This window comes from Varanus komodoensis, unplaced genomic scaffold (genome assembly GCF_004798865.1).
Source record: "Varanus komodoensis strain SLA01 unplaced genomic scaffold, ASM479886v1 scaffold22, whole genome shotgun sequence".
Classification (NCBI taxonomy): domain Eukaryota; kingdom Metazoa; phylum Chordata; class Lepidosauria; order Squamata; family Varanidae; genus Varanus; species Varanus komodoensis.
In genome coordinates this window covers 2,862,095-2,934,183 of record NW_025335606.1, presented here as the reverse complement: position 1 = coordinate 2,934,183, position 72,089 = coordinate 2,862,095, and positions in this window count along the sequence as shown.

The window sequence follows — 72,089 nt, the reverse complement described above, 5'->3', positions numbered from 1 at the left end:
CAAAATAGACAATTTTCAAGTACCTTATTTGGGACCATTGAAATCCATAGATTTAGCCCCAGTTTCTGTTAAGATCATTTGATCCCTTTTTTGATTTTTTTCATGTCTCTCTATTTTAATATCTTTTATTTGTAATAGGATCATACTTCAGAATATTGTTCAGAAGTGCAATTTGCAGCTCATGAAAAATATCTGACAGATTCCAGTGGAAGTAGAAGGAATAACACCACCACCAAAAATTGGTATCTATTCAGGTGAAGCCTCAGATGTCCATTAACTGTAAGACCATCCTATGAGTAATGAGTCCTACATGGTACCACCCCCCCGCCAAAAAAGAAAGAAATCAAAGGAAAGGAAAAAAACACCAACCTAAAAAGATTTTTGGTATTTTCCGTAGGGATGATTATACTTCCTTCCATTAACCTAAACTTGTCCAATTCCTTTCAGTGTATTCTCACCAGGATTTATCTGAACATATCCCTATACCAAAGTCTTCAAAAGTGACCTTTTTTCTTAAAATTAGTTCTAGGCATTTGTGCAAGGTGGGCATGTTGAGAAACCAGGAGAATGAATCCATTTCCGTTTGAGGTTCTCATCCTTTAGGTACCTTTTGACATTAAATTAATGGGACTCGACATAAACTCAGGAAGAATCAGGGCCCATATATATTAGCTTGGTTACACATCTGTTCTTAATTGCATATACAGTACAGCATCATTTATCTGAATGGCTTTGGAAGGCGGCCAACACTTTGGGATAATCAGGCATTTGGGAAACATAAGGGTAATTTTCATAGGGCTACATTTACATAGGACTAACGCAGGCAACATGCTGTGGATTTAGATAACTGGGATGTCTGGATTACTGGAGTTTTGAGAATGGGGTAGCTATAAGAACATCCACAGTTCAGGCTACACCACTGAGTAGACCATGGGTTAGCAATGCTCTGTTTGCATTTTTCCTGGTCGTTCTGTCACCTTGGAAATTCAGAGTTCTGTGAAGGTCTCTCTTTTGGACAGCCGCTCTTACAGTTGGGTGGCGATTTTCATCTATGCCGTTTTTTGTGCGTTGCTCCAAAGTTGCCTCATGGCCCCAGAACTAATTGGATAAATGGACACAACTTGCAGTCCCAAATCCATAGAATTCCAGAGCTGTGATATGTTGTGTGAAAGGAAAAAAAAAGTGAAACAACAAGCCCACCTTGGAAAAACTAAGCAAAATAAACAGTGTGCAGTTCTAAAATGAACAATCGCATGCTTTGGTTAGTGGGAGAATGACTCTAAGAAGGCATCTATGAACACACGAAATAGTTTCTTTTTTTCTCTTGCGAACAGCAACTCAGAAGGAAAGAACTTGGACGTGCGAAGCAGAGAAGGTCTGCAGAAATGGGCTTGACAGATCTGTCCATCCTGCTACTCTTGTTGTATCCCATGAGAGTCCTTATATGGGCTAGAGCCTTCAAACTGTTAGGAGTAGCATGGGGAAAAATCACAGTGCCCCAGCTCATTTATCTTAAGCTTGCCAAGCATTGCTGTGAAAGACCAAGGCCTGGATCTTGTAGAATGCAGATTAAAGGACCCAGTGTAACTAACACAAACTACTTCAGGATTGGGGTCATATTCTTTTAATAGATTGGAGGATCTGAAATTGCTATGATCCAAGTTGCCATTTCCAGACTTACTCCCATTACCATTTTATAAAAATAGCACTGGATCTACTCAACAAGTTGATAATTTGTTATCCAACTCACATGATGTGACATGCACAGTTGTGCCAAAGTGAAGCCCATTCTCTCCCTTTTAGTTCAGTCTAAACTCCCAAGTTAGTTTTTGGAAGATTTCAGTGCAGGCCAGAGTGACCCAATGCCCACTCTCTTTGTCACGACACCCAAAGAGCTCACAAGAAAATAGTAGCTGAGTCTATCATCCTCAACTGTTAATCTTGACCTAGAAACAGTTATATTTACATAGCCACAAGCTTTGTGATGCATCATATGGGTACATTCCCTATGAAGATTATGAGGAAATACTGTTGAGCAGTAAGTCTGTGGACAGAGATCTGTGTACTTCATGTGCTTGCAATATTTAGCTAACAATTTCAGGTGTTTTAACAAGGATGAAGTAGAGAGTATGCTCCATTCACATTTTAATACAGCTTTCTCTGATGTTGAACTTTTGAATGGCTATGTGGACTGAAACTCGGTTACCTTTCATAATTCACACCAAATTTTGCAATGGCAATTTCCAATTTAAAAATGCATACAGAAATGCCTACTTTTTTCACTGAAGGGTACACACAAACACCACATTCATGTTAATGAAAATGATTATGTTAGGAAAACTGTTGTAAAATATGGAACTTAGGTTAAATGGTGTATAAAATTCATGTAGCAGGAGAAATGAATGGAAATGTGCACTGGGATTTTAAAGAGAATATCAAAAAAGAAAAGCATTCTCAAAAGTTTGGTATACACCGAATGTAAGAAAGGCAAAGCAAGAAACTGAGTCGAACTCCGATTATACTTTTCAATCCCTGTTGGGAGTCTAGAGACTGCGATATGAAAATGAACAACGAGCATCTCATTCTCCTGTGGGATAAGAGGACAGCCAAGGATATTTGGCACCTTCTTGGGGATAAGGATCCAACCTTTGGCTGGAGCTGCTTAAGGGTGGAGCCTAAGAGAAACCTGCCCTCTCAAGTTACTCACTATTTTCTATTGGCTCACTTGGAAAAGGAGTTGAGCGATGCTTATCTACATTGATCAGAGTAAATATTATGTGCCCCCACATAATCATGATTCAGGCACCCACTTGCATTAAAAAAGTAGCAACATCAAACAAAAAGGGGGGAAATACATTAGCATGGCCAACTCCAGCAAATCCTGATAGAGTACTTTGATGTATACCAATATTACCTTCAAACATATTAGCATTTCTTATGGTACCAAGGTCAATGTCTCTTTCTCAAATAACATTTCAGACCTATAATTGTTCATCTACAAACCGGCAATTATGGGAGAATTGATCAGCCAGTAATTAATGCTACGCTATTACACTTTTTAATTTGGAGATTATGCAGCAGCGAGCGTTCACACATTTTTAATTTGTATATTATACAGCCACAAATGTTTACAATGCCCTTTTTAATCTCCTTACACTACCCAAGCCATTATTCACTATAGATTAATGATACGCTGGATGCTGCGGTTTATTTCATTTACCACTCTTACCAAGAGAGCTGTTAACATTAGTGTGTTCTATTTCTTAATGTCTTACTGCAGCTGCTAGTGAGCATTGGTTACCTTTTAAAATATTACCAGTCAATTAATTCCTTCCCACTTTCCCTTGTTCTTTCTCTCCCTTACTCTTTCACTCGTGCGATAAGCAGGGCTGTGGTGCTCTGTCATAAAAACAGCTAACCATTTCAAATTATGCAAATTCCACCAGAAACAGAATTCTGCAAGTCTTTCACATCATGGCAATTAAGAGAACGTATGCAGTTCAGCCTATGTGCAAAGCTCAGTCTGCAGTGGTCACTATTTGGATATACATCTAAATATATAGATATATAGATATTCTAGGTTTACAACTGACACGGAAAGGCAAGGCGCAGAGAAGGCACTGAAAGTCTGTTCTAACTTATGGAAATTTTCTGTTTATTTAAGTCTTTGGCGTTATGTCTTAGTTTTCTGGCCCTACTGTAACTAAGCCAAAGTACATGTAGCTGAGCCAAGTGCAGGCTCAGCTATCTCTGCCTTGTGCAAGGACTACATCAAAGGGAGTATCTATGGGTGGGTCAAGCTGACGACTACAGATTTTGTCGCATGTCACATGGAGGGTGATAGACCGAAAACAGTGTGGTGTAGTGGTTAAGAGCATGGGACTGGGACTCAGACGATCTGGGTTCTAGTCCCTGCTCAGCCATGGAGCCAACTGGGTGACTTTGGGCCAGTCACAGACTCTCGGGCCAACCTTTCTCACAAGGTTGTGGGGTAAGATGGAGGAGGAGAATGATGTCAGCTGCCTTGAGCCCTTTGCAGGAAAAAGGCAGGATATAAATCAAAAATGAATAAAATGAATAAATAAAATGCATCGCGGGGCTCAGAAGTACTCTTTCCTTTTCACCATTCTAGTCATGGGAAGGGTTAGGGTTAGGTCTAACTGAACCAGACTTATTGTACAACTCAATGTGCTGCTAAGTTATTCATAATACAAGGAGAGTATGAGTCCAAATGGACCAGACCAAAGGCCTATTGGGGTAGCCCTCACCCCTTTTGAGTTGGTTGGGAACATTTGGAATCCCAAAAATATGTCAGACTGAGCTAAAGTAGAAATTGAACTACTGCCAATATACTTGGTAGTGGTGACTTAATCTCCCCTCCTCACACTCCAGGGCAGTTAGGTAGCCAAAATCAGGCGTCTAAGTGCTCTTGCAGGTGTGGAGAAGCATGGAAGGGACATTTGCTTGCACACCATAATTATTAAAAAATATTAATAAAGCATGGTCATAATTCTCCAAGTTCAGATACTTATGGGCAACCCAATGAATTGCAGAGTTACTGATCTCTTCCTTTCTCTTGTAACTACTAAATTTGAACAGACTTTGGCAATGGATGTTTGGTGGTGGGTGCTTGAAATTTGGAGTGCACAGTCCGTTGTGTCATGTCCTTTAACTGAATTTTTCTAGGAGGGTAACACAAAATGGAATCGATGAAATACATTAAGAAAGTGCAAGAGAAATAATGCAAAATTCAGCCATAATATATAAATTCTAAAAAGTATAGGGCAGAGGCTGGGGGATAGATGTTTAGATGCTCTACCTGGAGACCGTAATCTGAAGTGCGACTGATCAGAGCCAGGTGCATTGAATCCATCCCACTGCCAAGGCTCTCCGGAGACTGTAAAATGTTTTCCCTTATTTAATTTACACGTCAACCCTATGAAGTAGGGAAGAGAAAGTAACTTGCCCAAGGCAATCCAATGAGCTTCTGAGCTGCTTTGGGATCTGAATTCATGCCTTCCTCATCACATCATTTTAACAGCACTGGCCCTCATTATCACTTTAGCCTTATTTGTGAGAACTTGTCTCACTGTTTCTAAATACAAGTTGCCAGGTCTTGAAAGCTTCAGAAGTTCCAGGAGCTTTGCAAATCAGCTTCTCCTCTTCTCCAATATTCCACACCTCTTTCGCCATGAAGATTAAGGAGTTTATAAAATACAACTTGTTACAGCCATGAGGGATTACTGCCATATATTATCACTCACAGCTCATTAACCCTGAAGCCCTGCTAACTAAGAAAATCCTCTCTAATGAGGTTTCCTTCACTGCACTGAAGAACAAAAAGGTCTCCAAGTTTTGCCTATTACCAATCTCCCTCAAATTATTTCCCCGTAATTAAAACAAAACTCTAAGGCCATTAAATTACAAATCTAAATTTTCTCAACTCATGAAAAATACAGGGTCAGTAATTCCTCCCTCCTAGCAAAAAATAAAAATAAAAAAAAAATTAAAAAGAGTGCGGGGACAAGAAGTTGCAGCAGTGTTTTTAATGTATTGTGGGAGGTTGCTGCCTGGGGTCCATTTGGCCCTTTAATGCTTTGGTCAATGGTGAAAAGGTGAAACAAGCACTCCAGTGCCAGAACCTGGTCTAAAAGGAACCATTTTTTTCTGGTATACTCAAAACCTACAAGGAAGAGTTTAGGAAGGCCTTTCTAGGGTAGCAGTTCCAAAAAGACTGTTCATTCAATCTGAGAAGGTCCTGGCCTATGTCCCATTTGGTTAGACCTCAGCATACAGAGCTTGCAGGCCACTGCTGGAACCCAAGGGCCTCAACAAGGACTAATGATATCCCCTCCCTTGGGCCTGGGAGCTGACATTTTGATTTCCCAGAATGCAGTGGAGTAATCAGTGCTGGGGGCATTGTGGGAAATTGAAACAGTGGCTCTGAGACACAGCTGCAAGTGCGGTAAAGGAAAATGCTGCTACTGCAGCTGTTCCCAGCTCCAACCACCACCTAAGTCCATCATCAGAACCCATCACAGGGAGGTACAGATGAATCCGCTGCTTTTGGCTTTTCTCAGTTTTCATCTCTCCAGTCTTCGGTTCAGTTCATCCCACAAATGAGAATTTTAAAAAGAACAAGTCTGCATGAAAATTTATTTTATTCACATTTCTCCTGAAGCATGCATCTTATGAATTTTTCCAAATAAGCTTGGTCTGGTGTCAGCCTGGGACATCCAGGCTCTAGTCCCCTCTCAGCTATAAAGCTCATGGGGTGACTTTGGACCAGTCACAGACTTTCAGTCTAAAGTTCTTGTAAGAAGAAAAATGGGGAAGGGGAATACTATGTATGCTCAAAGAAAAGCGGGGTGGGATATACATGGAATACAATAATGATAATTTTTCAAGCCACTGTCCTAGTATAATTAGCTCTGATTGCTATTTTAGTTATTCATTCATTCATTTACTTATTTAATTTCTATACCTCCCAAGAACCGATGCTCTCTGGGCAGTTCACAACAGCACTTGTGAACATTTTTTTTCAATATTTGCATTTTTCTATATGTATCAAATTTCGGAGGAGTGTGAGATAACTGGATTTCAGTTCACAGAGTGGTTCAGAAGTTTAATATTAGGTAAATTCAGTTTAATATACAAACCAAACTCAGTTCTCCTCAGAGGGCCCCCACAGATCTTCAGCTGGTCCTCAATATTTTACATAGATAGGGCCCAAAGGATGTCCCAAAAAAGCTGTGATGGCTATCTAAAGATATCTAAACAGCCTCTCTTAATAACTTGCAGGATATCCAAGCAACGCAGGCATGCAAGGATGAATCTTGACTTCTCAGGAAGTTCTAACAAACTAGAAGAGGGAGATAAAATACAGGTACTACAGAGATGGGAATTCCTCAATGGATGCTCATGAATTTCGATTAGGATGACCCCAGCCCATGAATTCTGCAGCAAACTAATGTTTTCTGAATCATGCAGATTCCATAGACTTCTGAGCTTCTCCCCTTCCTGAGTTGCTTATGTTTCTTTAACATGGATTAGTTCTAGTCTTCATTTGCAGAGAGCATTTTCACAGAGACAATTCAATTCCATCAAACACTGCACCACACAAAATTCTCACACACATGCACCAGCTAAATCCATAGGCAGAATAATTTCTAACAGGAAGATGACTGACGTATACCCTTCTGCTACAGCTGTTTGATGGCAGACAGAAAGAAGAGTCCATTCAAAAAGAGAAGAACCCCACCACCACCACCTAATTAAGGTGTGCCTCCAAGGGGTGTGGATTATATGTATCAATGAAAATGGAGAAATATTTCTTCTCATTGAATTAAATCTCACTGTACTGGGGAAACTGCCTAGGTGAACTGTAGGCCTACCTGTGCAGTCTGCAACTTACCTATCAGGGGTTGTGGGCATCTTTAAGGCCCCCATCTCCTTAGATCCTTTGGGTTCTTCATGTTTAAAATGGGACTCAGCCTGGGCAAGCTGCTAAAACAGAAAAGAAGTTTCTTTCCAGTTCACAGAAACTACTGCACTTTTCCAAACGCAGTGGTTGGAACAGAGGCTAGGAGAACGAGGGAATCAGTCCACTGTTCAGCCAGCACAACCAGAGTTGATAGGCAAGACTTGTCTCTGGATTGTGCTTGATACTTGAGCTAAGCTACTGTCATTGAGTCATTAAAATTAAAGGGGAGTATCTCTGCTGTTATTAGAATATCCATCTGGATACTTGTGGCATACGGATTTAATGGTTCCTTTTTGTTAACTCCAAATGTTCTGTTTCTGGGAAGCAAATCTATTCATCTATCAGGGGCTGGAAAAAATGCCCGAGAATCCTCAGGACCATCTTCTATACCCATGAAATGAAATGGTTAATGATGTTAATGTGCCATCTGAATTTATGGCTACACGTACAGCGTGTACAGAGGAGTATCTCTCTCTGGGGTTCTGTACAAACACAGCCAGGTTACTTACAAGGAGACACGTTGGCAAGATTTCTCTTCATTATTGTTCTAAATTATGTCATTTGCAAGTCTGAAAGTGACTTTGGATTTCACGCTCCAAACCAGGAAGTTTCCCACAGTCACCTCTGCTGATGAGAACATGCTTTCCAGAAAGTCAAAACTCTTCAGAGGAAGGGTTGATAGAAGGGAAGCCAAGAACAGGCAGGAGTGAGTTTGAAAGGGGAAAAGTGAACGTGTGCTTGCACAGCCTGTGCCACCTTTTAAGTAGATGAAGAGCCTGCTGAGTGGGGAGGAAGAAGAAAAGAGAAGAAAAGAAAAATGAGGGTGGGACAGGGAGAAGGGGCAACCCACCCACTGTTAGTCCAGCTTTTCCCATAGTCCATTGGATTTGGCCTTATACTTTTCTGGGGGATCACCAAATGTGCATTGTCTGATCATGAGAGAAACAGGCAAGTGGTTTTTAAAAAAATTTTCACACACACACACACACACACACACACACACACACACAATTTTATTGTGGGTACATTCTAACAATATAGAGTGAGCCTATTTCCAGTCAAGACCAGCTGCACAGTGCATTTTGTATATTTAACTTTTTCTAATGAATAGTAACAAAAAATGCCCTAGCAGGAAACACTCAGTTACCTTTGTACATGGTTATCTTGACCTACAATTCTTTTTTAGTACATCTGGTGTCGAAACATCTGCCTCCAGGCTCATTTTTACAACGTCTGACCTTCTTGACAGAGGTTCATTTTACGTTTTTGGGCATCTTGGGTCTCTCTGATAGAACACCAAGTAGCTGAGCCTCGTTTGGACATCGGGAAAATGTTACATGTATCACTTTCACCTACTAGAAGCATGGGGTCATCAGAATGTAAGAAGATTAGGAAAGCCCTGCTGGATCAGACCCAAGTCCATCTAGTCCAGCACTTCCTATACATGGTGGGTAACCAGATGCCCAGGGGATCCCCCAAGCAGGATGGGTGCAAGACGTCCTCCTGCCCAGCTCCTCAGCAACTGGGGCATGCAGGCAGCCCACCTCTGGTGAAGGAGATGGCCCATGGCCAGCAAGGCTTGTAGCCATGGATAGCCTCTTCTATGAATCTGTCCAATCCCCCTTTAAAGCCATCCAGATCGGTTGCATCACCTCTTCCCTGCATGGCAGCAAATTCCTGTTTAACTGTACATTGTGTGAAGGAGTCCTTCCTTTTCTCTGTCCTAAACCTCCCACCCATCAGTTTCATGGCATGACCCCAGGTTTGAATGTTCTGGGAAAGGGAGAAAAATGCTTCCCACTCTACTTTTTCCACACCCTGATTAAGGAGTTTAAAATAATGCAGTCCTTCCTTGAGATAATTTCTTTCTTTATCCATATATTATTGAAATGTGTATGCCAACAAATCCGCAAAAATGCCACTACAGCAGGGAAAAGAACACATTCGAAGTACACATTTTGAAAGGCCAGCTTGGCGGGGGGGGGGGGGGCAATGCATAGTTCCACAATTTCTAAAGGCCAAGACAGTGACAACTATCTGTAGCTCTTTGGGGAGTGCCTTCCATAGTTTGGGGGCAAGATGGGAGATAAGGATACCTGCAAAAGAGAGCTCTCCTGCAGACCTTCAAATTTGGAGAGATTCATAACAAGACAATTACTGGTGACATGCAACTGGGATGTTATGCCAAGAGAAATGCACACCTCAATAGGCAAGATAGAAAGGGGTTCCCACTCCAAATTGAGCCAAATAGTCCATATAAACATAGAAAAGCCCTATCTCCAGGATGATGGAGCTTGTCCACAGTCCCATATAGCTGGCTCAGAGGCGGTATACCCAGCACAATATTTAGCAAGAAGCTTTCCCTCACCAATTTCTCGAAGATCTGATGGTTATATATTCCCTGGGAAGAGGGGAGTTCCATGGGTCACCCCCAAAGGAATCAAGAAACCTAGATCATGAGATAAGCAGGATATAAGAATGAGCATCAGCGTAAATTATGGGAGAGCAATTAATTATACCCATATCGCAGGTGGCAAGACTGAGAACTGGGCACAGAGATTTGTCTAAGCTACTCAGGGAAGACACTGTTGAGGCCAAGTCTAAACCAGCCCCGTTCTGCCTCCTATCCCTTGTGGCTTCCTTGTGCCATGCCAGCTCTCCTACAGGTAAAAGTGTTTGGCAAAACTTGGGGAATCCAAACGAGTGTTCTTGGTAGGCCAATGCCACGGAAGAGGGTAGTGGAATAAACAGAATGTTAGTCCAATCTGTCAGGGCCCTTCTTCTGTGTCCATGGTTTTTCACTAAATTAAAGAAAAAAGAATGGAATATGAAAGCACTATTGTATAATTCAAGAAAAAGGGACTGAGACGGCGCGGGAGACATGAGTGCCAATAAGAGACAAAAAGCACACTTTTCTTGCAAAGGGAAAGCGTCTCTGCAGCTTATTTGCCTCAGCAAAATATAATATGAGGTGAAAGTTAGCATTCAAAATGAAAAGAGCATGGCAAATTAGTATGGACCTTCCAAGAAGACGGATCAAGAAGTATCTCTGGAGGTAATAAAAACCCACACAACAAAACAGGCTGGGATATTGATGGCAAATTTCTCCACTCCCCAGCCATTGCATTCTTTAATATTCCCAGGTACACATAACGGAAACCATCACCTGAGTGCTCAGAGAGACAGAAAATGTGTACTGTTAACATCTAAACAAGGCTTGTGTCTTTTTCCTGGATTCACCCACTGCAGAAAACATTCAAAAAAAGATCAAAGGCTCTCTATGGCCTAGCTATACCACTAATCCCCAGAAACCCACTTAATGGTATATCAAATATAATGCTCTCTCTCATTGTCTCTCTCTCTCTCATTCTCTCTCTCATTGCATATCATCTATATCTGCACAAACACACAAGCAGATATGCTAGATATTAGGCAGGGAGTGAATGAAAAGGGAATTATTTTCATTTTGGTCGTGTCAGCCATCCTCAAATTAGATATGGTGACTAGGAAGGGAAAAATTACCACCAAAAATAAATACATACATACACACATATATAAATTTAAAAAGTGGAGAGGGAGGAAAGACTGCTTGACATCAAGGGCCCTGATACGAAAAAGGAAAATAAGATGTGACATTATCAACATGCACAGAGTTGGGATTGGTGGTGCTGGAAGGGAACGAGAATTGAGATAAATGGTGCACGCCTCAATCAGTCTGGAACCAGCAGGTATGACTGAAATGCAGGATGCCAGTTGCGGAAATAACAGAGTCCTGTTCATCTCTTCAAATTTAGAGTCAGATATGAGCGAAGCAGATCTGAACGATACTAGTAAGTTTTAGAGCAGAGGGTATCTGAAAGATAACGGTGTCCTGTGTCAGTTGCTTTGCATCTTCCCAGCTACGGGGAATCCATTTACTGCATTTAACTGATCTTTGTTGGAATATCTGTGTGGAGCTCAACATGTTTCAGAGAGATCTCAGAAGCCTTCTCCATGATATAGAATGTGCGCAAGGTTCTGGCCAGGCTTGAATGACTGCCTTGTCACCAGGAACCAAGAGGGCTCTCCTGGGTCTACTCAACTTGCCCCAGCAGATGTACCTCTGAGAAGACAATCTGTAGTAGAAGAACAGCTGTTATGAAAGGTAGAAGGTCAGTTGATAGATGAAATACTGGTCATTCACAGTATTTTAGGAGACATTCTCAAGGAGGAGAAGAGAAGCATGATCTTTTTCATAGATGTGAGACTGCCCATAAGAATACATCAGAAATGCTCCTTCCCTCGCTTTGTCAGCCCAATAGTTGGATGCACTGAGAACATTTTTAAAAAGGAATCTGGAGAGGAACCAGGAAATTACAGGCATTATTCTTCAGGGGCTGCTCTGTGTGAAGTGGTTGATAATATTATTAAAAATAAAATTAGTAAGCATATAAATGGTCAAGGCTGCTGAAAAATAATCTACATGGCTTCCACAAAGAGAAGTCTTGTCTCAATAATTGTGTAGATTTTTTTGAGAGTGCCAGTAAATGTGTGGACAGAGTGTGTAGCAGCCATTGCTTTCTTGGACTTTCAAAAGGCTCCCAAGGAAACTCAACAGTCATGGAATAAGAGAGGAGTCTCTCTTATGGATCACTAAATGGTTAAACAACCCATAAGAAGAGGGTAGAAATACAGAATAAATTATCCCAATGGGGTATAGTAACAGTGGGATTTCAGAGGATCAGTGTCTTCCAACTTGTCCAGGGTTAGGCATTAGGAATGGGCAATGAGAGGACCAACTTTGCCCAGGGCACTAAATTATTTTGAGTGGTTCCAACAAGCTTGGATTCCAAAAACTCAATGTAGCCGGAGGAATGGGCATCAAAATGACAAACACAGTTATTCCCAACATCCAAAATAAGCTGATGCAATTTGAGTTACTAACCAAGAAAGAGATCTTGGAGTTGTGGTGCACAGCTCAAGAAAATGTTGACCCGCTGTGTGACGATTGAGAAAAAGGCAAACTCCAGGGTAGGCATGCTTAGGAAGGAAATGGAAAATAAAACTGTCGGTGTCTTCCTGTCCTTAAACAAATACAGTGTTCAATCAGCACTTGGAATATTGTTTACAGTTCTTACCACAGTACTAAATCATGGATATCGGAGAGATAAGAAAAGCGTAGAACAGAGCAAGGTGATGGTGGCTGGGAGAAAATGTTAAAATATCTGTAGCTGCTTAATTTAGAGAAAAGAGAATTGAGGAGAGACACAGCAGCAGTGCACAAAATTATGCGTGGGTTATCTCATAAAGCTAATTGCGTAGAAATCCAGGATGGATAAAGGGAGGGCCTTCTTCACACAGAGAAAAGTTAATACTGGAACTTGCTGCCACAAGATGCAGAAATAGCCACCAAGTTGGATGGCCTTAAAGGGGAATTGGACGAATTCCTGGAGGAGGGGGCTATTAAAAGTCTTGAGCAGAAGCGGCATGCCTGTGTGCACAAGTTGTGTGGGAGCTTGGGTGGAAGGGAGCTGGCTGTCCACTGTGTGACCAACAATTTGAACGAGGTGGACCCTGGTCAGATCCGACACAGTTCATGTGCTGCTGCATTGGGCGTCCAAACTAGTGCTCTGCTCTAGTGCACACAAAGGCATGAATGATAGAAGACAACGACGTCTTCAACTAGCACTGATCCCTGGCAACATGAGGTCTTCATTGTCTCATGGTTGCCTTTTAGAAGTGTTCAGAGAAACAACTATTGGAAGCCTGTAAACTCCCCTGAGGGTTCCCAGCTTTGCAAGTTTCCCTTTGATGCTTACCACAGCTTGATGCCCAGACATCAAGATCATGTGAAGCAGAGGGGAAGAAGAATTTCCTCTCCTGGTTTGGCCTCATCTGGAGTCCTGCATGCAGTTCTGCATGCCACAGATAAAGAAAGATTCAGACAAAATGGAAAGGGTTCAAAGAATGATCCAGGGCTGGAAGCAAAGCACTTTGAGGAGAGATGGAAAGAACTGGGAGTGTTCAGCCCTGAGAAGAGAAACATAGAATAGTAGAGTTGGAAAGGGCTATGAAGGCCATTGAGTACAACCACCTCCTGTTGTAGGACACCAACTTACATTATCCCACTCAGAGGGCTGTCCAGGTTCTTTCTGAGTGTCTCCAGTGTGGGAGAACCCACCACCTCTCCAGGCAGCTGGTTCCACTGTCGCCTTGCTCTGACAGTAAGGAAGCTTTTCTCTGATGTCCAGCCTGAATCTGGGTTGTTGCAACTTGAACTGATTATTCTGTGTCCTGCACTCTGGTATCAGCAAGAAGAGATCTTGACCTTCCTCTTTGTGACATCCTTTGAGGTACTTCTACAGGAATATCATGTCCCCCCTCAGTCTGCTCTTCTCAAGGCTGAACATGCCCAGTTAATTCAGTCTCTCTTCATAAGGCAGTGTTTTCCAACCCTGGATCATTTTTGATGCCCTCTGCTGGATGTTTTCTAATTTGCCTACACCTTTTAAAAGACTGAGGGGAAATAGGATAGCACCCTTCATGGACTTGAAAAGCTGTCACACAGAGTAGGGCCAGGATCTTTTCCTGGTCATTCTGTACTGCAGAACATGGAATAAGGAGCTCAAGTTAAAGGAGGCCAGATTCCAGCTAGACATCAGGAAAATTTTCCTGACTGTTAGAGCAGTACAGCAATGGAAGTAACTACTTAGTGAGGCTGTGGACCCATTCAAGAGGCAGCTGGACATCCTTCTGAGAGGGATGCTTTAACTGGGACTCCTGTGCCAAGCAGGGAGTTGGACCTGATGGCCTTCTCACCCCTTCCAACTCTGCTGTTCTATGATTCTATGAAAAGCACAATATCGTGATGCTTGTTTATCACACTACTAAGAGTACAGCATCAGTCTTTGCTGGTCTTTTTATAGTCAGTTGGCAAATGTGGAATAAGATACTGTCATATCCAAGATATAGATAGCAGGTGCATTTTGCAACCCAGCAAGACCAGAAGCAAGGATAAGGCATCCAGCGAGGCATGGGTGGACCAGAGATAAGAACACAGTCAGGAATAGGCAGGAGTGAAAGCGTGGAATGCCTTCATCAGGAACCTGAGGCAGTTCACCACAGAAGCCCAAGTCACCATGACAAAACGGAACAGTGCAGGGAAGCCCTCCCTCCCACCCCCATTCTCCCGGCTGTGCCCCATGATTGTACCAGCCCCAATCCTTAAAAGTACCTTCAGGTCTGCTTCGGTGACTACGAGGTGCATTGTGCTCCTCCTCACCAGGAGGATCTGTGGTATAGCTTCCACTTCTGGCAGCGATACCATGGCCATGTCCCTTCAAACCAAACACCACATGAATAATGCACATGTTTGTTTCCAGAGATGAGACTAGGTAGCTGTACACTTAGAGATCTTCGGACAATCAGAGCCTCGGGGCACTGGGGTTTTAAAGCACTTCTTGGACCCAGTTGGCCCTGAGGTGTGTCACAGACCTGTGGCCCTTGAGATGCTCTTGGACTGCATCTCTCACTCTCTGTTGCCCCTCAGCTATGCTGGCAAGGGCTGCTGGGAACCACAGGCCAAGTGCTCTGGAAAGGTACTTGCCCTGCACCCTTGATGAATAAACTGAGCTATAATTATGAGGCTGACTTCTCTGCCTACTCAATATTTATCTTTGCTCTTCTGTAATCCTTCCCTGTGCTTTGAATCAAACAAAGGTGTAATCTAAATAAATAAGATACAGTGAAATACAATTAAATAATCTCCCTAGGCTGGAAGCACTAAAGCAACTTGCAATTATATTAAAGCTATGCTGTATACCCCATGTACATACTGGGCTTTATTGGCTGATTGAGCTACGACGCCTTAACAGTGATTTCCTCCATTTGTGGTTTTCTCCAATGTATCTTGGCATTTCTGCCAAGATGTGATGTTGGATCTATTTCCAATAAAGGGACTTAACCCTGATATCTGTGAAGTGAGCAGAGGGCAGAGAGGAAGTGTGACCCTCCTTTCAATATGGATTTGTAGGGTTGCCAGACATCAAAATCTCTTTGGCTCACTGCAAAGCAGAGTCAGAGTGGGGACAATGTTTTCTGTCCTCACTGGGGCAGTTTTCGGCCTGGCTGCATTACCATTCCTCCCTGTACGATGGCCGATCCCTTCGCACCTGTTCCCAAGGCCAATGAATCAGCCAAATGAAGAGCACTTCTGAAGGTTACAGACAGGATGGTGAAGTTGGAGGAGACAGTTTCAGCTCAGCTCCCAGTTCCAGGCTTTCAAGCTGCCGTCGGAACAGACAAAGGAATTCTGGGTAATTCTGTGCTTCGTGGCACAAGAGAACATGTGTTTCCCAGCAAACAAACAAACTCCCTGAAAAGGGAGGCATAAAAGAAAACTTCCTTCGCTAGAGACGGTGCAGAGGAGGAGGCAGGGGGTTACACGCCTCAGGACTCTCCAGTTCTGTTGTCTCTGGGAAGCAGCATTGAGGTTCCGCACTGGTTGACTACCAGATGTTCAATCCTGCATCACGATTGGAAGGTTGCGACAAAGCCCCGGAGAGCTGCATGACAACAATCTGTCAGCTAGTCATCATTGTCTTGTGTTTCACCCCCACGTTCATATTCCATTATTCTCCACCTTATGTCACTGTTTTTAGTCTGTAAATTGTTCATTGTTTATTTCTGCTTTTTCTTTCCATCCGTATTTTTTTTAATTTTAATGACATTCTGCCACTGTGCCTGCTCTTTGGAGAGCTGCTGTCCCTTTCCTCCAAAGGTAGGGTGGGGGAGAGAAGCACAGGAAGCAAGGACAGAGCAATTACTCATCAGGATCCAGAGGTTCAAAATGTGATGGCACCAAGGGTAGGAAGTATGATAAATGCGACTCTTTATGTCCCACTCTCAACAGATACTTTCAGAAAATGATGATAAAGTAATTATTTACAAGTGGAGTCTTTACAGCTTTGAAAGGTGCATTCACAAGCCAAGGGGCATGGTATTAAATGGCACAGCAGAGGAATTCCATGGGGCTGTACCAAATGTGCTCCTGTTTTTATGCTTATGTTCAAGGGGTTTCTTTGTAGGGAGAGGTCAAATAGGTCTCCAAATTACTCCACTTTGTGAGAATATTTAGAGGACTGGATTTTCCCTATCTGCTTTCAGTTCAGCAGCTTCCCTTATTTGCTTTGTTTTCCTCCTTAATAATTCATATTTGTTGAATTGCAGCAAGATGAGCTTTGAGTTTTGGACATGATGATGGCTCAGACACTCAGACTTGGCTCTGTGCTTATGCCCGAGACAAAGGAAGCCAGTCGGGAGTGAGGACAAGGCTTCTTTGGGCCAGTCATATGGTTGATCACAGCCAGAGCAAATAGAATGGTATTGTGATGTTCATGACAGTGAAGGCAAGGGAAACCCATTCAGAGTGAAGATGATGAATTATCAATAGGAGACACTTCCATCTTCTTTCATTCTATTATTCTCACTCTGTTTCAGGGTATGGTTAGGGTTCACCCTCAAGGCAGCTTACAACAATAAAATCACCAGTACAACTGAAAAAGAAAAACCAATTAAGAAACAACAGTGTCTTGTAGACGTTTAAGGTCTTCCTAGAATACTGCAGCAATGGAAAGGACCTCTCTTGACCTGCTTTTCTGCCCTCAAAGATGAGTAAGTGTCAGGTTCATAGAATATCAGAGTTGGAAGGGCCCATGAAGGCCATCAAGTCCAACCCCCAGCTGTTACAGGGCACCACATTACAGCATCCCACTCAGAGGGCCATCTAGTTTCTTCTTGAATGCCTCTAGTGTGGGAGAGCTCACCACCTCTTTAGGATCTGGATTTCTCTGTGGCTTCAACTTCCCTTAGTTTTTGCATAATCAGTTCCCAGACCCTGATGGAGCTCTGAGGATTTTCAGCTAGGAACCCTGGGGGAATGGCTATATAAGAAGTGGCTCTTCTCTCTGGAAGTGGCCTCAGTGGGACAGGTTTTCTGGATCAAGCAGGAGCTTTGCTCACCACTCTTGAACCCTACCCTGCCACCTTGCCCCAAGGAACTGCTCCTTGCTTTGAAGATCACTCAGTTATCAATGCCTGGCTTGTCTCTGATCAGACCTTTACTTTGCTTCATGGTGTAACCCCTGTTTCTTGACCTTGGCCTGCTTTGTTACTATGACTTGGAAGGGTTCTTCAGCTTGGCTGTTGGACTTCTGAAGGCATGTAGACTCTCCTTTGCTTTGGTTCCTGTTGTCTGTGTCCAAGTGCTTCTGTCTTCTCTCCTGCTGCCCATGTCCTGGACCCTGGCAGCACTGGGAAGGGTCTCTGTTGCCGTTCTTACAGGATGGCAGACAGGTAGATATGGAGGGCAAGTAACTTGGTCCCAAGCCATTTATGGTTTTAAAGGTGGAAAACCAGACTTGGCATTGGACTTAGAAGTGTGCTTTGAAAGAAATTACTGGCCACTGCTTGGGGCAGGAGGGCTTTTGGGTTTGCCAAAACTATGCATGAAAAGTGTCCCCTTCTTATGTCACTCCCAATCCTTGAGCATGAGTGCAACAGTTATAGTCACAAAATGCTGTCGGACCTAAGACATTTGCATAGCAGACTTAGAAATGGACACCGCTGTCTCAGATGCTGGCTGTGGCACCTGTCCCAGAGGACAGAGGACACTTTTCTTGCTGTCCAGCTTACAAGGACAATTTCCACCTGTGCTCCAAGCAATGGCCCAGCCTGAGCATACATGGTGTGCTTAGGGGTCAATAGGAGGGCAATACTGGTCTTGATAAGATAGTCTTTTCTTTTATATTTTAAATGAGATTGCAGTGTTTCCTTTCAAACACGAGCAAACACCTACAGAAATACAAGTAGATATTGTCCCTTGTTAATTCGTCATATTTAAATCCCATCTGTTTCTGCACGGGGCAGCAAGGAACCCAATCCATTTTTCTATGAGGCACCCAAGCTTCCTCCTCCTCTCCATGTTGCCATCACACCGACCCTGTGAGATAGATGGACCCATCACTTTGGGTCAGTGATGGAGCCAAAGTCACCCAGCAACCCCAATTCCCTCTAAATATTTTCCAAAGCTGAAAATACATTCCATGTGCATCCTCTTTGTGATGACTGAATGCTTCTAGTCTGAATGCATGACACTGATGAATCAATGAGATACTTCCTCCTAGGGCACATCAGACAGATGTCCTTACAGAAAGGCATGTGGCAGCATGAGGAAATTTGAACTGAAGGCTAAGCTGTGTGCCCCATGTGGTGTCCGTGGCAGGTGGATCACCACAAGTAAGCATTTCAGCAGTTGTGTAAGCTACATAAGGAAGCTGTAGAAGAAGCTTCCTTAATTTTTCCAAGTAATAGAAGGAAGGCACTCCAAACTGTGGAAAGGCAGAGTAAAATGTTTTCAGTAAATAAATGCAAGGCACTAAGTACTCTGTCTCAGAAAATTGAATTGGAATTGAATTGGAATTGTTATTTTAAGTATCTTCCAGCTCTCTGATTCACAGGACTCATACCTACTTCCAAGAGTTTTAATGTGAGGATATATCCAAATCTCTCACAAGGGAATTGAGACCTCCATGTGGGGGATGCCTCCAAGGCCCTCATGTTTTACAATTTTGAAGTACTCTAAAGGGACTCCTGCAGTTGTGCAGTTCATGTCCTGTAATGGCATTTCTTGACTGAATCATACCTCCATATGAAAGATGCCAAGGTATACACCTCAAAATGGACCCCTCCCTTTCCAAGCTTCAGGTGTGAGAAGGTCACCTTAAGTATGAGTGGGCTTCTGAGTCCGTGCATTGAGAAAGCCATTGCAAAATGGAACCAATTATGGGCACACATCTCTCTCTTTCTGTGTATCACCAAATCTATTCCTGTTTACCACCTGTGATTGCTATTAATGAGGTCACCCACAAAGAGGTCACTTCCATTAAGTTGGAGAATTGGCTACGGGTAGGAACAGATCACTGTACCAAACTGTATACCTTACACTGTACCAAACATCTTTCCTGCATTCTGCTGCATGAATTAACCTTCATTTTATTTGATAAGCACATCTGATTTGTATGTTTCTGTGTGTATCATGAATAATTTCATTAAGAGACTTCCCCTGCTGTATCTCTGTGCTTCTTCCCCCACACACTTAAAATATTTACAATTTGTGATGCATAATATATATGGATGAGGGAGGCTATGATTTCATGGGCTTCACTACTATTGGAGCCTGTCATGTCCTGTAACCTTTCCCAGATATATAATATTCAGTTCTTAAATTCAGCATTGGCGTTGTGTTATCTCAGTGTGATGACTAGACAACAGGCATGTTGGTGCTCTCCAGTCACTAATCATGTCTCCTTTGATTCAATTAGCATAGAAATGTTCTTGGATTTATGCAACATCAAGGGAAATGTGTTAAAAATACTTGTCAGTGTCCTTACGATTTATCTTGGAGCCTTGGAGAGGAAAAAGTGTGGCGGCTTGTGAAGGGTGTGGAAAAGTGTTAGTGGAACTGGAAAGATGGAAGTTATATGGTTTTTAGCATGAATTGTAGTAGGAGAGACTTGAAGAATTGGTTTGTTGAAAAGTTTGATATGGATTGACCCAGTCAGCACCTACAAGATTTGCATGTGGATCAGAATGAAGTTTATAGTTATCAGTTAAATTCTGCACTTCTCCAAATGAATTTGCAATTTTGGGATCAATAAATACATTTTAGAAAATGCTTTTAGGAAAGCATTGTTTCAGCAAAAATACATTTAGAAATGTGTATTTTGCCAGGGAACGCATGCATTTTGAAAGAGAATGCATATAAAAATATATTTAGAGAAAAAAGAACATAATCAAATTCCCTAACCCCAATCCCGTTCCTGACTTACATAGAAGGTTAGGATGGCCTGGCCTTTAAAAGGAATGGGAACATTGGTGGAAGGAAGAGATGGAAATGAAGTGAAATGGGGCTGCAGTGGGGGCTGAAAACAATACATGGGTCATAGGTGGCTCATCCCTGATATACAGTTCTATCAATGAGAGGTTTCACATCGCTACCATGGAGAATAGCTGCTGTTAGATCCATCCATCCATCCATCCATCCATCCATCCATCCATCCATCCATCCATCCATCCTTCCTCTATATTACAGGCATCTTGAGTGATCGCTTTCGCTTTTCTTTAACCCTTTTGATCCTTGTAGCTCACATGAAATACCAAAAGGGTTTATTTGTAAGCACAATTGACTCTTTTGGTGTTCCACACCTGCTCCAGATGGCTTCATTCATTAATTCATTCATTCATTTGTTCGTTCGTTTGTTCATTCATCTATTTCACTGTCCTGGACTGTGGGGAGGGAGGTGTGGTCTACAAGGGAATGAGCATAAATGCCACCCAGAATATAAACCTTGATCAATTCCTTGGAGATAACTTGGCAGGACACAGAAGGAATGCTGACTGCCCCCTCAAGTAATCTATGAATTGGCTGGTCAATGCTGGAAGAACAACTCTGGTCTAGAATGACCTCTGGTTCTAATCAGGAAAGTTCAGTTTACAGCCCTTTGTCATATTTTTTCTTTCTTTGAAGTTCTGTATTTGGATTTCGAAAGGGTTCTCATTCACTTTGAGCCTGTCAGATAGCAAAGATTCGATAATTGTTCATTCAAGCTCACCTCCACTGTTTCTTGCCCCTTTAGCATGCTCATTCTCTCACAGTGGGAGAATTGTATCCCATCACCTTTGTCCTTCCCAGAAAAAAAGTGAAGCTGGAGGACTGGGCTATTCAGGATTTCAGAAATCTTTTTTTCTCCTCTTTAATGGTCCTTTGACAGAAGAAAAGATGGATGGAATACTTTGGATTTAGTTTTGGCTGTTGGTTTTGTTCTAAATCAACATTTAAGAAAACAACCATAACAAAGTCTCGAAGGCATGTTTTAATGAGGCTTGACTCTGAATAATAATCAAATCTGATGCTAATAATCAGTTTAATAAAAGTCTTCAAATTAATTGCATCAGCTTCTAGAGCATAGTTAAGTGGACCTCCATAGTGACAACAAACTCAGAAACTGATCTTCTTGCCTTTTCTCTTACACACCTTTTATCTCAGTCTTCAGAGATCGCTCTGCCATCAGGCTGTCTTGATACTTTATCTCACTGATCTTTCCCTCTACTGCTCCCTATTTCTTAAATAAAAGGCTAGGACTTTTTTTAAAGAAGATGTTTGGCATTTTTAGAACAAATCAACGCTCTGTGTGTGTGAGAGAGAAAGAGAGAGAGGGAAAGGGAGAGAGGTTGGTTCCCATATATCCATACAGATAACTTGTCTTTCAAAAGATAGATCAGGAAAGCAATCTCATCCCCAGGCATCACCTAGAGGGTCATAGGAACCCAAGATATTTCAGCTCTGGGCTCAGAAAGGACTAGGGCCCTGGAGCTGGAGAAATACACTTGGAGTGCTTTCCCCTAAAAACATGGAAAGAATCGTGTTGGCTGAGTTTTCACAGTTGTACAACCGACCTCAAAGAGGGGGTAAAGGAGGTTGCTCTAGGGTCAAGGAGAGGAGGTGACCAAGGCTGCCAGGATATGAAAGTTCATTAGCTCCCTCCCTTCCTCATCTGAAGCTGCATGAATAGATGAAGTTGGCCACCAAGTTGATTTGCAAAGTGGTAGGAGCCTGGAACAGACCTTCGCTTTGGTCATCTTGGCTTCTGCACAATGCCCAGAATCCTCCAAGTTATGCACAGACACATTAGGCTGTGTCCCAATTACTTTTCTGCTGTGCCTCAGCAGAAGACATGCATGGTAACAGGCTAGGTGTAGACTAAGGTGGAAGTTACGGAATTTAATCAGGAAGAACCTGGCCCACAGGTTTCACTGGAACCGAAGTGGGACTAACTTAGTCTGGATTCAATCCGACAAGTTCTGGTATTCAGGACCATGGAGACAGGTTCTGTGTGACAAAGGGCTGCCACCCAAAACAGCACCCCTTCCATGTCAAGTTTCTCCTTTTGTGCAGAAGTTGTACAATGACTGATGATTCAATGTACCATTGAATTTACTCTTCCTGCAGGCAGCTCATGATATAGATATGATGATAGGTCATGTACTCCCATAAGGACATGGCTTGGAGTTTCCACAGTGTGCTTATGTTTTTTTTCTACAGCGTACTTATCTTCTTACCTTTTAAATGTATGAAGAGGTGGGTGGATATTCCCCTCCCCCCACCTGAGCCCATCAGCAGAATCTCATATATCAATCCTAATTTTAACAAACTTTGTCATGCACATTGCCTCTGAGTTCATGGACATTAAAAGGAGCATATTATAAAAGCATATACGCAGATACTTATGTTAAAGCAAAATATGCACAAACAGAAAGTGAGAAAAACCGAGTTCTGTTCTGTTTAGTCACAAAGTCACGTCTGACCCATTGCAACCCCATGGACAAGATTCCTCCAGGCTCTCCTGTCCTCCACCATCCTCTGTAATCCACCTAAGCTCACACCCACCATCCCAGTGATACCATCTAGCCACCTCAACCTCTGCCATCTCCTTTCCCAAAATGCTAAAAAATTAAAAAAAAATACACAGCTATATACATACATTAGGAAAAATCTGTGCATAATATATTGAATTTTTGTATAGGATTTTTTTTTGGGGGGGAAGAAGGGGGGACTCCACAGACAGATGAAAAAACAGAATGAAATGAGTTTGACCAACTCAATGAGTTCAACCTTAAAATTCCAACCATATCAGCAAAAATGAGATGCATTAAACTATAACATACCTACCAAGACATCGTATCTTTCATTTGGGATGGACAAATATCCAACAGGATTAAGGGAAAGGCTGTAGCTCAGAAACACACCATATGCTGTGCATGCAGAAGGACTTGGATTCCATTCCTGGCATCTCCAGGGAGAGCTGGAAGAAAATGCCTTGCTAAAACTCTGTAGATCCAGTGCTATTTCATGCTATCAGCATCAAATGGATCCGTCTCACTCAGCATAAGACAGCTCCTAGATTTCTGAATCTATCTCATTATTCTAAGCTCCAGTTCATACCATCCTCTTTCCACATGACTTATGATTTTTAAAAAAGGGGGAGAGGGGTCGAAATGTTCGTGCATTTTGTATGTTTTTTCCCTAATATGTATTTACATGATATATGTTTCTTTGGCTCATAACTAGTTTTCCTCCCTGGTTTTTCACAAACAGATGCACTGCTTTTCAAAAAAATCCCCCTTCATCCCTGTCTTTCATTGATGTCTAAGGACTAAGCTCCAATCAAAACTAGTTACAGATGTTACAGTTTTAAAGAGGAAGTCCATTCCTTCTGTTCACTAAATCTCAGCCATCATCTCTGCTCCATCATCTCTCCATTGATGGAATTCAAGAGATTTTTTTAACAGATCTATGAAAAAATTGTTTTATTCATGCAAATGTGCATTACTGCTAATGCACATTTCAAGTGCACACTAACATTAATGCATATAAGCACAAGTGCAAATTTACATATACCCCAACTTTCTGCAAGTCTGCAAAATCTGTACAATTCAGAAAAAGCTGCCACACCACAGAATACACAGGGTGGATTTTAAGAATTCAGAACTCTATTGATTCTTTTCTTGATTTCTTTGACATACTTTGCTTACTTGCCATCTCCAGTTGTATGATCTTGTAGTAACTCAGAAAAATCACCCCTTTTTAAGATATTGGAGAATAAGTGCTTGTCAGGCAGAAAGCCGCTGCACTGCAGTTCTGAGACTCAACAAAGCAATTCTTTACATGTGTGTGTAATAATTAATCCTTAAGATTCAGCAGAAGACAAATAATTATATTCATTTTACACAACCCCTGCCTGATGTTGGAGCTATGTTCATGAACTGTGAATTCTCCCAATGGACTAAAAAAAAAAAAAAAAAAAATGGTTTTGTGAGATCTTTCTTCCCGTCCATGACTGGTTTTTTTTTTAATTGAACCAAAGTTCTCTTAGGAAAACTCTCCAAAGCTGATTACCTGTCCCCAGAGCTACCCATTCTTCCTTTGAGATATTTTTCTTAAAAACAGAAGCGCCACCAAAACATATGAATTAGAGTTAAAATTGAAAGTATTCAAGCATAAATTAATGTATACCCAAGGGGCTATTCATGCCAGCTAGCAATAAATATGGTGGACTTCCTTTTATTCTCTTTTAAAGGTAATTTGGATAAATATTGGCTGGTAGAAAAAGCAATCAAGAACAAGAAAGAGGCATCTGTGAACTTTAAAGCATCAGATACAGGAGAAATGGAGTCAGAAAGATTAAAGGTAAATTAAAATGAAGCCTGCCTCAGAAGTGATGCAGGATTGCCTTTTAATGGCTCAATTGATACATTTGTTATCTTAGTTTCTCCTAAGATGTGGAGCCTCCAAATTCTCTCCCAGATAATTTAAACATGGCATTGGGATCACCATGGAGAGATGTTCCCCATTTGGGCTTGCAGAAGACCTGCGTAGCCTTAGCCTTAGCCTTAGCTCTCTCAGAAACCGAAGATGCAGGTCACCCTTTTCACAGATGCAGAGCTGAGGTCCTGATGCCAGATTGGTCTAAGGCGACATGGAGCTTGTGTGACGGAGGCATGGCTTGATCTGAACGCTCATCTCAAGGCTAAAATAAAAAGCGAGAAAATGTAGAGCTCAGGTATTTGCTTACTGAATGATGTTTATCTCTTCTCCGCAAGGTCGAGGTGATTCGCAACCAATTAAAATTTAACAGTTAGCAACCTCTTTCTGTTAAACAATTAAAACAAAAAAGCAACATGATATCATGACAAATAACCTGTTCTGTATTGTTCCGTGTACAAGACTCACGTGTATTGTTTCAGAAAGAACTCAAAGCACAGCCCAGCAATTAAAGCTTAGCTTTAAGCTAACTTAGTTGAAGACGAGCACCTGAGTCCTTCTTAGCCAGCACTGTGGGGTTCAGATCCCCTGTCAGGCATCCTGCAAACATGTATTCTTTTAATTGAGAGGTTATACAAAGGAGGAAAGACCACTATTTTGGACACAAAAATTATCCACTTATATATTCCACTGGATCATTATCTAGCATTATATTTATTTATTTTCCACCTATTCCCAGTACTGGGACTCAAGGCAGCTTGCAACATTAAGCACTTATACCATTAACATGTTAATAAAACATATATACAAGTTCATATAATTAAATCAGAAATAATTAGAGTATTACAATTATGTGAGTACCAAAACTGAAACAGCAATACAATGATTGATTATTTATTTCATTTCTATATTGGCCCATAGCTAAAGGTCTCTGGGTGGGTTAAAGCAATAAAATAAAAGAAGCAGTAAAGGAATAGAGACATCAGAACAGGTCCTTCACAGTCCTGCAGGTAGACTGTTCCCAAAGTCAGAATGGAAAAATTTTGCCTGCCTTCAAGTGCATAACAGGCGGAAGACCAGCCTCCCTAGGAAACGACTTTCAGAGCCGTGGGGAAGCCCCCAAGAAGGCCGTATCCCATGATCCCACCAAGCATGCCTGTGAAGGAGGTGGGATCACGAGAAGGGCTTCCCTTGAAGTTCTTGAGGTGTGGAAAGGCTCCTGGGGAGAATATGTTCAGCTGGATGCTTTAACTAGGAGTTTTGCATAAAGCAGAGTGGTTGGACTTAATGGTCTTACAGGCTCCTTCCAACTCCACTATTCTATGATTCGGTGATTCGGTGATTCATAGATCACGACCAGCACTGTCCATTAGAAACAGACTGGGAGTCAGTGGAGTGTTCTGAACCAGCCGAAGTTTCTGAACATGCTCCTGAGGTGGCACCACGTGGACCACATTGCAATAATCTGATCGGTTGGTCAAATCAGACATCTCCAGGAATGGTGCAGCTAATTTTGACTGTGTCTGTTAAGAGACATTCAGAGGAAACCCATGAGACCCTCCATAGAAGGGTCATCATCCTGCCATTTGAGAAACATTCCAGGGATCCTTCAGTTGAGTCCATAGAAAACAGCTCTATTGGTACCCACGTCAGGGGAGCAAGGGCATATGGAAGGATGCAACAAATGAATCGTTTATTTACTCTTTCTTTCCTGTGCCATCCGACAGCTGAAGGAAAGGAACATGCCAGGAACCAGGTGGAGCTAAGGGGCCTCACTCCTGCGCATGGGCGCTTTATGACAGAATTGAGGTTTGGCGCTGCTTTTCGGACATCCCAAATCATGGGGTCCCTGGCCTCTCCCCAGTTCATATTTTGTACTGCAATTTACACATGAGTATTTTACTGGACTTAATGTCATGGCGAAACCTTTATCTTTTTATTCTACTGACTCGTCTTTCTAGGACATTGTCACAAGATGCCTAGTTCAAATCATTCCCAAATTTCAGCCCTCAGCCTTTTACTTGCTTCTCCCATAAAATAAGACAGGTCTGGAGCAGAAAAGTACCCCAGGACCTCCATAAGGATGGGTCTAGGGGGTGCTGTCATGTACCAAAAAATAGGACCCAAATGCATACAGATCATTTTGATGTTTTCTGAAAGCTATGATACTTTGAAAATGCCTCCACCAAATAGGATATAAAACCAGGGAGGAAAGCTTTAGCCTGATTTGTTAAAGCTAGTAGGCCAAGTTATATGGACAAAAGGTCAATGGGACAAACATCTCTAGGAAGATTTCCTTGTTTTGCATAGTCTCAGGGAGGATGGACTCTTAACTAACCTGTATTTGCTGAAAGCCATTCTTATGCTTTGCAATGTATGGCTGTGAAAGCTGGACCATAAGGAAGGCTGAGCACCAAAGATTTGAGGCCTTTGGATTGTGGTGCTGGAGGAGACTCCTGCGACTCCCTTGGACCACAAGGCGATCAAACCGGTCAGTCCTAGAGGAGATCAACCCTGACTGCTCTTTAGAAGGCCAGATACTGAAGAGGAAACTCAAATACTTTGGCCACCTAATGAGAAGGAAGGACTCCCTGGAGAAGACCCTGATGCTGGGAACAATAGATGGCAAAAGAAGAAGGGGATGGCAGAGGATGAGGTGGCTGGATGGAGTCACTGAAGCAGTCGGCGTGAGCTTGAGTGGACTCTGGGGGATGGTGGAGGACAGGAAAGCCTGGTGGAATGTTGTCCATGGGGTCGCAATGGGTTGGACATTACTTCGCAACTAACAACAACAATTCTTATGCTGATTGAAACCCCTGGGGGCAAAATTGCAACCACAGCAAAGGGTTTTCACCTGCAGCATTTTGCTTTCCTGAGGTGCTTTTGACTGGGGGTCAAATATGACACCAAAAGTGACTAGTGCCTATTATTATTTCATTTATTTTATTTTGATATTTATATTCTTTTCTTTTCTGTATTTCATTTCATTTCATTTTATTTATTTGCTAAACAGGGTTAATGCTAGGCATTCTTATGATCTACTCACTGGAACTGGTCATTGGCTCTCCTGGGCAACAAGGACTATAACAATCTTTCGGCTTGGGCCGAGACCTTGCCTGCATCTTGGGTCTTCTTGGTTCCATTCTATTTCTGTGTGCTTACCTGAAATGCTCTCCGGAGCAGGTAGTGTTTTCTTCAGAGAGGGAAGAAGGCTGAGTGCTGAGACTGTTCTCTATTTGTATGCTGCATCTTTACTCTACCTTTCCTCCTGAGCCAAGGAGCAAGCATCATCTTCCTTTCCTCCATTTCTTCCTCAAAGCGACCCTGTCAAGCAGGGAAGGGTGACTGTCATTGACTGGTCCAATATCAAAGAGTGCACTCAGTGGCTTAATATCACCATGAGTCTTCTTTGATGTGGCGCCAGAAAAATTAGAGTCCAATGCCTGAGCATTCAGCATGAGAGGACTCTCAAACGGCACCCCACGTTTCTTCCCAGCTAAGTAGCTCCGCTGAGTGTGCCTTGCTTAGGAATGTATAATAAATTCATTGCAGTTCATTTTGGTCAGAGTTGACCAAGTTCATGCTCTCTGAGCTCAACACCAACTCAGATGCAATCTGGGAACAAAGTCCCTCCATTTCCAAGCTTGCGATAATATTGTGGACTGCAAAAACTAGGTTTGACAGAACACGGTTATTTGAAAAAAAATGTGCACAAATATGCTTTAGGCAAAGAAAGAAAATGTGGACACTTTAAAAATGCACACTACTGAGGCATACATCTGGGGGGAAAATACACATGAAAATGCATAGATTATTCTGAAAAAAGGAAGGGGAAGGGAGGTAGCTCACAATCTGATACAAACTCATGTCAGAACCAGCTTTGACCTGGGATTTGGAAAACTTCAGCAAGCTGGATTTTGCCGATGTGTGTATCCCTCCCCCTGCACAGAAGTCCAGCCCTGCTGCTCATTTAGATGCACCAAAATTTCCTGGGTAATTTTGCAAAAAACTGTAGGTGATGGCACCAATTTTAAGTTAAGGCAATATTATGAAGTGCATTTGACAATTCCGTTCAGGTTAAACTTTGATGGACATTCGAAGGACTCTATAAGGATTTTAAAATTATTAGCTGATGAAATGAAGCCATTTGATTGAGAGTTGCCACAGTTCTCCTCCTTTTCTTCTTCCTGGACAAATCCCATCAAACTAATGATTAGAGGTCCTTTTTCATTTTGTGTGTGTGAGTGCTATATAGACGTAGGATGAAGGGAGCATCTTTTCAGGAACAAGGTTCAAAATATGGTGTTGCAGAATGTTCCCCCAAGGTGAGTGAGGCTCCTGCTTTCCTCACTACACACAAGTGGCGCTGACACACTCCTCTGAATATTAAAAAAGAGAAATAATTTAAATTTATATCAAATCTCTCTCTCTTTCTCTCTCCCCATATATATATATATATATATATATATATATATATATATATATATATATATGGAAAAGCACGGCTAAATTTTGGATTTCAGCTACTTGTCCATGTCTGATTAATTAAGCTCAAGGCTTTTCCGATACTCCCCACAGATTTTGTCCCTGGCTTTGATTAATTTAATTAAGGATTTTCCAGCCTCGGTTCCCCCAAGGGGTATCGCATGGAAGATGCTAAAAACAACTTTTTGAGAAAGTTGGAGAAGAAGGGAGGGAGAGGCCAAGGAACACAAAATACAGTATTTTTGCGTTAATGTTGCCAGATACTTTGAAGCACCTCCTGCAGTGGCCTTCTGCTGGGGGTCCTTGAAGTGGCCCCTCCCACACTAAATCTGCACTTTCAGAAGCTGGAAATCTATCTTGCTAAGCCAGGGAGACTGTTTACCAGAGATAAAAGAAAATGCCTTTTTTAATTGCTTCAGACAACATAGGAAGTTTGCTAACTCTGAGTTTCTGAGTTACCATCTCGTTGCATGTTGTGTACACTAACTTGTACTGGTTCTCCTGGGTCCCAAGGACAGGACATTCCTCGCACTGCTGCATGATGCATTTCAGCTTGCTGCTGAAGGACATCAGTTGGGTCCTCTGGCCTCAGTATGTGGGTATTGTCACCTTCCTCTAAGGAACCCTTCTCCCTTTCCAACTCTGGGCTGGAGAAGGGTTGGGCGTGTTATTGCGGTGTTTACCAGAATGATACAATGAAACTCTATGCGTGGCAAGAGTGCAAGCTAATAGCGTGGCTCCTCTGCCTTTGGACCATGTGATAGCAGATGTTGTCCGTGCTTGGACATGGAAGATCTCTGAGGGTTCCAAAAACGCAGTGCCCATGTTGATAAAGGTTGTAGAAGCTTCCTCCTTACCTTAGAAGAGGGATACTGTGAGGCTGGAATCAGTGCAGTGATGGGCCACTAGGATGGTGGCTGGTTTGCAGAGTAAGCCATATGAGGAGAGACTCGGGGAACTGGGTCTTTTCAGCCTTGAGAAGAGGAGACTCAGAGGGGACCTGTTAGTGACATACAGGTACGTGAGGGGGTGTCACACAGAGGTGGGTAGAGACCTGTTTTCTCCTGCAATGGAGAGCAGGATGCGTTCCAATGGAACCAAGCTCAGGGAACCAAGATTTGGGGCGGATGCCAGGAAGTACTTCCTGATGGTTAGGACCCCTAGGGCATGGAATGGGCTTCCACGGGAGGTGGTTGAGGCCCCATCGGTGAGGGTGTTCAAGGATAGGCTGGGCATGCACATGGTGGGCGTGTCATGAGTGGCCCGGCTGGAGCCAGGGGTCAGAGTAGATGGCCCGGGAGACCCCTTCTGGCTCTCTCTGTTTTTATGTTTTTATTATTCATACTGAAGTCAGCAGTGAGAAAGGTCCTTGGGGAGATAAATTGTAGGTCAGCAAAATGGAGGCTGCTCTACTCCTCCCTTTTCTGTATTCAAAATCAGCCTTAAGGTCTCCATTTGCTCTGTATTTGCATTTGAAACATACAGAACCGCTGTGTCCCCATCTAGTTGGGCCCAATAATAGGGACAACTGTGTGTGAAAAGGCCTGCTGTTAGGTAATTATTAATCGTGTTTGGATGAGATTTTTTTTAAGAGAGAGAAAACCTGCCTGTCACCATTCAGTGAGAAGCAGTTGGTTTTCAAAAGAAGACACCATGTTGACACTGGACCGTCAGTGCACAGCAAATCCCGAGGAAGAGACAAACTGTCATTGCAGTTCTTATAATGAAATTTAAGTGATCAGCCCCATAATTTCTCTTATTAGCTGTAGCCAGGATGGAAAAGGTCAATGCCCTGGCAAGCAATGATTCGCAAATAGCAGGTGCAGCCATTTTCTATTATACTGCCATGGGATAAGGCTCTGTCACTTTTATTTACTGAATTAATCCACCAAAGTCCGGGAGGAGAACAACAGTCAAATGGCCATTAATTGTAGCCTGATGTGTAGATGAAACAAATCTCCAAAGGGACCGTAAACCTTTGTTCCTTTAGCCTCTTCTGGCTCCCTATGCTGGGATTATCAGTAAATCACTCAGCACTTCATCTGCTTATTAAAAATTTACCCTGCCGATCATCCCAGGTGACTTCCGGCCGATCCATTCATTCGGCGTTTACTCCTTGGCAAACCCATGCGAGATGATCCATCATTTAATATGGTGGTGTCCATTAAGAAATTGACAAAGCTCAAATTGAATAGAAGGGATTACCACAGGACTGGGTTTGTAGTTAAAAAAAGTGTTCCATTTAAAACATAAAGAAAGGAAGTGCTTATTTCAAATGTAAAAACTGCTCCATTACCTGAGTTAGGTGAGATGTGGATTTGTGCTGGGCATAGGGTCAGGATGCACCACCCGTGCCATAGGGCAGAGCTAGTCCCACGAAAAAGCACTCAGAGACACGTACGCCAAAGCACCAAAGCAAATCCAACATTCCTAGTGGAATGAGATCCAAAGGATTCAAGCCAATTAATTCACAGACAGTAAGTGGAGAACACACACACACACACACACACAAGATCAGTTAAGATTGAGCCAAGATCTCAATCTCAGTAGATGAGTTGACTGACTAGATAGTTACTGCTTATTTATTTATATTTATTAGATTTATATCCCACTTTTTTCTTATGAACTGAGAGAGAATTCTACCATTCCCAGAGAGGTTGGGCTGAGGGTCCTGTTGCTGTCCCAAAGTCACTCAGTTGGCTCAGTTTGATAGGCTGATGGGCCCACATGGTTCAAAATCTCTGGTTAGAAAACCTTAGTTAGAAATCTCTGGTTAGAAAACCTTTTCAAAATGTTCTCCCAAATGTGTCATGATCTGCAGAGAAACCGACAGACCTGGTAAAGTTAGAGATAGAAATGTGTGAATGCACCCCTCCTCTCTGTTATCCCTTCCCTTGATGTTTTAGGCAACCTGGCCTACAAAAGGTTGGCCACACATTCAACCTGCTGCCCAGTGGGGCAGTTCTCAGGTGAGATGCATGCATAGGTGAACCACGAACTCCATGAGTCAGGAGACTGGACTGTGCATGAATTCAAAATGGTGGACTAAAATGTGCCATGCCATTGACATGCAAACTTCCATTCATGTTGTATCGGTCCAAAAGGTGGATCTCTACATTCTGGTACTAAAGACAGAAATTCACTTGCTGATAAGTGTCAGTCGGTGTTTGATGCTTCTTCTTATATTAGGGAAATTATAGATGCCTTTTTTTCATTCCCACTCTTGGTGACACCAAGAAGTCTTTTGATATACCCCATTTCTTTGAAAAACCCCATAACATTTATTTATTTATGGCCATTTTCATGATTATTTTATTATTAACTCCTGTCTCAGGACAGCTTTGCTTGATGCTTCCCTACCAACCCAGGGTCTCCAGATTCTTCCTGAGCAGATCTGGCACATGGCTTCTGACAAAGAGCACAGCACAGAACATTATGGGATGCCAGCAGCTCCAACTCTTGGGCAACCTTTTTTTGGTTTGCCGTCCTTCAGAACTGCAGCTGCATGAAGCAGTCAGATGCGATGGGTTTTCTAAACACTCGGATCATGGGAAAGAGCACTGCCAATAGAGGAGAGGTTTTGGATACTGGAAAATCTTCTGTCATCATCAAAGGTACTTCATGAAACACCCATCAGTTTTAGATGCAACATTCTCTTATGTATTGCTGGTTTTAAGAAAAAAAGGTCCACTTGTAAGGATTTAAACAAGGAATCCCAGAAGATTCCTTGGATAGAGAAGGGTGGATGGAGAAGGGTGTTGAAAGAGAATGAAAGAAGTTAGGCATTTTTAGGTTTCTAAAACCATGTAACATAGTAATACAAAACACCATACTATTATTTATATATAAACATCAGTATATTTTCTTTCTTATTCAAAAGGCAACTGATGGTGATCTATTCCTTTCCCTCCCCATATACCTCAAGCTTTGCTTTGCTTTGCTTTGCTTTGCTTTGCTTTGCTTTGCTTTGCTTTGCTTTGTCACAATGTCATGCCTGACTCATCACGACCCCATGGACAACATTTCTCCTGGCTCTCCTGCCCTCCACCATCCCCCGGAGTCCACCCAAGCCCACACCCACCGCCCCAGTGACCCCATCCGGCCACCTCAACCTCTGCCGTCCCCTTCTCCTTTTGCCTTCAATCATTCTCAGCAACAGGGTCGTCTCTAGTGAGTTGTTCCTTCTTATTTGGTGGCCAAAGTATTTGAGTTTTGCCACCCTCACAATAAACTGCACACCAAACTGGAAAATTAGCTTCTCCTAAAGCAGGCAGTGTCTGGGGCTGGTTTGGTGGAAGTAGCCAGAGAAATAAAGACTTTTGCCGAGGGCCAGCGGAAAAGCTCCCTGGAAAGGAAAAACAAAAAGGGACATGGCCACATACATATTTTGCCTGTTTCTCCTTTCACTCACATAATACAGAATCGGTGGCCCATGACTTGCACACACGCATGCCGATGTAGTCTGCATGATTTCAGTGAGATGTGCCTCCAGTGCGCGCACAAAGGAGCATTCCAACGCAAACCGAAATGAGCATAACGACTCACATTATGTGCAAGTGAGTTGTGTCTCCCTGTGAATGGCTCCATTTGGGTTGGGACAATGTATGTGAGTGGACACCTGAGGGCATGAAGGAGTTCTGAACCTGTTTTTGAGCACCAGAGCTGAGCTCACAGTCTTTCCTCACAAGAATCCGCTGCTAACCATCCTAAGTTAATTTAGGGTGGCAGGGAGCAATTTTGCTATTGTGACTTCGGCTATCGCTAAACAGTTGGGTCAGCAGCTGGCCATCAGCGATCCTTGCCAAACTACTATAAATCCACCACTGGACTCAGCTCTAGCTTCTGCCCAGCACTCTAAAGGGCCTGGTCTCTCCCTTTTTAAAAAAGTTTCACCCCTTGCTTCCCAATCATGCACAAAAGGGAAAGGACTAAATTCCCAAAGCATCTTCCCTCTCTTTGTAAATAAGTGCATATGCATTTGCAGGTCAATAAGGTAATTGAGTGAAGAAAGGAGGGGAGAGAAGTTGTGAATAGCTGGAATTGATTTTTACACACAGCTCTGTGGAGAGACATTAACTACTTATGAGCCCATCATGACTTCAGGCCTGTTTTAGCTGGTAGCATTATCAGCGATCTAAAGAAGCACAAGCCAAGTTGGTTTTAGGTGGAGATGTATAGATTTTGTGAAATCCATTCCTTCTGTGTTTTGCAGAATGGTGGCATTTTTGTTCCATCAGCCAAACCTGGGTAGAACTGGGCTTTTTTTGTAGAAGAATTTCATCCATTGTTCAAGTTCAAACAGATGTGTGTTTGTACAAATGCCCTCTGTAGCCCAGAGTAAACAAGCACACAGCAAAAGAAACTTCCTGTGCAAGTCCATAGGATTTGCACGACTCTGAAAGAAGTCAGTCAGCTGCGGGATGTGTCGGTCAGAGTCACGGAAACGAACTCATAGGTCTCAGTGGACTGAATCCATTGGTGATTTCTCTGATACCTCTAAGTTTTCGGCAGTGCTATCCTTGACCTGCCCTTTTGCAACCCCCTTTCTCCTTCTATGAAAGAAGCAACCAGTTTTCTACTCGGTATGTATGGATGTTAAGAATTTTGGAGAAATTTCTCAGGGCTTGGGACTTTAGGATCCCCTTACTGTAAGAAAGTGGCAAGAGTTAGGGTCTTTATTTCACCTTTTTTATCCTTTTCCCCTCCTCCCTCATTGCTCCAATATAGGGGCAGTCTGTTGAAGTCCCCTTGCCATGGGGTTTTCTAGAAGGCTTCAGCAGCTGAGGAGACTGCAATGATTGAAAGAGATAAAATTGGCAAATACAGATTACCTCTCATGCAACCTCCCTACAGTAAGGTAAGCACAGAAGCCCTGCACACTGAGAAATTTCCCCCAAATTATCATCTATTCCCACATATCTTGGGAGCAATTTCTTTTTTGTCCTTTCCCCAGTGCATGGACAAAACTGAATATGTTGAAAAATTCTGTGAAGTCCTCGTTTAGGGGCACACACAATTCCTCCAACATTTGATGCTCAAGGTTCTGGGATTTAGGATATATCTCCTTTGATCCTTTGCTATGTTGGGGTATCTGTGGAGGTCTTCCATTACAAGGCCAGTTCATATGCTTACCTGGTTGAACCCTTTTGCCTGCATTGGTGAAGCCCGTGAGGTCCACCAGTTTCTTAACACGGAGGAGCTCCTGGGTTTTCTATTGGGGTGGCATCTGTTCGGGAGCCTGGACAAAAAAGTGGACGCATTGTCTCAGTCCCTAGCTGAAGTACCCATTCTGTAAGGTCCACATCACACAACAAGCAGCCCTTATGTGGTTTACATTGTTTGTGATGTTCTGCCTGGTACATCCAGAATGAAGCAGTCACTACACAAGAGTGGTTTCTGGCCATCCTTGTTCAGTCATCTCACGGTTGACACATATCCCATCAGCCACTGTGCCTGAAATGCTATCCCTCACTGCATGCCTGGAGGAGATCCTGCTTTTCAGACACTCTCTGTTATGACTGTGGAGACCATGATGCTGGGTTCAGATGACCAGAGAAACGACACTGGGAACCATGGAACAGACCCTTGTTTCTTATCCTGGCTTCTGCAAACAAAACATGCAGTGTCGAAATGCCACAACAGGCACGCGCAGCAGTCCATCTTGCTCAAGAAACCCTCATGGCTCGTCACGACATGCAGACCCATCCCATCTGTGTGCACTGCCTCCGCTCTTCCACCGCGTTTGTGAAAGTGCATGTAGAAAGGAATAGCAAACAGGAATCATGACTTCATTTCCATGAAGGTGCCTGCCTTCCTCTTCCTCTTCCTCTTCTCAGTGAGGCCGGCTCCTTCAAAAGATCCTTCCTCCCGTCACTTAAACTGTGCTTTATTTTATTGATGCTGTGTTTTACTTCATTTTTATCTTTGTCTTGCTGTTAAACTATAGTAGACTATAGTAAGGGATGTCTATTTTTTAATAAATAAACTATGCAAATGGTAGGCTAATGGTCCAGGCAGGTAATATACTTTTAAGCTAAGACTCATTCTTGTTTCGCAGGGTGGACACACATGGACTTTCTCGTTACAATCAAAGCAGCATAAAATAGCTGAACTCCGACTGGATGGAGGCCAACCTATTTTGGTGTGGGATTGAGGTTCACCTTGATGGAGCACAGAGAGGCTCATCTGCACTTGCCAGAAAGTGGCCAAAGGCACACTGAGATCCACAGAAGAATGTCAGTCCTTTGGCTGTAGATTCGACCAGCCCTGTGTGCGCTCCTTGGAGCCTCCTGCCCTTAAGGCAGGTTGTGGTCTCATTTATTTGGCTGTGGTCAAGTCGGGAGTCTAAATGATAACAGACAGCTGCTCTCCTTTCTGTTGCTAATGAGCTTGATGATTTCAATCCATCTTACTTTGCCTGCTTTTTTGAAAAAGAAGATGGCACAAGTTTATTCATCTCAGCCAACTTCCTACGCCAACCCCTTTCAGATTCAGATGCTCTTAACAGTGCTTCGTCCTTGTTGTTATGTGACATCAAGTAATCTCCAACTTATAGGTTCATAGACTCATAGAATACTAAGGTAGGAAGGGGTCGAGAAGGCCATCTAGTCCAGTTCTTTGCTGGTGAAGGACACCAGTTGCACCAGTTCTGCTATTCCACTCAGATGACTGTCCAATTTCCTTTTGAATGTCTCTAGTGCAGGAGAGCCCACAACATCTCTAGGCAACTGGTTCCACAGTCATATTGCTCTGATAGCATGGAAATTCTTCCTGTCTAGTCTAAATCTGTTTTCCTTTAACTCAAGTCTGTTATTCCCTGTCCTATGCTCTGGAATGAGTAAAAAAAGAGATCTTCTCCTTCTTTGAAACAGCCTTTGAGATACCTGTGGAGTGGTATCATGCCATCTCTTAGTCCTCTTTTCTCAAGCTTGAAAAGGCCCAGTTCTTGGGAAAAACCTGCAGATGGGGAGGGGGAGAAAAGGCACTGCTGCCAGATTTTATATTAAAGTACACACAAAACCATATCTTTTATCTGAGGATTCATTTGGACTTTCCCAACACAGTCATGTTATTTAATACCCAAAGGAACCAAATGTTTCAACCATAGGTCTTCTTCAGAGGTCAAATATGTAGAAAAGTGCATATGTGTACACAGGTACATGTGTGCACACTCACACTTATCCAAACTTCTTATACATCATCACAGTGCAACATATTTCTACATGCCATTATTAATATATATTAAAATATTTAATAAGACTATATATAGCATATGGGATAATAAACACATCAGTTTTGGCTCAAACTCACAGCCCTTACCAAAGCAGAAATAAGAAAATAAATGCAATTCCTCATGTATTTATAAATGAAATCAGACCAAAAGGAGTTTCACTGTTGTTATTCCGTTCTAAGAAATGGAAGAAACCAGGGAAGTCCTGAGAACAATTTCATAAAGAGAAGGTTATTTTTCTGAAGCAAACTGAAAACATAAAATTTCACCACCCCATCTCAAAAATACTCACATACACCAAAATGCATCTCTAAATATAATGAGATCCCTCAGAGCGCTTGCCTTCCTGGTAGGTACAAACTGCTCACACAAATGGGGAGCACATGCATACTTCTTAATGTCCCAGACTCCAGCCACAGGTGTATTTTAGTACTCAAAGGGCATCCCCTATTCCCCAAGACCCAACAGAAGAAAACCACTTACACTCCCCAAAAAGAAAACTTAACTAGTTTTCCAAAAAAAGAAACAACAACAACAAGAACAACCTCATAACACATAATAGACAAGCTGCAAAAGGGTTTCTGTTATGGTTGCTGTCATTGTCATCCACCTTGTCTTAAAAGAAAAGAAAAGAAAAGAAAAGAAAAGAAAAGAAAAGAAAAGAAAAGAAAAGGAGTATAGATAGAATTGTCATTCATGGTTTCTTTAAACATAAGATCTTCCATTCTATCTTCTCATTCAAACTCACTGAAGATTAAATCTTCGGGTATAGATCCAACACAGTTCCTTTGCTAAAAGTTTACAGGGCGCCTGCTTCCCTTGGGCTTCAACCTTTTCCAAACAGCAGAACTTCAGATCTTTCAGATAATGTGCAGATTCAAGCAAATGCTGAACAAGAGCGGTTCACATCCTTTGCTCTCTTATGCAGCATTTATCTTCACACTTCCTGAATTAAAGTCCTCATGTCGGCCCCGCTATACAATCCATGTGCTCTTACAGCTAAAGGAATGCTAATTGAAATAGTGGATTAACACTATTAGAGGATTAACACAATTGTTGTACGTGTGGCAAAAAGTACATACAGTGGCACCTCGGCTCACGAACGCCTCAGTTCATGACCAAATCGGGTCATGAACAAAACTTTCATAAAAATTTCGACTTAGGTCATGAACTGCGCATGAGGTGGCGGCTGCGATTGCTGCCATCTGCCCACAGCCCCGAGTGGGGAGATGGCCTTGATCGTGCTCAGGGGGCTGCGGGGAGATGGTTGCAATCGTTGTTGTTCCTTGTCACTTTGTCCCCTCACCTCCCCACCAGCCGTCTCCTTGCCAGTCATGCAAGGGGAGTGAGAGGACGGCTGTCTCTCTCCCAGAGTGTGCACCTCTCTCTCATGCACACCTTGCGAGACAGGTGTCTCTCAGGTGCCTCTCACCAGGCTGGCATGGCAGCCTGCAGCCAAGAGGTGAGGGGGCACAGTGGCAAGGTGGGCATGGGGAGTGGGTGGGCCGATGGGGGCAGGGCAGACAGGGAGACGGGAGCAGTGCATTCTAGGATTGAGTCAGAGCCCCAAGGCCTTCCATTTGGAGAGAGGATGTAGGCATGCCGAAACTACTTGCGAGTGGTTAGCCTGAGATGGTGTGACTGCAGGACACACGGTACGATTGGCAGCTTCGTGCCATTGCTTAGCATTATGTGTGAGCCTAGCGAGTGAGCCACTGGCCCCAAGCCCCTCAAAGTCACTGAGGAAGATGCTCCTCCCCGGCAGGCTGAGGGATCGAGTGCTTTCCTGATGGCTCTTGGGGATTTTCCTGTTGGCCTGGCCGATGATTCTGTTGCCATCCAAGTGGGGTGCTGGAATGGGAGATGGCAACAGGGCCTGAGCATCCTGCCGTGGAAAAGGGATGCTGCTTGCATGGAGCTGTGTGGGGCTTGGTGAGCCCCACATGAAGAACTTTGAGCTGTACGTGACACAGGGGGAGCAGAAGACTGGCCCTGTTTGTGCAGCATGTGGGCCCCAATTCCGGCCAGTATCCCCCAGATACAAAGCAGACTGGAGCCCAGGGATCTGCGTCCTGGGGACCAGATGGACTCCCACCTCCAAAACAAATTCCAAATGGCCAAGAAAGCTCTCAGCATTCACCCACCAATGGCACATCAAACCACAGCTCCACTTTGGCATCAAAGCCCAGCCACTTTGGCAGAGATCTGTATGCGCTTATTGTGGGATTCATGAACAGATTCACGGTGTTCAAAACCTTTGAAGGTTCTTCCAGCTGTTAATAAAATGGCTGAGGAAGGCCCTGGCGGTTATAGATGGCCTATAAATACATGTACAAGCAGTTTATGAAATAAACAGAGCAAATTCACAGCAACTACAATGCACCCAGCCTTCTGCACTAGCTAGAAATGCAGGTTGTTATCTTGCTAGAATTATAGTGCCAGTCTTCTGTTAGGTCAACCAGGTGGACGTGCAACTATTCAGGAGTATTGGACACTGGGAACATTCCCTATCTGTCATAAACACCTGTGCCAGGCCTGTCTGCTGAAAATAATATTAATAATCTAGTCTTCCCTTCCCTTCCCTTCCCCTTGAAAACAAACAAACATTTCATGTTCATTTATTTATTTGCTTTTCCAAAGCATTGCTCTGTGCCGATTCTAAGTAGACTCCAAGGAGATAAAGGGATCTGCTTGCATATTGCTAAGGGCACATCAAATGAGTCTCCACTAGCTTAAATGGTCCCTGGAAACTTCACTTGTTTTGCAGAGCTTGCCATTCTCTAAAGAAAATAAGAGACTTCAGTTACAGGATCCGTTCAGAGCTGAGGAGAGATGAATCGACAGGAATCAAAAACCCCAGGTAATAAAGTTCACAAGAGAGTGAATAATGCATTCAGAGCTGAGGTGTGTGCAATAGCCATTTAATCAGTTGTCCCCTTGATCCCATTCTGATCTAAGTCCCTTCCTCCTCCTCTTCTGCCTTTTCTTCTGTTGCTACTATATCCTGCTCTCCACCCTTCTGTGAGGAACCCAGGGCAGCTTCCATCGTTCTCCTCCATTTTTATTCTCACAACAACCCTGTGAGGCAGGTCAGGCAGAGACTTTATGACTGGCCCAAGTCACCCAGTGAGCTTCATGGCCCAGTGGGGACTAGAACTCACATCCTCTAGTCACGCATTAGTCTCTCCTAGTCTCACCTCTCCCACATAGGCTGGTGCTATTATTACTACCATCATCATCATCATCCATCAGCATCTCTATACTGCCAAAAAAGCCAAAATTCTCTTGGCAGTTCAGTTTAATACCATTTGAGCAGCAAGGCTAATTTTCACTACATCCAGGTCAACCTCAAGGCCCACTCTCCATGCCACTGAATGCCTCGGGGAAGAGAGAAGTCTTAACTTTGCATTGCAAGGACAATATGTCAGTGCCTAACCCTGCAGAGAGATGATTCATTGCGGGGGAATGGTCGTACTGGTCCATCCGTATTGCGTTCCCAAGCTGTGGAAGACCTTACAGGCTAAAGTGATCACCTTGATTTAAACTTGGAAGCATCCATCTACTAATGTACTTCCTGCTAGTTACAGCATGGGGCTGAGATACCTTTGAGACTGGGCATTCTAGTGGCAATGACTTTGAGGAGCAACCTGAACCAGTTTTAGGACAGGCGCAAATCAAGCTTTAGGCCCTATACCCCATTGTTGCAATTTCCATGAGAATGTGCTTGCCTCTAAGTAGTGTACCTCAGACTCCTCCGGTGAGCAGGAAGAACCTGGAAGAACACTTCATGAAGCTTCATTATCCCAAGGAAACCATCAATGGTGGGGAAGCAATGTTTAAGAAAGCCCAGATGGATTCTCCTGGCCAGCCTACAAAAACCCTGACAAACCTTTAAAGCCACACTTCCCCAACCTTCCCTATGCCTTCCACACATGTTTGGACTGTTATACCCAGAATTCACAGTCAATGACCCTGCTGGATGGGGATTCTGGGAGTTGTGCTCCAAATGCCTCTGAAGGCCACCAGTTTGGGGAAGGCTGCTCTAACCCATTGCTGAGGCAATTGCTCAGTACTCAGTGGCATGACCGCTCTCCATGGTGCTGAAATTAGTCCAGTCTGGACTGCTCACCTTGTCTCCGAACATCAATAGAAGAAGTCCAGATGGAACAAGACATGGATCCTTGGATGACGAGTCCACTTCCCAAGCCAATCTGCTCCTGCAATCCAGATCTGATCTGCTTGGGAGGTTTTGAATTGTATGCACTCCACATTACTCAACACACACGGTTCAGCTGGAAGCGACTGCTAATTCCAAACCCAACCAGACTTCTTTCAGTCTAAGGCCATGCTCACATGACTAGGGAAACAGTGGTGAAAGGGGACACTGGGCCCCATTGCTTCAGCTCTGCTCTCAACAGCTGCTCATCCCTTATTTATCTGGCCAGGGCAACTTCTTTTATATTTTTTATTTATTTTATATTGTTAATTTTAACTTTATATTGTTATTTTTGTATTTTATTGTATTTTATTGTGTTGTAAGCCGCTCTGAGGCTTCGGCAAGGGGCGGCATAGAAATGTTTTAATAAAATAAAAAATAATAAAATAAATCCCTGCCATACGCATCGCATCGTCCACATAGCTTCTGAAGGGGGAGGGATGCTTCGATGGTTGTGCAGGCTCCCAACAAATTAAAGCCCTGGATAACCAGGGTTCAGAGTCACATGCGTAACCTCCACCCGCCTGAGGAACACACCCATGGCTGTAACCTCACTTGCTTGACTCAGTGCAATCCAGACCATAAAGCCGACCTCTCTGGCAAGTGCCTTTGGCACCACTGAAACCGAAATTGTGGTGTGATGGATTTTTGTTTATCAAGCAACATCCCTGTCTTAAAGGCGATAATGGCATCTCAACAAGCAAGAGGCGCAAAGCGGGCCCACAAGAAGAGAGCGAGAGAGATGCTAGTTTATAAAAACAGTTTTCATAAAACAAAGCAAGCAAGCCAAATGTTTTTAGCATGTAATTGAAAAATTGTCCAGGCAATAAAGGATATGGAGCAAGGAGCAACGGCATGTAAATATTCCAATCAACACATGCACAGCCTGTTCTTTTGTCCAACAATAATACCTGGATTGTTAAATCTCTGTCACAGGGACTTTATGTTCCTTTTCAATGCTTAGCATTTTGTCCTCTGCATTCACCACCAAAAGCACAAGAACTGAGGCTAAGGGTTGCTTTTCCTTTGTTTCCTCTGCTTCCTTCTGGTGAAACTGTAATGGTTGCTGCATTTTATGCTAATTTAAAAAGAAGGGATAAAACAAAAACCATAGAATATTGCAGAGAAAGGGGTAAACAATTCACAGAGCAATTCATGATCATGCTTACTTGTGCTTTCTTCCTCCTTGCTGTAAAATCTCTCCTCTCCTCTCCTCTCCTCTCCTCTCCTCTCCTCTCCTCTTCTCTCCTCTCCTCTCCTCTCCTCTCTGCTCTCTTTTAAAAGTTATTTCCCCTCTAATCTAACATCCTGTTTACAGAAGTTGTCAGTCAAGTGTACCACACAGTGCCAGAGTGTAGGACATGGAATGATCAACTCAAGTTGCAACAACCCAGGTTCAGGCTGGACATCAGGAAGAGCTTCCTCACTGTCAGAGCAATACGGCAGTGGAACCAGCTGCCTGGAGAGGTGGTGGGCTCTCCCACACTGGAGACATTCAAGGAGAAAATGGACAGCCGCCTGAGTGGGAGGGTGCGACTTGGTGTCCTGACTCAGCAGGGGGGTGGACCTCATGGCTTTCCTGACCCCTTCCTACTATTCTATGATTCTGTGTTTCTAAGTGAAGGCCATTGTGGTGGAATCAGGGAAGGGTGGACAGTGTGAATGTTGAAGCAGGGAGAAGATTGGCAGAAGTAGGATCAAGGGGTCAGAAAAGGCAGGGCCAAGGGGTCAAGAGAGTTGGGGCAATCTTTGAATCTCCACCAGTAAAACTGACATTTGGAAGAGGAGCAATGGTTAGAAAAATTACCCCTTATCAGTTATTAATGGTCTTTTATTGATTATCGATTATCAACCACCAATGTTAATAACAATTTATTTCTCACTTTTTCCTCTTGCGAGGAGCCCACGGTGACTTGCATGGCCCTCTTTTTATTCTCACAAGAAACCTGCAAGGGGGGTTGGTCTGAGAGTCTGTGAGTGGCCGAAAATCACCCAGTGAGCTCCAAGGATGAGTGGGAACTAGAACTCATATCTCCCAGATCCTCAGTCCATCAATCCAAGGCCAACAGCATCCATACTATTGTATTTCTGATCATGATTTATGGATTTGAATGTTGAAGAAGTGAAGAAAGCTGGGGAAAAAACATGGTGCATTGAAAGACAGTTCTGGAAAAGAGCTCTGTGAATACCCTGGACTAACAGAAAGATATTCTAGTGGGTCCTACAGAAGTTAAGGTGTCAAACTTTGGATGCATCAATTGAAGGCAGAAGAGGAAGGAGAAGCTCAGCCATGAGATGGATCAATTCCATCAAGGAAGCTACAGCCTTGGGTTTCCAAGAGCTGAGCAAACCCATGAAGGACAGGACTTCCTGGAGGACATCCATTCATAGGGTCATCATCAGTCAGAGATGACTTGATGGCACGTGACAACAACCAATATATATCTCTTGGAAATACTTTTGTAGTGAGATGCATATGTAGAGAATGGATCTATTTCTCACTCATTGCAGAATGTTCAATTGAATGTGTCCTCTGGTTCCAAGGAGGAAGAGATGAAGGAGTGCGAGAAGGAGGGCTTGGAAGTTGCAAGGTTGCTTAGTGACATTTCTCAGTCATAGTACAAAAATTGGGCTGCTTCAGAAGGATGGAAGAAGGCTTTTCAAGAGGGGAGGGGGAGTATAGTCGACTTCTGAGTCAGCATTGGGAGAAATGAGCAGTGTGCTCTGGAGGAGTGTTGATGTCCATGCAGTCTTACTGCCAGATAGCAAGCCTTAGCTGAGGATGGAGCCAGAACTTTTACTGTAAGGAAGGGACAGAGGCGAAGTGTCCAGTTTGGATTCTCCTCTTTAGGAGAGCAGATGCTTCTCCTTTAACTCTGGCAATGACACTGTTTAGGTCCAAACTCTCCCGTTATGTGTGGAGTTTCAATAAAGGAACTTTTTTTCAAAGGTTTGCCTTGAGTTTTGGAACCCGAGGGAAGATAGCAACTTTGGAATGTTCTCCTCAGAGAGATTTGCCTGGTGTCTTCCTTACTTTCTTTCTGGTGCCAGCAGAAGACTTTTCCTGCCTCACTCCCTCTCTCTCTCACGGCATAAAACCTTTGTTTTGTACTTCTGCTTGTATTTTATTGTTATTTTATTTTTAATGTGTTAGTGCTTTTTATTGTGTTCTTATTGTGCTTTTATCCTGTAATTGTGAGCCACCCAGAGGTGCTGTGGCACAATTGGGCAGCATAAAGATGTTTTAAATACATAAATAAATGAACTTATGACAGCACCGATACCAAAAGTCAGTTCCTCAAAGTCAAGGATCCTGGTAACAGAGGGCAATGCATCTGTGACCACAGAGATACAGGCCTCCCTTCCCCTTGAGAAAGACAAACCACCTCTCCAAATGATGGTCATTAGACTAGTTTAACAATGGGGGTAGAATATGTTCTAGCGAAGAAATAAGCACATAATAGTCATGGTGATTGCAGAAGACATCCCAGAAGTACATTTCTGCTACGAAGGCTAAGCACGGCCATTCGAGTGACTTCTTCCCCATTTTCTCCATCTGCTTCAGGGCGACTCCCAGCAACGACCGTTGCCGCAACTCCGAGCCCTTCCAGGTTTGCCATTACAGCTCACCTGTGGGTTAACTTCTCCCTCCTGGAAGGCATTTAAGTGGAAATTGCTCTTGATAGCTGCTATTGAAGATAGAAGAGCAGTCTAATGACACCAGATGGCGACCTGGCAGCTTGCAAAGGTGTAATCATCCTTATGCACTTACATAAAAGTAAGGCCCGTGGCATTTGTAAGCCTTACTTCCAAGTAAGTGGGCTTAGAACTGAAGCCGATGCATGTTGTTTCTCTGGCCTTGATGGATCAAGCTCAGAGATGCATCGCCAGGACATTTCTATTCAACACGGAGGATGTGCAAGGAACACAGTCACCCAGAAACCCTCTTCATATGCTACGCATGTTCAGAACAATCGCCTGCAGAAGGGGGAATGGTTTCATGTCCATGTGCCCCACTCCAATGGCTGCATGCAGACATTAGGTGAGGAAGCTTTAGGCATCTCTTCTTGGGGTGAGCCAACCCTGCCCATGAAAGCCCAGGCATGTTCCCACGGCCCCCTGTTGGGATGTGGAGCAACTAACTGCAGTGGGGCATCCCTGTGCAGGCACTTCCTCTCTCTGCTTTAGTGGGGAGCATCCAAGCTGCTTCCAGCAAGAAGCACTTATGTAGGAATCACAAGTGGAAGGATCACCTTTATGAAGTCAGTATGGTCTGCATGTTGCTAGGTGCACCACAACTTCTGCCCAGAGCAGTGGTGTATAGAAGAGGGGTAGTGTCCTGTATATGATGTGCCCAGGCTGATCTCCTGAAACTCGCTCCCTGCTGCTTTGGAGATTTGGGGTGAGGGGCTATCAGCTAAGGGGATCTTTTGATTCAGCATGAATCAGGGCTGATCCTAGACCAGAAGCTGGAGTTAGTACTCACTTTTAGGCATCCATTTAATATGATTCTACACTGCTCAATAGCCCTAGCTGAGCTGGGTGGAGTGAATGATTGGCAAGACATGTGCTCTGTGGCTGAGCAGCTCCTGGGTCCAGCAAGTGGGGAGATGGCCAGCTTAATCTGGGGTTGTCCTCCCCCAGGAGTACAAGCACAAAGCCCGGAGAAACCCTTCTTTGATCAGATTTATACAGCTAGAAGGGACTAGCAGTTCCAGCAGTTTTCAGCCTCTGCTGGTTGGCCAGCAGTGATCCATCCTGGATTGCGTGGACCAGCCATGAAGATTTGGACATGCTGATCAGAAAACTTGAATATGGATTACTGCTATGCACTCCGTGTGTGATGGATGGGTGGGTGGTTGGGAATATGGGAGAGGGAATTTTCAGTAGTTGCTCCCAGACTCAGAAACTTCCTGCATGGGTGCTGGATTGGCATTCTCTCTTGTTCTTCAACCAGCAGGAAAATATATCTACATATTTAGAGCAGACTTTTGGCAGATAACTTGATCTGTTGAATTCTGTGCTGTTTTCTTGTCATTGTGGTGGAGATGTGTGTTTGTTATTATATTGTAATGCTTTTTACTTTATTATCATTTTCAGAGTTTATTTTTTCTATACATTTGGGTTGTTATTATTGCTATTACCATTATTTGGCATCATCGCCATCACCATCACATGTTTATCTCATCTATCTTCCTCTTGAAAGAAACTGCGTTCTTCTCTCCATTTTATCCTCAAAGCTGCAGCTCTGTAAGGTAGGTTAGCCTGAGAGTCTCTGGCTCAAGGCTAAGGTGAGCTGCATGTCTGAGTGGGGACTGGGACTGGCAAATGTCCTTCTGGTGGCAGACATACTGAAGGACGAGGTTCTCCTGAAGGTGGTATGAGTGAAGGTGGTCTTTTCCGGTAACCTAATTCCAAACTCTGGGATGTAGTTGAAGATTTGGAAGCTTCAGGTGTTGCAGAATGCTGCTACTTGGTCACTGAGTGGTACTTAAAGCTAGAATCAAATTTCATTGGTACAGAAAGCTAGAATCAAATCAAAGTGCATTGTCTACTTCCAAGCCTACATAACGATATCAAGCATGACCTTAAGATCATGAGCCTCTTGGGGCATACATGTTCCTTAGAGCACATCTTCTAGTATGTATCAGCCCTGACCTTAGGAGAAGATCCCTCTCAGATGGTCTCACCCATCTGCAATGACTTGCTAGCATTAATCTACGTGGTTGTATCACTCCGTTATGAAACTCCCTGACTTTGTAGGTTAACTTGACATCTTCCGTAGCTAAGCTTGCAATGCAGCTCTTCACTCAGTTCTTCAAACTCTTTCAGCAAGAACAGCATTTGGTATGCGGTGTCTCACCACTAATTCGTGTTTGATGGTATTTTAGTATCATGGTATTAAATTAGTGCTTCTGTTTTACTTAGTTTTGAAGTTTAATTGGTAGATTAGTTTGTGATTGGTTTACACCAGTGTAATATACAATACATACATAAATAAAAGTTGGTCCAAAGAATTGCTTCTAAGAATACTATCTCCCATTTACACTAAAACGTGCTATGGAAAGCTTGAGTTTCTTGCGAAAGGGAAAAAACAGGGATGCAAATGGAACATCACAACAACAGTGGTATAATCTATGCTGCCTATTCCATGGATAGATCTTACCCATGAATTCATATTACAGCCAACTCTGTGCAAAACTTATTGGTCCCCATCTGGAAGAAGAAAGCTTGAAAAGAGTGGAAAAATCTTGGGGAAAGTTCATTACTACCCCTCCACCTGGGATGACCTGGAGAGCAATTTACCAACGAGCCAGCAACAGCCCAGAAATCGCTTTTTGTCAGTGCCAAATAGAAGATACACTCCAGCAGTTTGTTCTAAATTTAGATCCTGCCATTTTCCAAGTGGGTTCTTCTGTTTCAGATAAAACAAGCTGTCTCCTCCTCAGCACCATCATTTTGTAGATAAGTGCAATCTGAAAAAATCTTGTGTTCACAACCCCTGATTAATTGGGGTCATCCAACCTAAACCTGGTGAAATAATTGTGTGTTTTTGTACTTGATTCAATACTCTCCTCGTTATTTTCCCCCTTTTTCAAGGGAAAAAAGGATGGTTATAGAGCTGTATGGAAGGATACTACCCAGGACATTCTTCTTGTACTGATGTCTTCCTGGCTGGCACAGCTTCTGTATGGTTTCCAATAATTTACTGGCTGCTGCAGAATACCTCCCTCTCATATGAAGACTTATAAAAAGCATGGCTGGAAATGTCCCACTTTCTGAAAGGGAATATGGGAGAGATCAAGTCAGGACACAATTTAAAGTGATTGTGTATCTTCCTCCTCCTGCTCCGCCTCCATCTCTGTCTCCTCCTTCTCCTTCTCCTTCACATCTATATAATGAATTTCTTCTTCTTGCAAAGAACCTACAATGGCGTAAAATGTTTTCCTCTTCTCCATTTAATTCTCACAACTACATCCCTGTAAGACTGAGAGGCTAGGATTAGCCCCCAAGGTGTCTTGTTTGCCTGAATGGAAGAGGTACTCCAACTCTTCAAGTACCAGTCTAACTCTCTAACCACAATGCTACACTGGCCCTGGCACTTTTGAACCAATACATGAATCAAAACTCAGTTCTTCTTCCAAGTGAGACACTCCTGGATTATTTGCCATGTTCTCATTAGACAAACAAACAAGCAACCCCCCCCAAAAAAACATACATCTGCTTATTGTAGAAAAAAACATGCATGCAACAAATAATGTGTCCACGGAAACAACAAAATTAACCTGCATTATATTTTTAAAAATGATTACAAATAAATATTTTATTTATTTATTTATTTATTTATTAAAACATTTCTATGCCGCCCCTTGCCAAGGCCTCGGGGCGGCTTACAACATCGAATATGCAGATACTTTGTTTACAAAAACTGTGTATTCAGAGAAATATATGCGAAAACTGTACTAATATATGTGCAAGTTTTTATAAAAGATCTTAAAATTTCAGATGAACCTAATAGTATCTTTAATAAATACAAATTGAGAAAAACTAAAATTGACAGATTCATTCATACCTTATAGTGATTTTTTTCTATAGCCATTCTGACTGCTTTTCATGGAACAAGATGCTGTTTATATCATGCACTTCTTTTACGAAACTGTTTTGTTCTTATAAAAATCTACGGCAGAATGATCTAATGGGGTTGACCCTAACAAACCCTGCTGAGAAGATTACATGCATCCTGCAAAGGATGGGGGAAGTGTGGAGATGAAAGCTGCGTCCAGTCTTTTCCTATCCTGAGAAAAGACCTAGATGACCAATTTGAAGAAGACATCGTATCCAGAAAAGCCTCGTTTCTTCCCTCCCCAGTCCCCAGAACCCACCAGAAAATCCAGCGCTGTTACCAGTCTTGCAATAAACGAGCAGCTTTGGGAGTGAAAGGAAGGCGCTTTAAGGTTCAAACATTCCACATGGCTGCAAAGATGGGACTGAATGAAAAGCAGAAAGAAATTATGAAGCCAGGGTCCAGCCTACCAGGAAAATGGGTTCTGGTGTCCAGCACCATGATAGGTTGTGAAAAGTTGGCTCAACACTGTGGCTAAGACATGTGAAATGTTTCACTCATTTGATTATCCAGCTGCCCACAGATCTCAAACCAATCCAGGAGCTCAGAGAATCTGTACACTTTGCGACTTCTTTGGTGACTGGACACGGAATAACACAAGTATATTGTTCCAATACACTGGGGCATGGATGACAAACAGGATACATTCAAGCCAAGGGTCTTGCATTTTTTTTTTTTTTTATTTTAGACTAGTCCCTACCTACCATTGCCCAAATAAGCAAAATTCAAGCTTGCAAAAGTTCTCAGAATTTCATCTCAATTCATATTCCTACTTGACTTCATAAAGATTGCAAAGTTTGCTCCTTCCTTTTCCATCATTCTGTGTTTCAGTGCTTATATTTCTAAATAGTCATAAATGGTACACATTTAATATATACATTCCCCATTAATCAATGCATATTTATGCATATTTTTCAAAAGTACAATTATTATGTACATTTCACAAATTTATACATGTCCTATCAGTCCCCTCCATATTTAGGTCCAAGATACTTTGCAAACTCAGAAATGAATGGACTTCATTGTATCCTATTTATTTATTTCACTGTAGTCATTTATTCCACCCAAGTCCACCTTTGGTCCAGAAGCTGCAACCGTGTTAAAATTAATTTCTCATACAATTCCATCTTTGTCCTGTAGCATTTCTTACACAGAATGAAAAACTTGTGAAAACTTAAGGCAGAGAAATATATGTGCCCACCTCTTCTTGTTAATTTTTGGAAATATACCAACATCAGTCCAAGATTGACTAATTATCTTGGATTGCTACAGCAGGGCCTTGTCCTGCTTGTTTTAACACACTGATGCAGTCCAGGGGCTGATGGTTGACATCCAAAGTGATGCTTGGGGTCTTTCAGGATGAAGGGACAACTCAGCGTCATCCATCAGGATTGCCGTTTGATTGCAGAGAACAATGGGATGCATCAAGCTCCCGTCTCTGATGGCTGACTTCCTGTAAGTGGCTGAGTGGTGAGCAGGATGTAGACCCCGTGCAACTGAGTTCCGATTACGTCTCAGCTTCTGAACAGGGAATGATTTGCAATCAAGCCAGTTCTCTGCAGAGGACGAAACTGCTCATCAGGAATTCTGAAAATCATATCAGTTTGAAAATAATGTTTCTGTACTTGTGGAAGTGTATCCTGAATATGGACAACAAGAAAACAATGGTTGCAAAAATAAATGGGAATGTTCACAAACTGCCGGCAGGAATAAAGAAATAAAGAGGTTCCTTGTTGTGATATGTAGGCCCCAGGCTTTCATCCTCCATGTAGAGATAGATGGAAAATTTGTTTGGCTTGCATGTCCAGAAAAACTTACATGTTCCTGATTCCTAGACCTGAACATGAACCAGGATGCAGCTTGTTCTCAAATCAGTACTTTCCTGATATTTCCATTGTGGTTTGCAAAATACACACACACACACACACACACACACACACTGATACATATGCAACAACACCTACAAAAAAGGTGTATATTTGCAGACCTATTTATCAAAGGCTTTATTCCATGCTGGTTTTTTTTTTAAATGCATAGAATTGAGATGAAATAGCATGGAAATATGTTAGCATTTTCAGGCAGATTGAACAAAAAACAGAAAAAACAACTACTGTGGCAATGGGGTGGTACAAAATTAGGGATGAGTATCAGTGGAAATTCAGTTTTATTTAAGCCCAGTATGGGAAGTGGTGGTGGACTGTGCCAGAGTTTGGTTAGCAAATTATTTATTTTAAAACTGGTCTTGAAATTTGTACAATTGGCATTTTCAAAAAATGTTGTTTCAAGAAATCCATCCCCAAAATGTGCAAATTGCCACCATTGAAAAGAAAGGAAATTTCCATGCTGGATTAACTCAGTACAAACTGAGTTAATGTCCACAGGCTGGAAATGGAATAAAATCCGGGGGTGGAGGTGGTGAACCTGAACATTCCATCCAATTTTCACTCACCTAATAGAATTCTTACAAAACCCCAAGCAAAATCAACCATGACAGAGTTACGCATTCGTATTCCAAGATAAGAACCAGTACATTCCAGGGATCCAGGTGTTAGTCACTCTCCGCCCCCCTCCACACATGCGCATGCAGACACACGCACACTGCATGTGCATGAGCACGGCTCCAATGAACTGAACCATTCTTTCCAAGCAGAGAACTCAGCTTCCTCGCCTAGTGTTCCGTTTCTTTTCCAGCTGTTATTCCATATTCTCTAACAACTGAACTTGTTCAGACCTCACTGCAGTACTGCTTTTCCCCCAGATGTTTTCTTACTGGGTTTTTAAACAGGCCCTCTTCCTCTTCCTCTTCCTTTCCTTTTCCTTTCCCCTCTTGATACTTTTTCAAACCTCTGTTTCCATTTTGGTTATTTTCAGCCATTTCAGTTGCTCCCACAGTCTTGTCTTCTCTTCTCTTCTCTTCTCTTCTCTTCTCTTCTCTTCTCTTCTCTTCTCTCCTCTCCTCTCCTCTCCTCTCCTCTCCTCTCCTCTCCTCTCCTCCCCTTTTCTGACCACCACTGACCACCACTTACAAAGTCAAACTGAGATAGTTCCAGAAACATCAGCAATGGTGAGGCAAGTGTGTATTTTATTATGTTGTGAGCCGCCCTGAGGCTACGGCAAGGGGCGGCATAGAAATGTTTTAATAAATAAAAATAAATAAATAATAAACTCATCTGGGAGATGTTCATTGCAAGGTGGCAAGGAAATCAAACATACCTCAAAGATTTCCAAAAGTTTTTCAGAAAACTCAACAAAATCTATTCAGTGTAAGCAGCTGCACTAACAAGAGAATGAAAAAGGAGGAGGAGGAGGAGCTCTTTTTCTCTACTTTGTATAAAAATAATGCAAATATAAGAAAATAGAACTGACACCATAAACAAAAAGTACTGACCAGGAGTTTTCCCCAGGAGGTATCTTCTCAGGCTCTTTGTGAAACCACCTTTCAAACCTGGGACAGGGAAGGTTGAGTTTGCATTTCAAAGACAACTTACCTGATTTTACACTTGTCCACTGCTATCTCAAAAGGAAGCCCAGCACGATTCCCCAGGGCATGCTCCTCTGAGTCCTGCAATGGAATTCTCCAGGTCAAAATATCCACCTGCACCAGCTGCCACCATACCAGAGCCATCTCCATCTGATCTCTCAGCTGTTAGCTTTGCCTTAATGGCATCACTGTTACTTTCAAGTACTCTAGGTGGCCCTACACACAACTTGATCCATCCGGGAGTGGGAATCCACAGGGTTCCCTGGGCTTGGCTTCCCTGACTCTGGTCTGCTTTCTAGATGTCCAGATTCCGGGGTTCTGGAGAGCTTGCCCTGCATTTGTAGGGCACTCTCTAGGAACTGAGTACGTCAAACAGTGTAAAGCAGCATCTGCTCGCGACCCAGGAGCAGCTGTGGCTTCTCCTTGTGCTGAAGAAGGCTGGTGCTTGCTTGCCGGGGCTGCCAGGAAAGATGCCCCACCACCGCCCCTGCAGCTGCTGTGGAAGAAGCTGGGCTCACCAAGCAGCTGTGGGCTTCTTCTCAGCTTGACTTGCTTTGGATGATGAAAACATAGAAAACATAGAAAAACAGAGCGAGTCAGAAGGGGCCTCCCGGGCCATCTATTCTGACCTCCGGCACCAGCCAGCTCTGCTCACGACATGCCCACCATGTGGGCGTCCAGCCTGTCCTTGAACACCCGCACCGATGGGGCCTCAACCACCTCTTGTGGAAGCCCATTCCACACCCTCGGGGTCCTGACTGTCAGGAAGTGCTCAGGAAGTGCTTGAAGTGCTTCCTGGCATGAGGCTTAGCACAAGGGGACTCCTGCAAATGCTTGGAGGGACGCATTCTGGCAGGGTTCATCCCAACCTGTCTTAACCTTCAGAGCTCCCACTGCGAAGTCTGTAAGGGACAAACTGGGAGGGTCACAGGCGTTCTGTGCAGCATGCGAAGAGTGGCAGCGGCAATCTTCATCTGCCCATCCTAGTGCCCAGCATCTAGCTAGAACATCTTGGGTGGGAAGAGAACAAGGCCGAAATGGCTACAGCATATCCCGTAGCTGCTCCAGTCTCCTACCTCCCCTTCCCTGCCCCTCCAAACCATTTCCCAGACCCCAGAGAAGAGCCGATATGGTTCCTTTAGTACCAGCTGCAAGGGAGCAGCAGTGGTGGTGATTCAGGACTCCAAACTGTCTCCTGGACCCACAGATGCCACTTGGAGCCCATCAAGATCGTTCTGGACGGTCTGGCTTGAATGGAATGGAACAATTCATGCCCTTATCATCTGTTTCAGTTGCAATATTTCTTGTGACATGGAACAGAATACTCCAATTCAGATGAACCATGTTGGCATGATAATTTGAAAAGACAGAATCAAGACGGCTTCCTGAATTCAGATGCAACACAGAACAGTGATTTGTTCTACAGGAGAAGCAGTAGCTGTTACTCTTCTCTTCTTGCACACCACAGGAAGGGGAGGGGAGGAGAGAAGAGGCCTCAGGTTGGAACTGTGTCTTATAATCCAGATCAGGATTGAGTGACTTGTGGCACCTTGATGTCCTGAACTACAATGCCCCAGCCCCAGTCACCACAGCTAGCAGTGGGATATTATGGGAATTGCTGAGTAAAACATCTGGGAGGCCACACGTTGCCTACTCCAAGGATATTTTGACTTCAACTCCAATTATCCACAACTACTATGGCCAATAGAAAGAAATGCTGCAACCTTTAAGCAAGCTGTCTAAATCAGTAAAATGTGAGCTAGTTGACTTGTTGACATTCTCCAAATTCCATCTTGGAGACAGTCCCAACTCACTGATACCAGACTGTGAGCATTTTCTTTTTCTTAGCATATGGAAAGCTGCATGATTTTTCCTGCAAATTTCCCCCCCAGTGTGAATATCAACTCTGCTTCCTTGGAATGTGCACATTCTTCTCCTGTTGATTTAGTGCATTTGTGTGAATGTCTCAAAAGCACATTTTATTAATATTTGTCAGAAATGCTTATACTGCAATCACATTTGAGGGAGTGGCAGCACATCACATGGTTATCCTGGAAATATGCAGGCTCAGATCACAGATGGTGCATGCATTTGTGCGCAATCCCGAAGGTGTGAACTGGGTTTATTGTTGTAGTTGTCACATGCCATCAAGCCATCTCTCATTTATGGTGACTCTGTGTATGAATCACATCCTAAATGTCCAGTTCTTGACAGCCCTGCTGAGCCCTTGGAACTCAATGCCGCGGCTTCCTTTATGGACTTGACCCATCTCATGGCTGGTCTTCTCTCTCTTCTTCCACCTTTAACTTTCCCTATCGTGATTGCCTTCTCCAGTGAACCTTGCCCTTCCATAATGTGTCTGAAATACAAGAGATCCCATTTCACCACTTTTGCTTCCAGGGAAAGTTCTGGCTTGCGTGAACAGGGTAAATAATGATAAAAAATGAACTGCAAATAATCTCTCCTACATCCCTATTTGCAAGATGAACCACCTGGGAGATGCCTGGTTGAGAAAGATGGGTTTGGATTATCATCTGAACTAGGCCAGTTGGTGATTCAGGCCTTCCTTTCCCACAGACACCCTCACATTGGATCTAATCAAGATAAATGAAACAGAATCACTGCATCTGGTTCCATGTGTGTGCTTGCATTTTTATTCCGCTCATTCCCATTAAACCCTGAGTGAATTGCAATATATAGAACTCCTTAGAGCAACCAAAATAAAATTAGACAAATGGCGGTCAATCTCTCACCCTTTCGGTTTATCTAATTCTCATATTATTTCCTCCCGACCTTAATCTGTTTCCAAAACTACCCTGAAAATACATCTACAGACAAGCAAAGTTGTGCATGGATGCCTGAGATGCTCAAAGTATTCCTATTGAAATGGGAAAAGGACGGTTTGAAGTAGGAATGTGGTTCCTCCCCTCAGCCCTACCAATTGTCCTAAGCTCATGGAAAAAACATGTTGCCGTTGGGAGTGGAAAGAACATGCTTTTCACGTGCCTGTGAGAGTGACAGGCCCAAGAACATCTTGGGGTTGGCTCTGTCAGACCCCAGTGCTAAGTCTGGGAATAGCCAAAGCTTGTGTGTCTGGTTAACAAGCAGGCTTTTGGGGACTGAAACAATGATTCTATAAGGCCATTTCTTAGATGCTCAGCTCTGAGATTTTACTGCCTCGATTCTTGCTCTTGGTGACCTTCACAGCAGCTCTTTTCTCCTGAGGCTGACGTGGCTTTTGGCTAACACAGCACAGCAGCCTGTTTCACATGAGCAAGAAAAAGATCTTTTCTTGTTCCCTCTCCAGCCTGGCTGAAATGAATGATTCGAGGGGAAAACAAATGCATCTTGGCTATATTGGAGAAAACGGAGATATGGGAAAGGGAAAAGGTAATGCTCACAACTGGTGCCTTCAACATGTTTCAGCCTGCAGTTCCCAAAATACCTGAAATATGATGACACCAAGTCATTACACACACACATCTCAGCAATTAGCCAGTTACTTATGATGTTGTTGTCTCTAGGGCTAGAACTGGAACCAGAGGTGAGCTGGAATTCTTAACAGAAATGCTAAGTCCAGACTGCGCCAAGATAAACCAAGTAGCTGGTGAGAACTGGAACAGCTTTAGTTTGGGGTTAGACTCTGTTGATCAGCCAGATCCAGAGGGGGACCAATCTAATTCGATCTGTCCTATTACCTGGTGTCAGGTCCAACAGGAGGAGACTCACGAGGACTGGGAGGTGGAGCTCACTCCATTTTGTTGGAAAGGGAAAAATGGGCTTCCAATTGGAACCAACTTCTTCACATGAACTTTTCCCCTTTCTAACTTTGCTGATGTCTTTTCTTAATGACTTCCGAAATACTCCTCTTGCTGGCCAGCTTTGACATAACGAAAACCATGGTTAAAAGGCTCTTGAACTTCTTGATCTGCTCGGAAGGAGGGGCATAGGCAGTCAGGCCCTTGATGGTGCTTTGTGCTGCAGTGGTAGGTGTGTGTCTACACAGAAGTAAATTCTAGTAAGTCAATGGAGCACAGAGCGGAGTACACAAACGCAAGCTAAGGTTGCAATCATAAGGACCCTTAGCTAAAATTACATCCCGTTGGCGTCAAGGGTGCTTAGGCATCCATGGGATTGTCCTCATTGTGATGTCAGAGGGATGCTGGTTGGAGCATGCTGATACAATGCCACAATATGTATTTGAGCTTATCCTCGTGCAATCCAGTTTTAGTATTTGGCAAACAGGCTTGGGAATGTCATTGCCCACCTTTGTAACTGTTACCACTTTCAGAAATCTTTTTATGATGCCTTTTATGTGAATTAATTAGTGCCAAAAACTCATAATGGAAGCTCCCACCCACTGCTAGCCATTTCAGAGGTGACCGATTCCATCAGAGTTTTTGACAAAGCCATTTTCCAAAAGCAAGCAAAGGGAAAAACAAAATGATTAAAAACTTCAATTCACAAAGTGACTTTTATTTTGATAATAAATAACATACGAGTCCCATTGAAAAATGCGACCCTTAATCATTTGCTGCCACGTTATCTGTCAAAATATGGACAGGGGGAAAAATGATCCGTCATAAATAAAAGGCAAGTTTCCATTCTTGCCATGTGAAAGACAGGATGGAGAAGGGGGGGAATCATTTTGTCACTGTTTTCTCTTACAAATCTTTGGTGCGAGTGGGGAAAATGTTCAACTCGCATAACCTCATATCCTCTTTGTTCAGCTGCATCAGGCAATTATTAATTTGTGCATAATTATTATCTCTCACTCTCAATAGAAGCTGGAGGGGGGAAACAGTATCATGATTCAAATTAAAAAAGGGTTTTCAACATGGGGTGAAATTTTGAAATATGCAGAGAGAATGTAGGGGGACTGATCCCATAGAAATTCTCCTGCATCGAAAACTTAAGGCACTTTGGAAAGTCACTCTGTTTTGGACTAGAGGGAATTTAGGCGAGGGGTTTGTGAGATGCCAGCTAATAAAATGTCTATTAATTGATTGATTGCTAAGGATGTATCCAGTTTGCACCTTCTAGGGAAAAAATGATAGTCCAGATTCCATTTGTTCAATGCAGTGGTCAAGTGTGAGTCTGGGACTCAAGCGATCTGGGTTCTAGAGCTCACTGGGTGACTTTGGGCCAATCACAGGCTCTCAGCCCATCCTACCGCATAGGCTTGCTGTTGTGAGGATGAAAATGAGAGGAGGAGCCACTTTGAGTTCATCAGCAGGAAAACAGCAGGACCATATATTTCATGGCTTACAGGTGAGACCCTGTTCTCCCCCGCAGAGGAAGGCAGGACGCGCTCCAACGGAGCAAAGCTCAAGGAACCCAGGTTCCATTTGGATGCCAGGAAGCACTTCCTGACAGTCGGGACCCCGAGGGTGTGGAATGGGCTTCCACAGGAGCTCGTTGAGGCCCCATCGGTGCGGGTGTTCAAGGATAGACTGGACATGCACATGGTGGGCATGTCTTGAGTGGAGCCGGCTAGAGCCAGGGGTCAGACTAGATGGCCCGGGAGACCCCTTCTGACTCGCTCTGTTTCTATGTTTCCATGTGATTCGCTGCCCCCAGGAAGAGTGTTTGGCCATATCCATATTTTTGAAGAAAAGGCATGAGAAGAATGCAAGCATTCTGAAGAGGCATGCGCTGCTGTGTACATTTGAAGGAAAAACAGGTGTCACACTGCATGCCTTTTTCCACTTCTTTTCCTCTGGTGAGGGCCCCAAGGTGGCTTATGGCTCTCCATCTTATCTTCTTAACTGCAACCTTGTGAGAGTGAGTGACTGGCCAATGCCATCCAGTGACCTTCATGGCTCAGTGGGGATTAGAACCCAGATCCTCCAAGCGCCAGTTCCACACTCCAGCCACCACAAACTACTTGGAAAATATCAGCTTTTTATGATCTTCCTCCAGGTTCAAAGCTCCAGCTTAACTGGTCTCCACTATGGAAAGGTCAATCAACAGGATACTGGACTGAGGGGATGCACTCCTTCCAGCCCTTTCCCACCGGTCAGTGCTGATGTGCCGAATCCTACAGGGGCCAAACACTTCTCCCTTCCTCTGAACTCTCAAGCTGGGCAGCAATGTGAGAGTTGGGTTGAGCTACAGGCCATACAGCCTCAAGCTGCCTCATCAGATTCCCACATGGGCTGCACTTCCGCCCAGTTGTGGCCAGATAAACAGCCAATTAGCCAAATCCAATTAGCTGCCAATAATTAGGAATAGTTCAAAAATGGCACACCCATGGCTAGGCTAGAAAAGCCCTCCTCAGTGTGGCATCAAGAAGTTGATGCCACACTGTTTCATAGGGTTGTGGGGAGGTGGGCGGTTGTATGGATAGAAAAAGTCTGGGTGAAGGTTGGGGTTACGGTGAGGCTACTGCTGCCAACATACAGCCATATTGTGGTGTGGGAATGTCCTTCCCTCTGTCCCTTTCCAGAAGAAAGGGGATGGCCACCCTGGGAAGAGTGAGAGACGTGGCCTTTCATTAACAGACTCTGCTCTGGAATTCTTCCTGCGTCTGGAACTGTAGGAAAATAGGACATTGTCTTACACCCAGTCAACCGGTGCTCCATCTGGCTCAGTGCTGCCAGCAGGACGCATCAGGGATCAAGCCTGGAATCTTTTCTGCACGGAAAATGCATGGTTTGCCACTGAAGCGCAGCCTGTCTTCTAAAAATGAAACAACATCCCCATGCCTATTATTTTGCATAAAGGGCACATTCAAAGAGAAAATGGCATCACCCCGAGTCCATCCAGCTCAGTGTTAAGAACACTCTCCAAAGAGCACGTCTCCCGGCTTTCAGGTAGACTTTACCTAGATCTGCTGAGATTTCAACTGGAGCCATTCTGCATACAATGCCAGTCCCTTACCACTGGGCTGCAGCTCTTCCCCTAATTCCAAATGGAATTGCCAGAATCACTAGAGCTAACGTTTGATACAGTCACCCTTCGTGGTGGGTGGCTCATTTTTTACACACACTTAGCTGAGAATGGCTAGACCTTGGGCTGCAGCTGAACACACACTTCTACCCACGTACTTGATGCCTTTGGGAATCTTCTCCGGCTGCATGCTTGCTGCTCATCAGTAAGTGCTGCAGGTGGCCACCTGCGTTCCATCTCTGTTCTATTGCCTGTCCAGCTCCTTCAGTGCCCATTTGGGGAACAGGTGTTCTCCTTGCCCTGGAAATCAATAAAACAAGGAGAGAATGAATTCTTCGGCTTCGGCAGCTGCCCTTTCCTACAGGCCTATCACAACCAGGACTGAATTCCTTTACAAAAGAGGAATGCCCACCAGGTTAACCTTTTTGTGGCAATACTGTGGGGGGAGGAGGGAGACTAATTACATTTGGATGTGAAATCCATAAAGACTAATGAATCCTGTAGACCAGCGACCAAGTCTGTTGTTCCTCAGTAACAGCTTGTGGGCTTTATTTTCATTGCAGGTGAGTTTAAGCACCCCCCTCCTTGTTTTTATTTGTCCAACAAGGAAAACGCGGCTGTTCCACAATTGTGCGCATTTCTTCTCAATAATTTCAATAAAGGCCTTTCCAATTTATATGCAAAGTAGGTTCAGCGCTCAGACCTCTAGCAAGCTGTCGGTGCGGCCTTTGATATCTGAAGTCTTGGATGGCAGCCACATTTGGGAACATTTTCTTCAGAAATGACTGCAGAGGTATACTATGATCTCTCTCTCTCTCTCTCTTTCTCCCCCCCCCCCCGCAGTAACATTTTGCAAAACTCATTTCACGTACCTGAGCATTGACTCACAAAAGGACTGGTCTCTGAACAGAACATGGTGGGATGGCATGAGCTGTCCGGCTGGCATTTCAGGAGAAATGGCTGACTGGTTGAACATCTCATTCCCTAGTGACCACAGTCCTGGAAATTGGCAACGTGGCTAAGGAAAAGAGGAGCTCAACTGGCTGGCCAAGTGCTCAAGAGATTCAGAAAAGCAGAAGGAAGAAAACGGTAGAGGAAAGGTGCATTGTTCCACCCTCTTTTTGAATACTATTCAGAGACACACCCTGTGATGTACTGGGGATCAAAACTAGGGTGGGGTTCATGCTCCCAGAACTGTTGCATCATCTCAAATTCATCAAGAGTTTAATGAAGCAGTGGATAACTAGGGGAAAAATCTTAGGGATGGGTGAGAAATCCATTTCAGTTATTTTTGTGTGTGTATGCACGCACCCACACACACACCCCTTGACGAGTTCTGAAAATGCCTTCATATTTGAGAACAAAAGAACCTCGGGGGGTTTGCTTCTTTTTCAAATGAATGTGAAGGAACTAAAAATGGTATGTTTGTCCATCCAGTCAGAGGCTATGAAGGGTTAAAGGTCTCGGTCTGAATCACTGTGCAGTCAACCATGTTAGCACTGAATGAGGTTGCTACCTATTTTATGGAAGGTTCATAATACTTAAAGCTGCACGGCAGAGTGCTAACACATTCTCTTCTCTGTGTGTGGAACAGCTGTATCTACTGAATTTGGCCTGTGCAGATGGGTGGAAATTTTGTTCTGGGAGACTTTTTTTAATATGCAATTACTACAATGTGTTCATTGCTTCACATCTGGGATAACTTTCCAATGTGGGAGCAAGTGAAGTTGACTCAGTTGTCCATTCGTAATCTGTAGTGGTTGACAAACTTCTCATAAAGTGAAACTCTAAGTGAAAAGCTATGTTCTCTGACAAGTTTGGAGAAAAACTGGAAGAATTTCAGGAAGATCAGAAAAATTCTCCGGGGGGTTCATAACTTTCCATTTACAAGTCATTCTCTCTTGATTTGCAGAACTGCAGTGGGGTATAGAAAAAAGCCAGTCCTGCAAGACAGCAAGCAACCAAAACCACTTAAGCCTTCACAATATCGCCCACTTGGCATTCAGAGATGGTGGAGAGAGATGTTTTCCTCTTAATGTGATAAAGACTGACCCCATAGGGTTAGAAGTGAGGTACATTAAATGAAGTGAGTTAAGGCTGCCTTCTGCTCATCTAAACTGAATCTGGCCTACAGATGATAAACAGATTTGATCTTCTTCTGTTCCTTCTCCTTTCTCTTCCTCACCTTCCATTGCATGAACACTAAATTTATCTTTTTCCCCCAACGTTAAAAAGGGAAACCAGATGCCGTCGCTATTAACTTTTGGAATCGACTGTCATCTTCCTATTAAATCCTTCCATCCAAGTAAAGCCAATTATTTGCTTGATCTAAAAAGGTGCCGAAAATGGAGACGCACAGGGTTTCCAAAAGTCCACTTTAATAAGACAGGTGGGTAACTAATAATGTGGAAAATTGCCTGCAGATTGAGGAGACTGGGGATGACTAATGGCCAAAACTAAGCGAGTAAATTAGTTGCCAAATGATACCATTTGCAGGAGTTGTGCGAAAGGGGGACGCGATGGCCCAGAAGCATGTGGTACCGATCGGAGAGCAGAGCACTTGAGTGTGGCCCAAATTCAGAAAAGCTATCGACTTATGGCTGGGTGTGCTTTTTTTCTCCCCTTGACTTTTTAATTATTATTAGTATTATTCTTTCCATGTAAGGGATGCTATTTGGGCAAATGCTTAATAGCACAGGGACAGGAGCGTACTTAGCTCCACGAAGTTTAACAACAAAGTCCCATCAAGGTCAAACACACTGAAACAGAGACGCTTTGGTTGTTATGCAAACCAAACAGAACTGGCTGGTCTGGGGAAAAAAGAAAAGTGAGCAAACTCTGGTGAGTGGGGATAACCCATGATATCATATTTGTACATATTCTGGAGGGTAGCCGTTAGCCACCTTCTGCCAGTCACAAGAACAGAACAGAGTTTTTTGGTGCTTTAAGGACTAACATATCAAATAGGGATATGCTGCAAATTCAAGCAAAACATAAAAGTTTGGCAGAAAAGGCCTTTCAGAACAGTTCCATTGATTCAAGAAGTAAAATGGGCTTCCATTTGGTGGTCCACAAAGACACACTTTCTCTGGAATGTGGACGTCCCTGTGACTCTTATTTCGGAAATGCACAGACTACATGTTCCCCATATTTGTTGTTTTTGTCCTTTTGTTTTTCTCTAAATACAGATATGAGTAGAAGAAGGGAGAGACTGTAGTTCTGTGATGGACAGGTGCTCTTTGTAAACATAGGGCACACTCTGCCAGTGGCACCATCGTTGCCTTCAGGTGAAAGACAAGAATTGGACCGTGAGATGGACATTCTCCAAACACCATCAGATTTCACTGTGGGAAAAGCCTTGGGCAGCTTCCTAGCTCCTGCATCTATCCCTCTGAAACTTTGCATGTTTGCTGCTTAAGAACATTCCCAGGCTGCCTGTCATTTTCAAAACAATGGTTTTCAAAACAACAGAATATACTTTAGCTATTTGGGGATACTACTTGGGCTATGGGAATGTGTATTTCCTTTGGGATAGGCTTCTTTTGTGGAAAACTCTGTATACCTATTTGTCTGAAACTTGGCAGGAGCCATCCACTCAGAAGAGGTAAATGTCCTGTAAAAACCTTCTGATTATACCATGAAATAAAAAAAAAGGCACCAGCAATTTAAAAACCCTAAAAAATAAATACATATAGCACACAAAAGTGGCACTTTTTTCTTGAAATTTAGCAGGTGTACTCCTGCTAAATGGTTTACTTTACCTGGAAATCAGTCTAGTCCCAAACATAAAAGTCTGTAGTAATCACAGTCAATTAGATGTGTGAAGTCTCAGATTTCTGAATCTTGATTCAGGTTCGGTACCTGAGTCAACATATGGAGGCTCTGGGTGTTGTTCTCCTACCTCATCAGACTTCATCCAGGGAAAAATGATGAGCCATCTAAGTAGTCCTTCCCCAGCTCCACTGTGATTAGCCAAGGGCCATTCCACATTTACCTGTATGGAAGATGCTATGTATGCATTGGCCAAAAGGTGCCGAAGGAACTCCCTTGCTGAAGGAAATTGGAGATCTGAAACTGATTCATTCTTGCTTGATGTTGATTATCCAGGAAAGTGACCTTAAGGTTAAGTTGACTAGTTCACTGAAACGTCAAGTGAAGGAAGGGGTTAGGGTTAGGTTGATTTTTTTTTTTTAGGTTGAAATTTTTTATTTAAATAAAACCATACTACAAAAGGGCTAGGGCTAGGGCTAGGGCTAGGGCTAGGGCTGGGGCTAGGGCTAGGGCTAGGGCTAGGGCTAGGGCTAGGGCTAGGGCAGGGCAGGGCAGGGCAGGGAAGGGAAGGGAAGGGGCCAAACTGAAATATTTTCTGGGAACAGAAAATTGTGTGTGAGAGATTGAAAATCAAACTGCGGCCTCCAGAATATATTTCACATGCATTGCCAAGTGGCTGTATTTGGGCTACTATCTGAAGTGCTGAATACCAAGTCTCAAGTGTGTGTGCAGAAAGAGAACAAAGCTAGAAAAGGTGCAGAAAGGAGAAGCCAAAATGATGAAAACATTGAATAATGGCTAAAGCTTTTTGGCCCCTTTACCTTAAGCAAACACAAAAAGATGAGTAGAAAAAGAACACAATTGAAGCTGATCAAATTATGGATGATGTGATCATAAGAGTATATGGAGAAGTGGTTCTTTATCTGGCGCTAGGGATGAATGGACCAGTCAGTTTTTATTTCTTTCAGTTTCTCATTTTTGCAATCTTCCATTGAGTTCATTCTGAACTCCAGTCATTTTTCTATTCTTATGTTTGGTTCATCTTGAGCTCTGAGATTTTGTTTTCTAAAGGCTAGCATGAAACTTCATACAAATTCTCGTGTACCTTTTTGGTATTCTCTGTTACAAAGCATTGTATGTTAAGTTTTGTCTAACATATAGAGCTATTTGAATATCTGGCTAATACTTCCACACGTACACGTATTTCTGCTCACGTTTGTCCCAGCATTTATTTTTATACTGAACTCCATTGTTCTTATTTGAAAGGACAACCCTTGTGCACTGATTTGAATGTAAACAGTAGTAAATTCACATTACAATTAAAACAAAACCAAAGTACCCCCATTGTAGGTACAATTCAAGGTCATCCAGTGGAAGTGCTTTGAACCAGGGGCAGGACAAACCGAAAGAACTATCTTTGCACATAGCACATGGTTTTCGTACATTTAAAAACAAGAGGTAGGCAATGGCTACTAGGTTTTGGATGCAAACTGGTGTGGGTGCCGGTTGCCTTCTGGACGAGGAGGATTACAGGGACCTTGGCAGGGGGAGAGAAGCATGGAGGCCTAGGTTCTTTCCATGATCCTTCACTGGTATGGCACGTTCCCCCTCTCTAAGTGTGACACTTTGGAGTGGGACAGAATGAGGTTAAGACTTCTGGGTGCTTCATATTGTGATGGCACCCATCCCATAGAAACACAGAAACTGAGTCAGAAGGGGCCTTCTGGGCCATCTAGTCTGACCCCCAGCTCCAGCTGGCTCCAGTCATGACTTGCCTACCATGTGCATGTCCAGTCTATCCTTGAGCACCCTCACCGATGAGGCCTCAATCACCTCCTGTGGAAGCTCATTCCATGCCCTAGGGGTCCTAACTGTCAGAAAGTACTTCCTGGCTTCCAATCTGAACCTTGGTTCCTTGAGCTTGGCTCTTGCCTTCCTGAGCTTGGCTTCCTGCCTTCCTCTGCAGGGAAGAATCCAAGAATTATAAAATAGTAGAATTGGAAAGGGCCATGAAGGACTTCAGGTCCAACCCCCTGCTGTTGCAGCAGGACAACATGTTACACCATCCCACTCAGATGGCTGGACAGTTGCAACTTGAATGTCTTTAATGTGGGAGAGCCCACCACCTCTCTCACTATCTGGTTCCACTGCCATATTGCTCTGACAGGGAGGAAGCTTTTCCTGATGTCCAGCCTGAATCTGGGTTATTGCAACTTGAACTGATTATTCCATGCCCTACATTCTGACATCAGCAAGAAGAGTTCTTGACCTCCATCTTTTTTTTCTCCTTACCCCCTGAACACCCACAAACCCCCTTTTCCAAGTTTTCTTTTGTGACCTTGAAGAAGCAGCTAGAGCAGTCCTCCTGTGGGGACAGAGCCCCAGCTCATTCCTTCCAGTGAGCTTCTGTGATTGGATCTGGGACTCCTAAAAATCCTGTAATTATCTAGACACTAACTAGCATCCAAAAGATTGTGCTGCACACAGACTTTTGAAAATGCAATCAGACAAAGTCATGGAAGGATGGTATCTCAAAGGCCGTAAGACACAATAGCTCTGCAGAACCTGAGTGGTCTATTTCTGGGGACAAATCATTAAAAGTTTTTTTTTTTTCCTGTTTTTGTCCTCTTTGTGGCCTAAGGGCTCTAGCCAGCCACTATTGAAAATAGTGATAAAAATAATTTTTTAAAAGAAGGATGAAATGGACTTCTGGTCTAACTGAGCAGGACAGGGTCTTCTGCTCTTAATTAAGAAAGAGAGCTTGGGAACCAAAAGGAGCAGGTAACACATTAGATTGCAACCTTGATAGAAAAGACATAGCTATCTTCTTTTCACTGTGCATCTGTGTTTCCTTCTAATGACATGACTTCCTATTTTAGATTTATGCTGCATCTGCTACATGCAACCCATTATTTCTGGAATGCGCCCTCCAATATATTTCCTAGGTGGGGTGGTAAAAAGTCAATAATTTGATACAAGACTTCACAACAGGTGGCTAATTGTTTCTGCTTTCGGCCCTCCAGGACTTTAATGTGAGAGTCAAGCTTTTGAAATCAAGAGCAAATGTTGAGCAAATAAGCAAAAGATTGAGAAAGAAAGACCCATCATAAGAAACACAAAGGTAAGGATGAAGCACGAGTTCTAAGGTTTCATGGCCCAGAGTAAATAAATTAATGTGGCTGAAAGAATTTGTTTATGATGTGGTTGCCAGCCAGTCAAGCGTTTTCCTGGCCCAAGCAAAATTTCATCCTCTTGTCTGGTTTCCAGGGTTGGAGGACACAAAGCAACACTCACAGACACAAACACACATGCAACCCAGATGGATTGCTGATAGTGCGTGTGACCAGCTTTGGCATGTATGCATCTATGGGATTGCCAAATCATCTAGCAAACTGCCATTAAATAAAACATAGCTGAAAGAGCAAAAGAACCACTGAAACCAGCATGCTGAAATGTCTGCACAAGAAGGAAGACTTTGCTGGTTACTGAAAATATATCAGTCTGAAAAGAATATTCCATATTTGAGGTGCCAGGATTGAGCAGACCCTTCTTTTGGTCACTGCCTAACAAATTTCAGATACCACCCAGACTTGGATAAATTGTGACCATTGTTTGTACAGATTAACCTGCCAGATAGATAGAAAGATGGTAGGTAGATTGATTGATTGATGGATGCCTTTGAATTGTGGTACTGGAGAAGGCTCCTGAGAGTCCCTTGGACTTCAAAGAGATCAAATCAGACAATCCTGAAGGAAATCAACCCTGACTGCTCTTTAGAAGGCCAGGTACTGAAGATGAAACTCAAATACTTTGGCCACCTAATGAGAAGGTCACTGGAGAAGATCCTGAGGGTGGGAACGATTGAGGGCAAAAGGAGAAGGGGCAGCAGAGGATGAGGTGGCTGGATGGGGTCTCTGGGGCGGTGGGTGTGGGCTTGAGTGGACTCCAAGGGATGGTGGAGGACAGGAAAGCCTGGAGGAATGTTGTCCATGGGGTCATGATGGGTTGGACATGACTTAGCAACTAAACAAACAAACAAACAAACAAAGATAGATAGATGATAGTGCAAATCATGGCCTGATTTAAAAGTGGAATACTTTGTGGCGGTATGACTTGCACATGATTGAGCTCCAGCCCCAGGTAGATGGTCCAGACTCTGGGATTCTAGAGCAGGCTCATTGATCAGATTTTGCCTCCCTGAGCCAATTCCTGCGAGCTGGGGCCAGAAGAGTGTCCGTCAGATGTAGGCACCGGGTGGGAACAGCCATTCTGCAGCATCTGTCCTAAGGGCCCTGTCAGACTTACCCTTAATGTTCATCATGAGAAGATCCACGCAACTTCTGCCACCGCAACCATGTGTAACTTTCTATAATAACTTGTCCTGGCCTTCTCTTTTACACATCTTTATTTCTGGGGGTGGTCACAAATCAAGGGACTGACTGTACACGCTTTTACTTACTGTGAGAACTGCCAAAGTATTACTAGTCCAATATTACTAGAAAAAGGCAGGAATCTTCTGATAGCGAGCTAGGAAGGCCCATATAGAATTCATCATCTCATTCATTCAGTTCCTAATGAAACTCCAGCAATTTTCATGCAATGGAGACTAAGCTCCATTTTCCCCCAAACCCTTTCTTTTATTTTCTTGCTTTCCATAATCTTCCTTGACATCACTGAGAATTATTAGTCATGCTCACCCGTGCCACGCATCTTGGTTATCTCTAATTGAAATGGAGGTGATCTTGAGTGGCAAAATTGGTTAAGGAACTCATTCAAGTGCCTCATTTGTATAATTTATCAGGGGAATCAAACACTTCTGAGTTTGGATCATTTAGTTCTTGGGAGCTTTTAATCTCTGATCATACCAGGAGGTGGGACAGGACTCGATCATAGAAGAACTTGATGATAACTTGGAAATTTATTTACTGTGTCAAATGCTGATGTTGCCAGAAGAGCAGTTTGAGGTGAGAATTACCTTTCACAGAAAATTAACTACAGGAAGCTACTTAATTTGAAGGAAATGCAGACCTTATAACTTTTTTTCTCAATAAATTCCTGACATAGAATGGGAACATATTTGTACTTTCTCATGCTTAGATGACTTCTTCCATCAAGCACACAAGTTAAAGGAGAGTTGCTTATAGAAGGGCATTAAAGTCTTCTTGAGGGAGATTTGATTTCATGAAGGTGATCCACCTCTTTTTTCCAACTGTAGGGTCATGTGCACATGTATATAATCACTCATGCATGTAGCAAAATAAGCTAGGGTTGATGTGGCAGGTTCCTGAGGTGATGGAGCAGGCAGTGGCTCAGCCGGAGCAGAGGTTGGAGCCAAAGACCAGCACAGTCCAATCCAGGGGGGACCAGAGTAGCACCCCAAGAGCAGCAGGTAATCAAAGCAGCAGATGCAAAAGTCATGTTCTCCTTGTGACCACGATGCTGCCAGATAGAAATGAGTTTAAAATACAAAGCGGGACATGCTTTGAATATCTTCCTTTCTTTCGAATGGGTCTGGTGAGAATGCATCATGGAATGGAATGGGTGGGTGGGTGATATTTGTCTAATGCAACATGGAATGCAATGCAGTGCAATGCAATGGGTGGGTGGAGAAAAAGGTCTTGCTGTGCATTTAACAATGATGACAATATGCAAGATGTTTAAAGCCCCCCTGCTGCAAGATCATCCAATCTGTGTCTGAAGCTTCCTGGCTGCCAAATTATTTATTTCTCTGGGGAAAAAATAAGCAGCTTTCTGCAAATAGAAACTAAACACAGCAAGGAATGTGCTGGGTGAACAAAGGCAGGTCAGCATTTCCCCACTGTCAAGTCAATTCCATATACATTTCCCAGGATTTTCTCCCAAAAAAAAAAAAAAAGGAGGTACGGAGAAGTACTTTCCTGTTTGCAGTGTTCAGGAGAAATTATCCAGACCTGAACATTATTCTCCCAACCAGAAGTTTCCTGGCAGCAATATCAGCCGGCCCCTGGGCCTCACGGTGTTGCTGTTATACGCCAGGTCGGTCCATAATAAAACATCTGTCATCCATGATTTGATCATGGACGAAGGGGCCGACCTGGCATGTATTACTGAGACCTGGGAAGGAGAAGGGGGAGATGTCTCCCTCATGCAATTATGCCCACCCGGATATCTTGTGCAACATTGGTCACACCCAGAGGGGAGGGGAGGGGGAATCAGTCTGGGTCACCGAGCCAATATTTCCCTTGTGAGGCTTCCTGTCCCTTCGAAACCGGGTCTTGAGTGTTTGTACCTGGTGTTGGGCAACCGGGTCAGATTAGGGACTCTGCTGGTGTACCGCACACCCTCCTGCCCAGCAGACTCCTTGCCTGAGCTGACAGGGATCATCTCAGACCTGGTGTTGAGGACCCCTAGGTTGTTGGTCCTGGGGGATTTCAATATCCATGCCAAGGCGGATCTGTCTGGGGCGGCTCAGGACTTCATGGCTTCCGTGAAAGTCATGGGGCTGTCTCAACATGTCTCCAGCCCAACCCATGAAAGAGGTCACACGCTTGACCTGGTTTTCTCAACGAGACGGGAAGAGAGTGGCCTGGAAGTGAGAAACTTGATCTTGACTCCTCTGTCATGGTCAGACCACTTCCTCGTGAGGTCTGAGCTCGGGTCTGATCACTCCCTCCGGAAGGGTGGGGGCCCTATTAGGATGGTCCTCCCCTGGAGCCAGATGGATCCAGATGGATTCCTGAGGGCTCTGGGGGATTTTGTGGCAGATATAAAGCTGGCACTTCTGTTGATGTCCTGGTTGACTCATGGAATAGGGAGATGACCAGGGCAATCAACACAATCACTCTTAAGCATCCTATCCCACCTAGCAGAGCCCACACAGCACCATGGTATATGCCTGAGTTGTGGGCAATGAAGCAGACTGGGAGATGATGAGTGCGCAGGTAGAGGAAATCTTGATACGAATCTGACCGAACACACTCACATGCACATTATCGTGCCTATGCTGTGGCGGTGAGGGCGGTGAAGAGGCAGTTCTTCTCCGCTTCCAAGGCTTCCCCACAGTGCCATCTGGCAGAGCTTTTCCGAGTGGTGCAAGGCCTGATACATTCTGGCCAGGAGAAGGAAGTGGTCACACTTTCGGCAGCCCACTGTGATGACTTTGCTCAGCACTTTTGGAAAAAAGTCACTCAGATTTGCCGCAATTTGGACTCCACAGTTGATTTGAATCCAGTACAGGAGGTGTCCAGAGTGCCATCTGGTCCATCGTTATTGGATGAGTTTCAGTGATCGTGGCCTGATGATGTGGACAAGGTTCTTGGAATGGTAGGTCCCCCCACCTGTCTCCTGGAGCCTTGCCCCTCTTGGCTACTTAAAGAAGCCAGTTACAGGATTGGTCCCTGGACCTCACTGAGGGAGGGCCGGATCCCTACTCCCTTGAAGGGGGTGGTGATCTGGCTTATCCTGAAGAAGGCATCCCTGGACCCAGAGGTGGTCACCAATTTTAGACCGGTGGCCAACATCCCATTTCTGGGCAAGGTGTTAGAGCAGGTGGTGGTGGGACAACTTCAGGCACTCTTAGATGAAACGGATTATCTGGACCCATTTCAGTCCAGTTTCAGACCTGGTTATGGCACTGAATCTGCCTTGGCTGCCCTGTACAATGACCTGTGCAGGGAGAGGGACAGGAGGAGTGCATCCCTATTGGTTCTCCTGGACCTCTCAGCAGCTTTCGATACCATCGACCATGGTATCCTTCTGGATAGGCTGGCTGGGTTCCCAGGTGAATTACTGTAATGCACTCTATGTGGGGCTGCCCTTGAAGATGGTCCGGATAGTTCAGCTGGTACAGAACAGAGCTGCCAGATTGCTGACGGGGACCAGTCGTTATTCTCATATAACGCTGGTCCTCTACCAGCTCCACTGGCTTCCAGTTGAAGCCCGGGCCCAATTCAAGGTCCTGGTTTTAACCTATAAAGCTCTGAACAGCTTGGGACCAGGATACCTGAAGGAGCGCCTCTTCCTTTACATGCTCTCATGCCCCTTAAGATCTGTGGGAGAGGCTTTGCTCTGGGAGCCCTCTTTAAAGGAGACAAAAAGAACAACTACCCGGAGCAGGGCCTTCTCTGTGGTGGCACCCAGATTATGGAATGTACTCCCTGGAGAGGTTTGCCTGGCACCGAGTTTATATTCTTTTCAGCACCGGGTTAAACCCTTTTTATTTAATTGTTATTTTAAAAATAAATATTTTTATCATTAACAGTTGCTTTTTTGTTTTGTTTGTGTTTTTGTTTTTATATAATTTTATGAAATTTGTATTGTTTTACTGTTTTTAATTGTACATTTGTGAGCCGTCCCGAGATGCCGAGGCATGTGGTGATGGCATATAAAAGTTTTAAAGAAATAAATAAATTTGGAGAGCAGTTAGAGGTGGCCGAGACCCAGGCCATCTGAGTTTTAGGCTGCACTTGGCCCTGAAGCTCCCTGGGTGACTCACCCTGACTCACAGGGCTGTTGTGAAGATAAATGAAAAGAAAGGGGAAGACCTTCAAAACTGCCTTGGCTTCCTTGCA